At 36.9% G+C, this 72,089-nt stretch overlaps 4 protein-coding genes and 5 non-coding genes across 9 annotated transcripts; 3 read left to right on the plus strand and 6 right to left on the minus strand.

Moving 5' to 3' along the window:
- Positions 1-3,787: 3,787 nt before the first annotated feature.
- Positions 3,788-3,914, plus strand: LOC111893144 (U6atac minor spliceosomal RNA). Its single transcript, XR_002850806.1, has one exon. It is a non-coding gene; the product is annotated as a U6atac minor spliceosomal RNA (small nuclear RNA).
- A 462-nt stretch (positions 3,915-4,376) lies between these two features.
- Positions 4,377-6,908, minus strand: LOC111892790 (zinc finger CCCH domain-containing protein 32). Its single transcript, XM_023888839.3, has 7 exons — positions 6,569-6,908; positions 6,257-6,411; positions 5,974-6,045; positions 5,772-5,891; positions 5,361-5,684; positions 4,948-5,265; positions 4,377-4,862 (listed from the first exon to the last, which is right to left on the minus strand). The coding sequence occupies exons 1-7, from the start codon at positions 6,666-6,668 to the stop codon at positions 4,611-4,613; spliced, it is 1,341 nt and encodes a 446-aa protein (XP_023744607.1). The 5' UTR covers positions 6,669-6,908; the 3' UTR covers positions 4,377-4,610.
- Positions 6,909-12,877: 5,969 nt separating this feature from the next.
- LOC111892798 (peptide chain release factor APG3, chloroplastic) lies at positions 12,878-15,986 on the plus strand. The gene is made up of 14 exons (XM_023888844.3): positions 12,878-13,065; positions 13,173-13,229; positions 13,813-13,893; positions 13,976-14,033; positions 14,109-14,212; positions 14,279-14,330; positions 14,409-14,458; positions 14,583-14,648; positions 14,730-14,894; positions 14,961-15,033; positions 15,179-15,311; positions 15,414-15,519; positions 15,601-15,684; positions 15,760-15,986. The coding sequence occupies exons 1-14, from the start codon at positions 12,907-12,909 to the stop codon at positions 15,829-15,831; spliced, it is 1,260 nt and encodes a 419-aa protein (XP_023744612.1). The 5' UTR covers positions 12,878-12,906; the 3' UTR covers positions 15,832-15,986.
- Positions 15,987-22,245: 6,259 nt separating this feature from the next.
- Positions 22,246-26,352, plus strand: LOC111892813 (metal tolerance protein 2). The gene is made up of 12 exons (XM_023888861.3): positions 22,246-22,681; positions 22,941-23,010; positions 23,241-23,338; positions 23,457-23,578; positions 23,658-23,773; positions 23,840-23,936; positions 23,997-24,081; positions 24,184-24,246; positions 24,326-24,431; positions 24,525-24,646; positions 24,890-24,981; positions 25,063-26,352. Exons 1-12 carry the CDS (start codon positions 22,337-22,339, stop codon positions 25,190-25,192), a joined length of 1,446 nt encoding a protein of 481 aa, XP_023744629.1. The 5' UTR covers positions 22,246-22,336; the 3' UTR covers positions 25,193-26,352.
- On the minus strand, positions 25,596-25,702 carry LOC111893122 (small nucleolar RNA Z103). Its single transcript, XR_002850794.1, has one exon. It is a non-coding gene; the product is annotated as a small nucleolar RNA Z103 (small nucleolar RNA).
- Positions 25,886-25,987, minus strand: LOC111893116 (small nucleolar RNA Z103). Its single transcript, XR_002850790.1, has one exon. It is a non-coding gene; the product is annotated as a small nucleolar RNA Z103 (small nucleolar RNA).
- LOC111893137 (small nucleolar RNA Z155) lies at positions 26,155-26,233 on the minus strand. The gene has a single exon (XR_002850804.1). It is a non-coding gene; the product is annotated as a small nucleolar RNA Z155 (small nucleolar RNA).
- On the minus strand, positions 26,302-26,396 carry LOC111893130 (small nucleolar RNA R41). Its single transcript, XR_002850801.1, has one exon. It is a non-coding gene; the product is annotated as a small nucleolar RNA R41 (small nucleolar RNA).
- A 10,612-nt stretch (positions 26,397-37,008) lies between these two features.
- LOC111893101 (zinc finger protein GAI-ASSOCIATED FACTOR 1) lies at positions 37,009-40,672 on the minus strand. Its single transcript, XM_023889177.2, has 3 exons — positions 40,360-40,672; positions 38,318-38,714; positions 37,009-38,229 (listed from the first exon to the last, which is right to left on the minus strand). The coding sequence occupies exons 1-3, from the start codon at positions 40,523-40,525 to the stop codon at positions 37,191-37,193; spliced, it is 1,602 nt and encodes a 533-aa protein (XP_023744945.1). The 5' UTR covers positions 40,526-40,672; the 3' UTR covers positions 37,009-37,190.
- Between the last annotated feature and the right edge of the window lie 31,417 nt (positions 40,673-72,089).

Below are 72,089 nucleotides of genomic sequence, written 5' to 3' on the forward strand. Positions count from 1 at the left end.
TAGCGTTTTTACACTGCGGAATTGCGTCATGCGTAACTTTGGGTACGTCCTACGTACTCCACTAAAAACACATCCCACCCTCAGCATGTACGCCCTGCATACTCCCTTGTATACGCGTTGCGTACTACCAGACACCCTTTGCCTAACTTTAAACAGCCATAACTTCTTGTTTCAACTCCGTTTTTGATGATCTTTATATACACAAAAAGGTATCGACGAGCCCCACCACTCTATCTAGTTACTTATGACTAAAAACATCTCGAACTAAAATCTGTAATTTATGCAAGAAGCCTAAAACATTACCTTTCCCATTTTATTCCTTAGCTTACAACGAACAATCCAAGGTTTAAATTACTTATCCAACACCAACAACATCCAATAGAGTCTAAACTCCATTCCCTTAAAACCCAAGGCCTTACATGGTCGGATTACGATCCACAAACCCTGAATTAAGAAACGTCCCAAAACAAGATATCACAACTTCTTGCATGTGTAACGTACCGAGGTCCCATATTACGTATGACAATTGGTTTAACCTTGTCATGGGTTCATCAGGGAAGCGACAATAGCCCCTACCCCCCCCCCCCCCCCCCCCCCCCCTCATGACCAGTTGTGTCTAACCTGCTATTGTCCCCTTCATTGTCAAACTCTTCAGTGACTTGGCCAGACAACGACTAGACTAATAACGTCATTAATTTAGACGGGGCCCTTTTGAATAAGGGTGGCAATTGATGACACATCATAATAAAAATACACGCCACGAAATGAAATTTGGACGAAAATGAAATTTGAATTCATGTTCGTGTTATGTTTGTGTTAAGTGTAAAAAACACGATATCGCGTTGTGTCGTATTTGTGATCGTGTTCAAAATTCAACACGATTTAGCATTTTTTTGACATGTTTTTTCGCTTTTGTCGTGTTATGTATGATTAAATATTAGTTAAATAAACTAATTGTTATATTATGTTATCTTTGTCATGTCGTGTCGTGTTTGTCATTTTTTAATTGGTACATTTTTGTGTTAGTTAAAAAAACACGACTTCGTGTGGTGTCGTATCAGAAGGAAAAAAAAAATAAAAAATAAAAAAAAACGACATGATGGCTCATTTTGTCACCCCTACTTTTGAACCTAATGACAAGCTAATCTAGTGGCATGGTCTTCGTCTTCTCGGTCAACACGTTCATTAGATATTTGCCCATGACAATGGGCTATATAACGAAGAGGGCCTTGACCCTTGAGTATTGGGTACTTGTAGTGACTAGTGAGTGATTGTACATATCGATACCATTAACATAAAAACATATTAAATTGTGTTGAAAAAATTGATATGAATGGTCTTTATAGTTGTAAAATTTAGTTGACCAATTATCATGGTGATTTAGTCAGTTTAAATTATCATTGCTAGGAGACAAATTTTATCTTAATCCGGAACATAAGCAACTATTCATTTTCACCGTTTTGTCTGGATCTTGTTTTGGGTTCTTAGTGAGATTCCACATGCGGAACTATTCATGTTCTCGAGTTTTATCCCATTGATGATTCATTGATGCCTTGTTCTCGAGTTACAATTAAGGAAAGGGAAGGTAAAGAAATCGATGAAAAAATAATGGAAAAAGAATTGATTAGGTGTGTTCTAAAGTTGGAAAGAAATTTATGTTATCATGTTGAAAAAAAAAACATTTTTTTTTATATTTTTGCCCTTCATTTGTTAATAAAACATTAAACAATATTCTAAGTGTTACAAAATGGACTTTGGCATAGCGGTATCATAGGGATAGGAACCCTTTAGCATAAGTTGAGGGTTTATATCTTGCTTCGGATAAAATGTGTAGATTTAAGACTAAAATAGTAGGTGTATGTAAGGTATATAATAATAACTAAAGTTGTATGCAATGTGTTGATTATTAGAAAAAAGATAAAGCACAAGTATTTCTTTGTTTCTGTGTAGATTTGATCTTGAATTTTAATATTAAACCTTCTTTCGTCTTTTTGATTGTTCTTCTTAGTTGTGGGTTTGTTCTATTTGATCTTCAAAAAAAATCTGGGTTACTTGCAAAAAATGAAGACGAACAAACTTGCAAAAAGAGTGGGTTTCACAGGCTGAAGATGACTATATTCGATTGTATTGATGTTTAAATGTGTTTTGATATTCCTTTTCTTAAATCCATAATATCAATGTTTATGATTATGTTTGGAATTCATTTTGGTTGATTTGAATTGGTTTTAAGCTTCATCTTCTTGAATCAATAAAAATTTATTCATCGTCTTCTCAGCTTATTTAACCAAAAAATTAAACACAAAGAAATCAGATGAATCAAAATAAATAACCTACATAATTTATTGGATGTTCTTTGCAGTCTTTTGTACCTGACAGAACCTACTCCAACTTTTTGCTAAACACAAAGACCAAATTTGCACCATTACTGATTTACCATAATAGAAATCTTTTGAAATGTCATCATACAAATATCAATATTTCATGATCTTATTAATTAGTAGGTCATTAATTGGTTTACTAGCAAGCATACAAAGAAATGCAAAAAAGGTTTTCTGTCAAATCTTGTATTTCATGCATGTGGGCCGGGTTATGGCTTTGACAAGAGTGGGATGCAAAATTGGAAGAAAGGTTATGTCTTGCCTAAGATATAGCTAGGTAGATCTCAACATTCAACAACAAGCCTAATCATTTAACTGCTAAAGAAGTCGAAGAGCATGATGTTTAATGGAAGCTGCAAATAATTTGCTTCATCTAAGAACTACATCTTAATTAATGATGAAATAAAAAATGTAATATTTTACCTAACAACTAGATAGATACATGCCTTCATTTGTGTCATCCACTTCTCAAAGCATTTCAACCAGGAGTTGTGTCCACATGGAGTCTGCAAGATGACTGTAATTAACATATATATATATATATATATATATATATATATATATATATATATATATATATATATATATATATATATTCTAATCTAATTGTCATATAACAAAATGTATCAATTAATCCAGAATATGTATGACATTACTTCTTATTCTTTTGAATAATAATTAACAGATCATGAATGGAGAATCCTTAGCTACATGAGATCACAATCTCAGTTAATAAACAGGATCGAGTTTATAATCTTCATCATCATCTGTACCACTTTAATTTGAAGCAACAACATAAATTTGGAAAATTTATAACTTCTCAAAACGTTGATCTCAAACTGTTTTCACCATGAACATTAGTCATGGCAACAACTATCACGTCATCATTTTTGGTCAGAAGATTACTGATATATGAAGTCTCACTTTCCTAATGAGACACAATGATCGCCATTTGTACAAATTTAGGCTTGTTCAAACTTTCAAATCCATCTACAAAATTGTCCTTAAAAAAAATCAGAAAAGAAAAAAACACAATAACACCAGTACGTTTCTATCGTCTATCAATATAATGCAGCAGTCAATAATTTCAAACTTAAATCATCTATGATGTACAAAATAGCAATCGATAAATGCAAATTCCGAACTCAAAGAATGAAATAAGGGTTCTTCATCGCTCAAAAAAAAATACAGAGAATTATACCTTTAGTTGCTGGAATAAGGATCAGTAAGGAGTAGCATCATCTTCAAATCGATGACTCTTCGGTAGAAACGAGAAAATCGCTAGAAAATATGGCAAATCGGCTAACGAAACTTGATATTCTAGATAAATACATTTGAAGAAGCGTCCCACATCGGATTTGTGATAAAATAAAAAGGGATTTATTAACTAAACTGGAAGACAATATGACGTGTTCGTAAGAAGGAGAGATGGTTGGCATCTCCCCTGACAGGGACGGGAACAGCCTTCGGGCTTACCTGTTACCACACATCCGGTTAAGGCTACCCACTTCGGTGGATCTATAACCCAATTTTTTTTTCCCCCAATTCTACTTTACTAAATAATCTTTTTGCTTTTATATACAACTCTTCTTTTTAACTTTACCTTTATATAACCGGTTTTTTATTTCTTCTTTTGAACTTTACTAGTAACTAAATTAATTTTGTTTGGTTCTGATGTAACCAGTAGAATATAATATTTGCTTTCCAACTTAATAAAAAAAAGATTTCATTTTTAGATTGAATTGGAACTATATTTTAAAATTAGATCGAATATTATTTTTGGTTAATTCAATTTTTGCTTACTTTATTAAAGAAAATAATATATTTTCGTCATTTCCTCAAGAAAATAAATAACGTACATTAGAATATACACCAAGAATTACGTATTTTAAGTTGATCGAATTTGAGATGGTTAACTAATTTCAAAAATGGAACCCAATCCCCACTACCAAATTGGGAAATTATTAAACACAGTTTAAAAGTAAGAAAAATGGTTAGTTAACTTAACAGCCTTCTGTCTCATCCTTTTATTCCCAGATCAGATTCAATGCAACCAAAAGTGTCATAAATTCAAAATTACACAGCAGCATCAATATTTGCTATACAGATAATAATAATAATAATAATAATAATAATATAAATAAACACACTTCACCACATATATCTTACTTACTATACGTAACACCTGACAAATGTAGCAAGTGGAATAATCTAAATCCACCAGCAGCACCACTACCTTGTCTGAGGAGACGTTTGACCGGAAATCTGAACTTCAGGTGAAGACCCAGTCTGGGTCTGACCCTGAGTAAACATGGTGTCCATTTTGGACCTTTCTGAGAATGATATGGAGGCTGGAATCGTAGGAATTGGTAATTCTGATGGACCACCATAGGTGACTGCACCTGGAAGCGGATGATCAAATTTACAGGTGCGCCCGAACTTACAGTGTCCGTTTTGCATGTAGAAATTGCAAGCCTCCACCCCCTGTTCATCCACATCCACAAAAGAGTTTGTTTGAGTAATTTGTTGTTTTTAGTTAATAATTTATTTTTATACAAGAAGCTTTTACCGGACGCAAAGGGAGACCAATGGGGCTGAGCATACAGTTTGCCTGAGATAAGACCCAGTCAGGTGGATGATGATACTTGCAAGAGGCTCCAAACTTACAATCACCCGTTTTCATGTAGTACTGACATTCAGGTTGACCAGGTCTTTCCGGAAACACCCTTTCAGTTTGACTAGGGCCAGGAGACGGTGGTGGTAAAGGACGGAAATGTCCTCCAGCTCCTGCTCCTGCTCCTGCTCCTGCAAAAGAAGAATTGACTCCATAGACAGAAGCAGGCTGAGGTTGAGGAGCACCCGGAGACAGGACCGGGCTTACACGTCCCTGCATCTCGTAAACTATTGACACTATAAGAAGAAGTAGAAATAGAAAATGAAGAAAACACAGTTTTATACTCCAATAATTATATTGTTTCTTACCGAGTAAGGACTCCAATTAGGGGGTAAAGGAAGCATGCCAGGGGAAAGTAAGATTGGACCATAAGCAGCTGCTGGGGCGTAAGAACCAGGAACTAATGGAGGCCTTGCACTTGCAACCCGATAACCACCTCCTGGGCCCCCCACAAACTGTTGTTGTTGTTGTTGTTGTTGTTCAGGTGAAGTTGACTGCACAGTCGAATAAAATGGACGTGCAGATGCCGATGCTGACATGGATTCGCCAGTGGGTTGAGGATGATGGAATTTACAAGTTATACCAAATTTGCACTGCCCCGTTTTCAAATAGTAGGAGCATTCTTTCTCTTCCTGTTTTCATTAAAAAAACAAAAATTAAGGTAGGAAGCTTTGGAAGAAGAAGAAGAAAGAATTTAGCATGAGAAAAGAAATAGTTACTGGTCGTAATGGATATCCATAAGTATTTAGTGGCACGTTGCTTAATGATCCACCTGCATGTCTTGGATGGTGAAACTTGCAGGATGCACCAAACTTACAGGTGCCTGTTCTTAAATAATACTACAAATAAACAGATGGAACGCTATCAATAAAAAGAAAAACAGATCCAAATTTCAGTGTATGTATGTGCAAGTTTGAGTACCTGGCATGGAGGCTCTCCTGGCCGCTCTGGGTAAGCTCCTCCCCCTCCTACGCTTCTTGCAGCTCCTCCAGCCTAAAACCATATCACAGCTCAAAGTTACAGTCCATGGAGGAATAGAGTTAGATGCAATGCATGTTACTTGCTTTTTTACCCTGTTTGTCTTTTGTTCAAGACACATCGCTTTCGTGGTTAATAATACATCATGTTTGAAAAAAGAATATGCACTTTATCATTAACAGGACATGATAATTGATTATAAAACAAACAAGTAGGGAGGGGTTACCGAGCTACTACGATCTGGAGGATGATTATATCTGCACTTGCTACCATATCCACATGTCCCAGTTCTCATATAGTAAGCACAATCCGCCGTTCCAGGTCGCTCCGGATAAAACTCTCCTCCTCTTCCACCCCACAACCCCAACCGCCTCATCGATTCTACATACATTCCCCAAATCAAATTACCAATGGAAACAAAAAATCAATCAAACACACAGACAGACCAAAAAAGTTCGTACATTGTTCAAAACCCTAAAAAAAACTTCTAACAATGTCAAAATTGGAACTGTAAAATGCTAAGCTGTGGAAGCATTACCTTCGAGTCCCGTCTCCGTCCCCGGCTGTATCCATTCGGGTTGTTGGGTATGATCCGTCTGTGACCCGTTTCTCCCCGTGCTCCGTCCGTACAGCTCCATTTTATTTTAGGTTTTCGAGTTCCTATTTACAACAGCTCACGAAGATTTCAACGGAATCAACTCACAATCGAAGCCACACACACTCCCAGCGACTAATGCTCGCTGATTTGTTTAAATGATCGAGGAACTGGAGCTCGATCAAGTGGTGATTTTGCTGGTTGTATGCTCTGACTGCATCAACTTTATTTGAAGGGCTTCGATTCTATGCATTTGCAAGTGCAACTTTATTTGTTTGATTTTGTTTGGTGGAAAAAGAAAAACAAGATGAGTAACCGACACTGCTGTTTGGGTAATTACGAAACAACCCTTGTGGCTGCCTTTACTGTTTTGGTGTTGGTGCGGCAGTAAAGATGTGTGGTTTCACAGGGCAATTCCGTCATTTGCATTAGGTTATGGAGTTCTAATTATTGGATGTATGAATATGAAGTAAATTCCTCTCATATGTTTGCCCCAAAATAAAATATACTACTTTCTATCCGTTTTCCGAAAACTTCATTGCATATATACGGTAAAAACACTAACACGGAGTATTTTCTTTCGGTGAGTATCTATATTTTTCATAAAAATTATGACACATTTAAAATTTTTACTTATTTTAGATCAAATTTTGTTCATTTTGTCAAGCTAAAACTTTTATATCTGATTTAATTATAAAGTTGTGATATAATGCTATAACTTAAATATAAGAACCCATGGGAATAATTACTACCTCAAAATGGCAGGTACAATATCATCAAATGACCATATTTTATACTATAACTATCTATTTCGTAAACAACTATCTTTGTAAAATTCTGTTAATTATGTGGAATTAATAAACCAACCAATATATGCTCTCTCTTCGGAATATGCCATTGAGTTAGATGTTCAAACATGTAATGTGACCAATGATGTATGGTTGGATATCTATATCCTATGTAACAAAAAAAGAATTTTGTTGAGTTATCAAAAACATCATATTTCAAGGCCAGGTTACATGTCTAAGTCGATGTTATTTACAAAAAAACAACCTCTGGTAAGTAGTCGTTTTTCGATGTGTCATTCGATTGGGGAAGCCCTTGAGTGGGTTGCGTTTACAAGTTCTTCTAGAGGCTATATTGGGTTGTTCATATGTCATTCAATTTATTGTGCATTTAAATTGTATTATAACCGCATATGTTGTTAAGGTGTCTACTCATTAATCTAGGATGGTAGTTGTTTGTATAAATGACATATGGGATGTATCAATTGTAGATATAATTTTTGTGTTAGATATAACCGTTGGAACTCTTGTGGTTTTTTGAGATGGGTTCACAATATCAGTTGATTAGTGACTTGAATGTTCATACCGATGGATTGAAGTTCAAAGGAAGTGTTGTTTGTTTATGGAAGCAACATGTTTACTTGAATTTATATGAATTGAACAGCATTGATATAATTTTAATGAATGAGAATGTATCAATCTACCATGGATAAGTTTTTTCCTTTGGTTTGCATTGGTATAGTTCTTTTCTTCGTTTGTTTGTATGATAATTTCATGGAAACCGTATCTCAACTACCATCAAGAAGGCTTTAATTCGCAAGTTTGAAAGAATTGTTGAAGGAGGGAACCGTGTATGCTTTTTCTAATTTCTTTGTTGGTGATAACCTTTCCCGCTTGAAAACTACATATCACATATTTAAACTAAATTTTCATAAAAACATGTATGTTAAGGTCGTGACATATGGCTTCCCCTGTAGTGTGAGCCCTATTTAAACACATTAACCTCCATAAATCATTTATATTCTCATCCTCCATCTCTCCAAACGACTCCCTTGAAACCCTAATCCCATATTTGTGCCTTGTAAGCTAAAAGTGTGTTTTGGGTGCTTTTGAAGGAAGAATAAGTTGGTAGTGTTGCTTGCAAAGCTTCAAGCATTGTAGATATGGAATTTGCACCTCCCAAGCATTCTCCAGGAGGTATAAAATTCTTAACTTGGTGAATGATTTGTTAAATCTTGTTAGTCCTTAGTTTTATGTTCTTTTGTCCAATATTCTTGATCTAGTTGAGTATGAGCTACTCCAGACCTCATGAGTGGCATTTTCAGACGTTTTTGTATAACACTCCAAAAATCACAATAAATTTAAAATTTTCAAAACCAACCATAAATCAATATTGTTTACAAAAAGAGTCATTGTTTCAAAAACATTATTTCAAATCAGAGTTTTCCCCAAGACCCGGAGACATAAAACAGGAAGTTGCATAAGATCACATATTTTCCTTCCCACGATCCTTTAAAGTACATGAAACGATAAACTAAAACAGTAAGCCAAAGCTTAATGAGCTCCCCCAAAGTACTAGCACACCACATAACAAACAAGCATACAATATGAGCATCTAGTCTGATTGGACCGCCTCGCAGGGCTTACAGCTTATTTGGACCGCTCTACGAGCCTTCAGAATGACTGGACCACCTCGCATGGCCTACAGCCTATCCGGACCGCTCCATGGGTCGTCGGCCTGACTGGACCGCCTCACAGGGCCTTCAACCTATCCGATCATCCCCGGGTGTCTTGGCCTACAACACAAAGCAAGACCGCCTCAACCCAACACAACATGTCGACATATGCAACAAATAAACATAAACATAGAGCCAGCAAATACAGATAATCATACGGGTCTATTGAACAGTCACACTATCATATCACTATCCCGACCAAGATAAATAATCTAGTGGGTCGGCATTGGTGCATTCGACCCATGGGTACAATGAGGAAAACACACCTCTCATTTTGAATGCAAGTTGAATAAATCTTGGTCCTGAAAATTAGCTCAACGATCACCTAACCAAAACCAAGGACCTAATCTCAATTAATCAACTCAAAATACCTAAACTACCTGTAACACCGTAAATTTCCAAACAAAATTTTCATTTAAAAATCACAATAATTTCATTAACACAGTCACAAAAACCCCCAAATATCGAGTTATCAAAAACACATGTTCATAAATTGTTTAAAACACAATCCATGATCCTCCAAAACATATCTCCAATTCATGTATGTACAATCAAGTCAGTTCATTCTCGTGATCCTGAGAAGTACCTGAAACACGTATTTAACGACCCAAAAATTACGACTAAAAATTTTCTTTAAAACATTACTAAAACCATATTTATAAAATTTCCTTTAACTTATTGCAGCAATCTGCAAAGGTTAAAAAAACAAACCGACTTTTTATAAATGTTGTAGCTGTTTGGTCCCCCTCTTCAGCTACAGAGAGTTGCAGAGGTGGTCCGCAGACTTCAGGCATTTTCGTTTCGAAAAAACAAACAACACCTAAGAGTTACCTTGTGTGACTATCTATGTGTGGTGTAGCACTTGTCTTAACTATCAAGGAGAGCAGTAACAATTGATTATCATCTGAGAGGTGAGTTCCTTCACTGTACTCATGAGTCGAAGGCACCAATGTCGGCCCACTGGTTTATGTTTGTAGGATGATAGTTGTCTTTGTGACACTTATTGTTATGCCTGTATGTGCTTGTTGTCTTTGTGACTCTTGTATGTGTATGTATTTTTAGATATATATTTGTGGGCGGGGCCCGTATGAGATTTGGGGTGGGGCCCGTTATGCTGAGGGTGAGGCCCGTATGCAATTTGGGCGGGGCCCGTTATGCTATGGGTGGGGCTTATTTATATGTATGTCGTATTTTAGGAAAACTCACTAAGCTTTGTGCTTACAGCTTTATGTTATTGTTACAGGTACTTCCAATTCGAAAAGGGAGGCCTGACATGATCACACCGCTTCCACCAGCATTCCGCATTTTATGACATGCTTTGTATTCTGATCACTATTTTATACATTATCGCGTTCTGATGGGTTTGAAATGAATGAATGATGTTTCTTTTGGCTTTTAAAATGAAATTTCACTTAGTAATATTTAGGACGTTACACAGGTCCCATACACCATGTTCTGATTTGAGACCCAACAAAACTGATTGCGACTTTTACCACATTGAGATCGATCTTGATTATTGTTGTAGTTGTCTTCGTGTCCTCCACGATCCTGATTGTTGTAGTTACTGCGACTGTGGCTTGAATTGTCGTTACTAGTTTCGTTGGAATAGAGAGCATGTGGTGTGTTTGGGTGAATGTTGAGGCCTAATTGAGCCATAAATTGTTGAAGAGACTGCAACGTGTATGGATAAATCGAAGACAGACAATTTGATATGGTAGCTTTAAAGGCCTGCATATATGGTGGAGATGGAGTATTCTTTCGGAGTAAATAATCATGATCACCCAACAATCCATACAGATTTGAAAAGGTGATAGGGTTCTCCCTGCCAAGCAAGGTGAACTTGAGGCGAGAGTATTCTTCTCGTAACCCTAAAATAACAAGCATCACTAGATCTTATTCATCTATTGGTTTGCCGATGTTTGCTAATGCGGCAGAGTACTCCTACGCTTTGGTAAGGTAGGCAGTAGAGGTCTCATCACCTTTCATCTCAATTTTAAGAAGTTATGTCTTAAGAGTATATTCTATGGAGGATTTATATGGGGCGTATGCTCATTCCAGATATAGCCAGAGATAATGAGAAGTTGTACCATATACATGTCGAAAGGCAGCCTCAAAAATTGTGTACATGAGTAACATTCAGATGTAGGTATCATTCGACAACCGGATCAAGTAACTAGGGTTAGGAATGGGTGCAACATCTTTTTCTGTTGATGGTATTGTGGTAGTGGGTTGACGAATTGTGTCATCGATATAGTCGAGTAAGCCATTGGTGAGGAAAAAAGGTTGAATCATAGCTTTCCAGTTCCTATAGTTTGTAGGAGATAGAGTAAAGCTGAATTTGCGATAGTTGTGTGTTGTTTTATCTTTAGAAGAAAAATGTGTGAGAGTCTTTATAGAAGCAACAGAGGTGACGTTGATCGGAGGTAGAAGAGGGCGTGACAGTACCTTCGTGAATAGTAGTCGCTTGAACAGTAGTCTCGTGAACAATGCCTTTGTGAACAGTGATTTTGAGAGGAGAGGGCAGCGACAGATTCTAGGGTTTTGTGAGGTCTTCGGCTGGCTCTGATACCATAATAATATGGTATGAATTGTATATGTATTGTGTATTCTGAATGATAATTACACAAGTATATATAAGCCTCTAAGTTACACATTTATCCCTCTAACTATACACTTATAATAAATATCGCATAGTCTAATACATAAGGTGTGTATTTTTGGCTGAATGTTTTGTTAATTTTTTATATAGATATAAGTTATTAATGAAAATTACATCGTCTGTCTCTGCATGCCAATTTTGTGATTGATAACGACGATTCCATTAAAAGAGACAAACGACATAATGGTGGTGATTCAGTAAGAGGATGTGGATTGTTAGATTCTCCGCAGAAGTTTGCAATTGTGTAGGTTAATTTAAGATGTCATTGACGAATGAGTTTGGTTTTAGCATTTTAGAATACTTGACAATGTATCATATGATAAATTTCATTATAAATGTTTATTTGGTTTCCACCAAACATATATTTGTTATCAGCATTTGTATTGATATTCTTGGTTGATTAGAACAATAAAAAGTTTGAAGTCTCTTCCTAGATACCGAACATGTGTTTGTTTTCGGCACTATTAATGGTATTCTTGATTGAGTAGAACGTTTTAAATTTGCTGCAATTTGTTATAAAGGTATAATATATACTGGTATAAATTATAATTTAATTGTATGGTTGATTGAGTAAAATTTGGAGTTCCTTTTGCGTGACCAAACATAAATTTATTGGGAGCATTGGTAAGGACATTCCTTGTTTGGTATAATGCATCGAAGATATCTATGTTGAGAACATTGGTAATAGTAGTCTTGTTTGAGTTAGAACATTTGATTTTTTTTCCTACACCTAACATATTTTGTTTTAAATAGGGATATATTTTGGTATATCTTATAATTAAATGGTATTTTTTGTTGAGAAGATTGTCGTAATGACATAATGTGATTTTAAGAAAAATTCTTAAAATGACAAGAAATTAGTGAGCTTATCAAAATCAAGTCTTTACTTGTAAGTTGTAATGCGATTATGCGAAAGAATAACAACTACACGAATACACGATGAATAGGCTACCGGCCCCATAGTCCAAGCAAAGTTGTATGCGACGGCCCATAACTAGTACCGGGTTCGGATCCAAGTTTTATCCGTACTGGATCCGGCCAGGAGCTCACTTTATCCGTTCAAAGCCATTGACGGCTCACAAGAGAGCTCTGTGTCCAGTAATGGTGTTTCTGTTAGCCATGAATATCCAAATGACCACGACTCGAAGCATCTCTTCAATTTCATCACAATTTTGCCCTCGTTTCGAGCTACCGCAAAAGTTCTTATCCGTTCGGCCTTTGCGATATCACAAACCTCTTACGAGAATCGTTTGCATGGCGGTAAAGTTCGAATTTTGTTTGATGTTTCTTTTTAGAAGCAGAAGATAGGGGTTTGTTGATTATTTGGTCTATGTTATTGATATTTGTGTTTTGTGTGGTGATTTTAGGAGCCTTATCTTCTGAAAAAACTCGAATCAGCTGAGAAAACTTGGAAAGAACTATCGGTAATTCTATGTTATCATTCGATGCATCTGTGTGTCAAAGTATCATATGTTTATGTATATTCTTCCGGGAATTAGGGCAGAACTGATTGCGTTGTCAGTTGTTTAAGCACAACAATGCTTCGAAATAGAACGCAAATGGATAAGAAGAAATCCACCAGAAAAAGAATGGAGAAATGCTTTTAAAGAGAGCTAGCTGTCAACTAGTACTGTGTTGAATGAATGTCAAAACGAGTCTCTTCAGAATCCCTGAGAATAGATTCATGTTATTAATGTGTAGCAGGAGGGTCCCGATTTTTTTAATGGCTTTTATGAGCAGTAATAGAGAAGCTATTCATACCAAAGGCTGTCGAGTAATAGGTAGTATTTATTAACCTGTAATGGGCAGTAGGTGTACAAGAGTCAAAAGTAGAGGAAAACCTTGGTGCAAATATAGATAAATGATATTGTTTCTAGCACAACAAAAGCTGTTGGAAACAGTCTGCACATATTTATTTTGACATTTCTAGATTGTTATTATTATCTATATTTTGACTAAAAATTTCATGCCCTCATTATATTTATGTTAATGACAATCTTGACATAGGTTAAGCTAGCAGATCCGGATGTGGTTTCAAATCCTAGTGAGTACCAAAAGCTGGCACAATCTATGTCTGAACTCAATGAGGTAATGTGAAGTACATCATAATTCATACACACCCAAATAGCTCTTCTTTCAACCACGATTGCCAAATGCTTTGAACTTGTAGGTTGTAGCAACATACAAAGGATTCAAGGAGTGTGAGAAACAACTTGAAGAGTCCAAAGGTTTGGTTCACTATGTTGTCCCTGTTTATGAGTTGGATCTGTTTGCCAAGTGGTTACCTTTTTTTTCTTTGTCAGTTTTGTCAAAAGATGCCGATGTAGATGAAGAGATGGCTGAGATGATAGCTTCTGAAATTGAATCTTTATCTGAGCAGCTTAAATTGTTTGAGGAGAAACTTAAGGTATTGTCTGAATTTGATTTTGATTAGTTGCTGTAGTGTTGATGGATACTTGGTCTGTTGTGATAGATGCTGTTGATTCCAAGTGATCCTTTGGATTCTAGGAACATATTGCTTGAAGGTGTGTTATTTAGCAAATACTATAAACTATAGGTTTGGTAAAATGTTGAAGTAATAAAATGTTGTTGTTATTTTGCAGTTAGGGCTGGTACAGGTGGCGAAGAGGCTGGACTGTGGGCTGCTGACCTTGTAGGTACTGCATAGAAACATATAACAATAATAATAATAACATGGGTCAGATGAGAGATGTGTTTTTGGGCATTAATAATATATGCTTATGCATGCTAACTTATGAATTCATATAATAATATAGGTTCGTATGTACCAGAGGTACTCTGAAAGAAACTCATTGAAATACACCCCACTTTCATGCTCCGAGGTATAATACATACATACATACATATTGTTTTTGCATTTTATAAGTTTGAGATGGAAGTGTTTTGATTAATATAATGATAAGGCTGAAAGAGGAGGATTCAAGACGTATGTGATGGAAGTGAAAGGTGCACGTGTATATAGTAAACTGAAATATGAATCAGGTGTCCATAGGGTTCAGCGTGTTCCTCAAACAGAAGCCCAAGGTCGTATTCACACATCAACCGCCACTGTGGCCATCATGCCAGAGGTAGATTGATGATTGTGCCACTGCCACGTCAGCTTAGCTTTTATAATCAGTGATTTCTGGTTTCAGGCTGAAGAGGTGGATGTGGTGATTGATCCAAAAGAAATTGAACTTACGACTGCAAGGTCTGGTGGTGCTGGAGGTATTATTATTATTATTATTATTATTATTATTAAGTCAACAAACATAATAATAATAATAATATAATATTTCATGTAATGAAAAAAGTAGGTTGCTATTTTGGTTCGGTTGAGTTGAGTCATGTGATTTTTGATTTTACTTTGCAGGTCAGAATGTGAATAAGGTTGAAACAGCAGTGGATCTTTTCCACAAGCCAACTGGAATCAGAATCTTTTGCACAGAAGAAAGGAGTCAACTTAAAAATAAAAACCGGGCGCTTCAAATGTTAAGAGCAAAACTGTAAGAAATTATAATAATAATAATCCAATTATAAATATATAATAATAATAATTAGTAATCCATGATTTTTTTTTTCTTTTGAATTTTGAATTTTGATTGTAGGTATGACATCAAACTAAAGGAACAACAGGAGTCTCAAAGAAATGAAAGAAAATCTCAGGTTGGTAGTGGTGCACGCTCAGAAAAGATCCGCACATACAACTACAAGGTATTATAATTTCTTTTAATATTTTTTTGAAAATGACACACAAGTTGTTGTAGTCTTAACAAATCTTTATTCCTTAAACAGGACAACCGGGTTACTGATCACAGATTGAAGATGAATTTCGAGCTCACTTCATTTCTTGATGGTGACATTGAGACTGCAATTCAGGTTAGCTAATTTAAATTAATTTCCAGTTTCAAAATCTATGATTTTATTTATGTTGTTGTTGTTGTGTGGGTGCAGTCTTGTATTTCTATGGAGCAAAGGGAATTACTGGAAGAGCTTGCGGATTCAGTAGGAGCTGCAACCACCTAGTGACTTCCATTTTTTGGTTAAACAAAATCCAAATTATGCGTGTCTTGTTTCATGTAAAAATAGGAGGCTATGGATACGTTTTTGTACCACTTAATTTCTTTTTTTTTACACATATCTAACTATATTGGTCATCAGAAAGCTGCATCCATACTCAACTTATTTGCAATCCTGCTAAAAACCACACAGACAGACAGACAGACAGATATTTAGGGATGTTTTGGGTTTGTGTTTTTTTTTTTTTAGAAACACACACACACACACACACATGCTTTTTGATGTAAGTGTTCATTAGCAGTTTTTACACGGTGGCAAAATAGAATTTATAAAAAACAAGTGTAAAATAGAATTTATAAAAAACAAGTGTTTCAATCAGTTTATACGGTGTCAAAATGCTATTAGCTGATAAACAACATCTTTAATACTTTGTATTTGCTAAAACTGTTTATACATCTACAATCACAAAAAGGAGAAGAGCATGCTCTTATAATTTGATCTATTTGTTTTCTTACATATAATATAGATATTTATCTTTAATCATTTGTAATAATCTTTTTGACAAAAAATATTACATAAATAGCATCAATTCTTCTTTCCCCAAGGATTTTAAAGTTAAAAAACAACACGGACTTTTGAGCTTTGACTTTTTGTAAGTTTGAGCTTTGAGTCTTCTTGAATATGTCTATATGTTTCAGAAGGCAATGAATCTTGAGACATCTATATGAAACAGAAGCAGGAGGCCAACTTTGACAACTTCAGAAAAAGCAGCAACATTCCATTCCATTCCATATGGCAGCAGTAAAACACCAAACTGTAATTAATGGCAACCAACTTTGAGAAACTGCAAGGATTACAAAAATATCAGATTTTAACAAATTATGAACTTTTAAGATTAGTTAACAATACTTATCCAATAAAAAACTATGTAAAATGCTTTCACAATAACTCCATAGATAGACATCTTTTGTCCTTTCGGTTGAAAGATTGATAAAATTGTATGTGCTTGTTTTAAGTAAAAGTTGATGGAGAAAATCATGTATAAATTCCAAGGGTCCATCTCCATAGCATTGTTCTTATCAGAAACTATCCAATTAATGCAGAGCATTAGAAGGAAAAGGGTCCAAAGAAAAGCAATGTTGATTGTTGATTCTTTTGATGTTACAAATAATTAAACAAGTTGATGGTTTAAGAACAAAAGTCATCCATCGCCAAATTTCCCAGAACAGAAAGAGATGGTCGCAAACAACAGTAATCAAAAAGATCGGGAGTTGGGGTTTGATGGGAGGGAGGATAGACAGTAGAGCCCAAGTCCATGGATGAGTAAAGGTTTCACACCATCTTTATCCAGTCAATAGCGTTGCCGGTTGCTGCTCTGATAAGTCAGCTCGTACGCCACAGGCCCTCCTGAGCCTGGGTGAAACAGATATTCTAGTGACGCACTCTCTTCAGGACTTGAAGACCGCGCCACCTGCGCACGGTTGTGTCTTGCACTCGGGCCCCCCGTTAATTATTTATACCGTGGATCCTTACCGACACCATTCAAAGAGACTGACTGACGACCGCTATGCGAACCTCATACTTCCCTTTGGACTCGGGCGTCGCTTGTGCCCCCTCCACCCACCAAGGAATCCCCTCCAAACCCACCTTAATGCCCCCACTTGGGTAACAGACTCGCGTAACCAAGTCCGGCGATCATCAAGTTCGAACAGTGTTTATAAACCCTAATAAGCTCTTCTCCCTAGGCGATATGGGACGATAAGTTTTACTTTTTTTAGAAAGATGTATCCATCTTTTCCTTTTTATTTTTCTATCACCTTATATTTTTTTTTCTCTTTTTCATAATACAGTTACTTTAGTTTTAAAAAATAAATATTAATAAAATTGGAAATTACATAATTAAAAAAAAACAAGATTTAAAAAAAAAAAAAGACCAAGCACAAAACAATCCACGAGGAAATATTTTTGTTAGATCACTTTCCTCATCTTCAAAGCAAATTGGAAGATGTATCCCAAAAAATGATCGGTGATTTGCATAACCTTAAGCTTTCAGCGAAATTTTATTTGTATTTTTATCATCTAGTTTTTTTCATTGATGATATTATTTTTTTTTAAATGTCAAACATTCAACAAAATTTAATTTTGTATCAATGAAATATCTTTATCTTTTCCTCATATTCGTTGCCAAAATCTGATGCATTTGAAGAAGACCCGTGCCCCTTCCTTTTTGATTTGTCTTGCCCATCAACCGAATAATTTCTTATAACTCGAGTTTGTCATTGATGCGACATCGACTCCAACCACCTGCTCTGAGGAGATGCTTCTACGCCAGAGACGGATTTGCGAGGTCACAACAGAGAGATACGTTAGAGTCGCCCCAGGGACTGTGCCCCGGGAGCGAACTCCGACGATCAAGTTAGATCAGCTGGTAGATCTGATATGGTCCTCCATAGCTGGAGAGAACCATCTTAGTGTTGGTGGTGGTGTATGGTGGCTAACGGCGGCAGGTGGCGGTTGAGCCACCCGACCGGAGTATAGTGTAGTGGCTGAGTCGTAGGGGAAGTCTAGTGGTGGCTAAGCCACTTGAGGAAGAATCTAGGGAAAGGTCCTCCTTCATGGAGGAGGCACTATTCTATTTATAGGGGAAAACTAGGTCAAAGGGAATTAGGTCAGGCCTTGGGCTAAACCAATTCAGGACCAACTAGCAATGAGCTAGGCAAGGCCGCCCAGAGGCGTCGGGAAGGGCTGGCGAGTGCGCCCCAGGCAAGGCTGGCGGGTGCGCACCAGGAAAGGTTGGCATGGGAGCGCCAGGTCGGGCTGGCAGGAGAGTCCCTAGCACGGCTGATAAGGGAGCGCCACGCAAGGCTGGCAAGGGAACGCCAGACAGGGCTGGCAGGAGCGCGCCAGGCCAAGCTGGCGCTCTAGATCAGTCTAGGACATGCTAATGGACCATATATCATCAAGTCCCCCCAGTCTGATGTTATTGGTACGCGGCCAATGATATCGGACTGGACTTAGTCATATAAACCGTATGTCGTCAAGTCCCCCTAGTCTAATGCGATTGGGTTGCTGACAATCGGATCGAACTGGATAAAGCACCAATGCATTAAATAATAGAGAAAATGATCGAACCTCGACCACGAGAGCCGTGGGGTTGTGCGAAGAGCCAACCATTGCTTATGCAGCTTGAGCTGACTTGATACTCCTTTCTTTCGAGGAGTGCGAGCCGATCGGCGTGATGCATCGCAATTATTGCTAGCAATATTTTGTAGAGTGGGGCTGCTAAAGAGTGTTACGCGACTATGATGTCGATAGAATGTCGGGTCGGGGTAGCTAAGAACCGTAACCTCGCCACACAGTTTCTAAGACCGTTGCCGAGCTCCGAAGTCTGTAAATAAATACAACACACTTGGTCCATGATTCCCGCGTTCCAGTCACAACTGAAAGTTGTTAATAGAAATAGACGCTCTGAGCGTTGCGCGCGCACCCCGGTGAGGGGGACGAGACCCGCAGCCAACACCAGGTGGGGAGTTATATTTCTATGCCCGCCAAATAAGAACTTTGAGTGACTGGTCAGTGGTTCACACTTTGCAAGGCCCCTGTAAATGCTTTACAGTTCGAGCTTTTCTCCGCGAGTTTGTTGTTGGCGCACTATGAGTATCGCAGACCTAGAGGGATTATCTGAAAAGACAACTCGATCAAATAGCTAATATTTTTTCTTGAAATAATAAGTCGATTCATACTGCTCGTCACGATTGTTTCTAAACGCTTCACGAGTGGTGGTAGTACACTACTCTCCTCCTTCCCCCCTTTTTTTCTTGAAAATGTCGCGAGAGTTCGAGTCGCAACGCATTCTGTTGAGCGGAGCTTGCGGTGCGCGAGTATCAAATTGCTGATTTTTGGTTTGCAAAATTGGGTCATTTTTTGTATTGTGGAGGTAGTCGTATCAGACTATGGTGCATAGGCAAGGTTGTTATAAGAATACACAACGAGGTTGTTTTCTATGATAATAGACAACCGGACTATTGCTATGAGCCAGACAGCATAGATGTTGATGGATTATTAGGCGAAATGAAACCCCTAAATGTCTAGTCAATCTTGTAACGGATTATTAGGCGAAATAATTTCTCCTTGATAATCTTGGACTAGGATATGTGAGGATCGGTAGGAATAGATATGTAGGAATATAAGCCAATATGAATTTAGTATGGTAGCGATTGGTTTTGCGGGTTTGATAATTAAAGAATATTATCGTATCAATACCGTGGGGTTGAAATCCCTATGTATCTCACCAGGTTTCCCTAACATGACCCACTCAGTTCATATGCATCACAGGTATCAAGACTTAAGCCACTGGAACTTGATTATGATGTTGAGTGATTAAGAGACAGCCTGCAATAGTATTCAGGACCACTAGGTCTTTACGTTGTAACTTATGTATATGTATTGATTATGACATCCTTGAGTTTTTACATTTTGGAAACAAACATTTGTAATCAAAATGATTTTTTCATACTGGGATTTTCTGCAAATATAAATAAATGATTTTTAAAGCGTAAAGAAAAGTTTTAATTTGTGTTGAAAATTATAGAATGTCACATAATCCTTGATTACTCGTCCCCATATCTGATACCAATGCAAGGTATTCGTCATGAACTGGCTGCGTAGGGTATTTACCATAAAATCCTTGCTCTAAAATATAAAACAAGAACGCTTGAATTACATCTTCATCAGATAACTCATTAAGTGGATTACACGTTAGTAACTTTCATCGAGTCCAACACCAAGAGAAATGGAAACATGTGATTTCTGAATTGTGTGGACAATAAACGAGTCATAAATTACTCATCGAACCGCAAGCTTCTAACAAAGTAGAAAACTCTTTTATAAAAACCAGAGCCAGTAGTCGTTTATCGAAAATTGCAACGCCTCAACATAAGATCGAGGATTTGTCACTACCTCCTTGTATAACAAGTAATGATAGATTTTCCTATGTTTCGGACTACAGTCTGAACGTGTTTACGTATTTCAGACTAGTTCTATGAATTCCAGACTATTTATTCGCAATTTGAAATGTTCCAAGATATGTTTTCTAGGTTTTTACTTAGACTAACAGGTCATAATACAAATATTATTCACACAAAAAATCTACATACCACCTACAACTACTTTAAACAGAATATGCCCTTTAATAAAGTACAAACAAGACACATAATTCTAGGAATCACATAACAATTGAAAACCTAAATTCTATGATTGAAATAACTACACATACCCATAGAGCATCGAGCTCTTCGCTATCAAACGACATCCTTTAGAAAATAGTAAGTCTAAAATGTGTTTTTTTGAACCTCTAAAACGTATGATGGAGAGAATCTCATTAGTCCTAAATACACTTACAGAGTGATTGTCCGAAATGTTATATATATGAGGGACCATAATAACAGATTGTGTTAATGATGTGAGTGACCCAATGAATAACGATTTCAAATATAACATCACAAAATACGTTGTTATTTTGCAAAACATATAAACACTTGATTACTTAAAAAAAGCAAAAATTGGTATTTAATTTTCTTTATTTTGGTGATTACTAACCAGGCTAATTTTTGTAGGGTTAATGTCATTTTAAACCAACAAACTTATCTCATTTTTTTTAAAAGGTGATCAATGTTATTTTTTTTTTAGCATTTTAGGACCATAAAGTCGAGTTTTACCTACTAAAAAAGGTATGGAACTTTTTTTATCCGGGTTTTATAGGTAACAAAATAACATGCCTACATATGAAAGTAAAAGAAATTGGTGTTCCTGAGATTTATTACCTCCTAACTTTCCTTCCGATTTGGAAGGATTTGGAGAGAAAAAAAAATGTTTAACTTTTCTTCCACTTCTCTCTTCTTTTTCTTTCTTTTCTCTCCTTACTTTCTTTTTTCTTCCCTTTTTTTCTTCCTTACAACTAGGGAACGGGGTGTTAAGTTGTGTCTAGTCAGTTGTCTTGCCTCTGATGCGTTAATTAGTCCTCTAAGGGGGGTGTTTGGTTTGTCTTTTTGAGAGACAAAAGTTCTTTTTGAAAAAGATAAAAAGCAAAAGATGTTTGGTAGAAAAATTTTAAAAACTATCTTTGAATTTTAGATAAAAGGAAAACTGATTTTTGAAAAAGTTAAAATAACTGATTTTTTGTAAATTTTTCAAAAAGAACTTTTGTCTCTAAGAAAGACAAGTCAAACACCCCCAACAAAACCTGTTATAACAAGTTTAATAGATTGTTTAGCAGGTAAAATTCAATTTTATGCTTCTAGAATGTTAAAAAGATAAAAAATAAAAAATAACATTAGTGGCATTTTAAAACAAATGGACTTTTTTTATTTTTTTTTATTTTTAAAATAGTGAAGAAAAAAAATCCAAAAGAACTGTTATCGAACGAGGCATGAATGTGCAAAGATGGCAGGGAAAACATTTGAAAGCATTTTCCTGCTAGAAAAATATCGGATTCCTTTATCGCTTTAGGAACATGGGATTCAGACCCTTGGGTGTAAATCTCCTCAAAAAATTTCACAATTCATCGGCACGATCCATTCCTCCATCATTTGCCCATAAGAAACCGGTGTACCCTTTGATTCCTCGGTTGTACGATCGATCTCCCCCCTACCCTGAAAATCATAGCTTAAAGATCTCTAAGAGGTGGCATGTCGGTCATTCTCATCACCACCACGAGCAAACCAGCGAAGAAGGCGAGAGGATTTTCAGGCTCGGACTACTCTCCGATATCGGGTTAACTGCCGGCAAAGTATTGACGGGTTATTTGTCCGGTAGCACCGCCATCATCGCCGATGCCGCTCATTCTCTCTCCGATGTGGTAATATTTAAATTCAGTAATTATCATTGCTTACTATGTTCTGACTTTCATGTCCACATAATAATGCGATGGGCAAAATCGATTTCAATTTTGTTGCAGCAAGTAGAGGATACACCAAACATGATTCGCTTCTGGCACTTGCTATAATAGATCTTGAATTTGAAATATGAAACTAATTTTGCGAAGAGTTAATTTATTTAGGCAGTATGTGGCATTTAATGAGAGAGTAAAAGCTAGTAATGTTTTTGATGTGATGCAGGTGCTTAGTGGTGTTGCTTTGGTATCATTTAGAGCTTCAAGGGTTCCCAAGGACAAAGAACACCCATATGGTCACTTTTGATTTGTACCGACTCTCTTCTCCTTTGATAAAATTTATTTGTGTTGCCTGATTGATTGTGTTTTCACTTTCAGTAACAAATAGTATTTGATGATGATATGTGTTTGAGTTTGAGATTCTGTAGTGGGATTAAGGATTTGAATAACAACATTAACATCTGTTTCACATTCACATTCGTTTAATTTATGTTTGTTATAATTTGCAAAGTAATTTGATTTTCAGGGCATGGTAAGTTTGAGACTTTAGGCGCACTTGGAATTTCTGGCGTGCTTTTAGTAACGGCTGGGGGTATTGCATGGCATGCTTTGGATGTTTTAGTGGTATATATAAATATATAATCCTGTTTTTCTTTTTTCTATGACATTGACAGATGCATCATTAATCATTAATAATAATAATAATAATATATAAGAAAGGTAATGAAATTTCATATTGCAGGGGGTATTGTACTCAGCAGCTTCTGATCAACATATAGGTGGGGGGCATGATCATGGGATTGACATGAATCATCCTGTGCTAGCTTTGAATACTACTATTGTTGCAATTGCTGTTAAAGAAGGGTCTGTACTCCTACTCTAATTCTAATAGATCCCTTGAGAGATGTTTTGAGTTTATGAATTCAATGGATGCAATGCACAGGTTATATTGGATAACAAAGAGGGCAGGAGAGAGGTCTGGCAGTGGATTGATGAAAGCAAATGCATGGCATCATCGTGCAGATGCTGTTTCATCACTTGTTGCTCTTATAGGGGTTGGTAAGAAACATTAAGCACTTTGATTTTACATATGAAAAATGGGTATTCATTCATTCATTCATTCAGGTGGATCTATTGTTGGGGTGAGGTTTCTTGATCCCCTTGCTGGGCTTGTTGTCTCTGGCATGATACTAAAGGCTGGACTCCAAACTGGTTACGAGAGGTAATATTATATTTAACAAATTGTACCGAGGACTAGAAACCTATTAAATCCTTTGTCCAGTATTTTGGAGCTGGTGGATGCTGCAATACCATCTCATCATTTGGACCCAATCAGAAAGACAGTGTTACAAGTCAAAGGAGTGGAGGTAAGTTGTCTCTGGCATCTTATTCTTGACCTGTTTGTTGTATACTTTGGTCTGATATATATATATATATATATATATATATATATATAACATATTACACAGGGATGCAGACACATTAGGGGAAGGAGAGCTGGTTCGTATCTGTATCTTGATGTAAAGATCCAGGTGACTTACCTACCTCATACTTACATACAGATACAATGATAGGGATTGTTTGTTTGATTGCATTAAATTGAATTTGCAGGTTGATCCCTTGTGTAGTGTGAGAACAGCACATGAAATTGGTGAAACTGTTCGTTACCAGATTCAGAATTGCCATCCTCAAGTCTCTGAAGTCTTCATACACTTGGGTATATTATGTTACTTGATTATTGCATAATTTATAACTAAAAATAAACTAGGATTCTTTTCTTTTATTTACTTGTTGATGTTTGACTTTGCAGAGCCTAACAATAAACTTTCTCAGCCTACTACTACTACTACTACTACTCATGTTCATGCCCAGCAACAAGAAAATAGGATTGAAGAAATGATTACTGATATGCTCACTTCCAACTTCTCTCAGGTATATTTGTTCACCCTTTTTTTTTTTATATATGAAAGTAATGTTTTTGATTCTCTAATGGGTTCCAGAAAAATACATATCCAAGTCTCAGGATGAGTTTGTGTTTAAAAATTTGATCAAGCATTTTTGAGAAATGATATGACTATATGCTTTATTTGTGAAAATTATTTTAGAATGGTTATGATTAGGATTTGTTGTGTTGTCAATTAATTAATGGTATATTCTTGTTTCGATTCGTCTCAGAAAATGAATGTGAAGCACGTAAGAAAACAGAAGTTGCAAGGCCAGATTTTGGTCCAAATCGAGGTTTCCATGCCACAAGATAAGACTATTAGGTATGATTTTTATTTTATCCAATTGCATAATAACAGTAATTAGTAATTAAATACTAACTGGTTATGTTCTGATTACAACAGTGATGCAATCAAAGTGGCAGAAGAAGCCAAGCGCCATATCTTGCAGTTGCTGGACACCTCCGACTCTAACCCTAACCCTAACCCTATCCCTACGCAGGTTCAGGTTACCTTCATCTTGCAACTTGCATAATGAGTCCCCATGAAATGAATCGTCGTCAATAAAGAACCAGATTTAGTTTCAATTGTCACCAATGCCAGATCATTTCAATGAAAAAAAGAGTCGCGATAGACACAACAGAATTACAAAACTTTTTGATTAAAATATGTACTTTTGTTGTAAATTTTTTTACACAAGCAAAACCAGTTATTACAATTGTCACGATTTCATTAACTTTTTTTTTCTTACAATTAGAGTTTGTTTTGCATTTAATTTGGATTTGTAACATGATTATTATCTTATGGTAAAAATGTGTTCACTTCACCATTTAGATTTGCCACCCGGCAATTTTTTTTTTTTTGCTGAGGCGGTGTTAAAGTGGACACCGTTCAGTCATCACTGTCTCAAGATAACTATCGACACGGAAAAATAAAAAGTGGATCAGATTTCTGGCTTGGATTCTTCTAATAATTTAGAAGAATATTTAAATAGCGCACAGTATAATCAGCTTCGATCATCTGGGGAAATAATCATCATTTCCACCTTTTATTCAACACAATATAAAGTTCTTATGAATCCAACAAAATTAACAAAAACACAAGTCAGGATTAACTTGGTTACTGCTTTACGAATACACCATCAAATATTTGTCGTCCACAAGTACTTTTCGACTTTAAAAAGGCATTTTGTTTAAAATACAAATTAAATAGACAAATTGGAAAATAGACGGATCAGATTTCTGGCTTGGATTCTCCGAAAAGGAGAATGTTTAAATAGCGCACAGTATAATCAGATTCGATCATCTGGGGAAATAATCATCACTTCCATCATTTCCCTTTTTAAACATAAACCTAATAAATCAACTCTGGGAAAATTACTTTCATCTTTAAATACAAATCCAAAATCCAGAAGACGTTAAATAAATTATTAATAATAAAAACCAATAAACTTCACAACTCTTAAATTTATGAAATAATAGAAACATAAGTTTAAACCATTGATCAGATAATTGTAGTCTGGAAGTATTTTTAGATCGACATTATGTTTTCCGACAACTTGCTCATCACCTCAATGTCAAAAATTAAAATCAATATACTATTAAATAAGAAAAAAAAAACACAAATAAGATAATAAATAGTAGATGATGCTCAGAAGGATCCATTGGTAGTTTCTAATCACAAGGAGAAAATCAAGTTTTCCCTCATAAAATAGGTAGTTTTCAGCATCACTGCATCTCAACTTCGAGAGATTATTAACTAAAAAAAAATGAGACGAATCGAAAGCATGTTACAAAAGAGCTACCTTGACATCTGGTCAGCGATGCCGATGGGGATATGGAATGAATCGAATCGGTTGTGTGTATTTATTTATTTATAGTGTAGCTTGTGTATATCTGCGGCGGCTGTAATGTGTATAGTGTGTACGCTAGGGCACAAAAGAAAAATCAAAGTTATAGTTTATCACCTTCAAATATTAATGGTTGCTTTATACGCCCCCTTCATTCTTATGGTTAGGTACGTTTTAGTCCCATCAATATTTTCTATTTCAAAATCTCTTTAAAACCCTAACATATTTTTCCTTGAAGACGTTGTTGTTGAGCATATCTAAATTTCTCTTTATCTTTCCCATTAATATTTTTTTCTCTAACTCATCATATGCAGAATGTTATCACTTAACATTTGTTATCACTTAACATTTAAATGGGATTTTTGAAAATTGAGCGATCTTGAAACATAAACTTTTTCAAGATATCAATAATACACTTAATTGTACTTAAAAAAGGTTAATACCTTAACAACCATTATTTATACACCCTCTTTTCGATTTAACATCAACTTTATTTTTTGTTCTTCATTTGTCATTATATTTTAGAAAACGTTTCATTTTTGGACCATTGACCGGTCATCAACAGGTAATGATGACGTGTCAGTTTTATATTTTTTTTTTGTTTGTATTTAGCCCCAACATTTACATATAAATTTGTGTTTAGCCATAACATTTTTTTTGTTCCCCATTTGTCATTGTTTTTTAGACAAAATTTCGTTTTAGCCCTTAGCCAGTCACGAATAGATATTTTAAAACGTAATAACTTAAAATGGAAAAGGAAAAAAATAAAAGTAAGAGTTCACATTGTGACTTCTCCTTGAAGGCGATGTGTGTTACCTAGTAAGCCGATGACTCTTTTTTTGTATTATGAGTGTTTGTTGTATTTAAACTACACATGTGTTTTAAAATGAATAAAAAATACCTAGTGTAAGTCTTGAGTTTGTAATATCTAATAAACAATATGACATGCAAATCTTTAAGCTAATCAAAAATGTTAATTCATTCGTAACCCATCTAAAAACAATTGGTTATTTCTACTGACATATTTGTTGAGAAATTATATATTTCTAAATAGTCGAATATGTGCCTTCTTTTTAAGGGATGAGGCATGTTAGCTGATAAGTTAATGGTTCTTTGTTTGTATTATCAGTGTTTGTTGTATTTAATTTAATGTACACATGTATTTTAAAATGAAGAAAAAAGACATAGTGTATGTCTTGAGTCTGTGACATCTAATAAACAATATGACATGCTAATATAAAATTGTTAATTCATTTGTAACTCATCTAAAAAACAAATGTTTCTAATGATATTTGTTGAGAAACCAAAGGAATGAAAATACCTATTAATTACTAAGGGCTAAAATGAAAGTTTTTCTAAAAAAAACAATGGCAAATGGGGGAAAAAATAATGGGGTTAAATGAAAACTTATACCTAAATATTGGGGCTAAATGCAAATTAAGGAAAATTCAAAATCGACACATCATTATGACCTGTTGGTGACTGGTCAAGAGCCCGGAAATAAAATGTTTTCTAAAATATAATGGCAAATGAAGAACAAAAAATAAAGTTGGGGTTAAATTGAAACGAAGGCGTATAAATAATGGTTTTTAAGGCATTAACCCATTTAAAAACTATACGAATATTTATAGGTTGTTACAACATATATATATATATATATATATATATATATATATATATATATATATATATATATATATATATATATATATATATATATATATACTCTAATAAATAAATGTTCTTTTGTCACTTGTCACGCTCTTATTTAATTTGTCAAATGTCATTTTGTAGTTATTTTTAATTAAATTTTTTTCCACATGTTATTTTATAAGCTTTTTTTAATTTTTTTTAAATTCCACGTAATATTTTAATGTAATAATTGCAATAAAAATAATAATGAATAGATATCAATGTCATTAATGAACTTTCCTTTTAATTTAAAATTTCTCAAAATTAAACCTCATTAGTTTGTTTGTTTATTTATTTAAATTATTTGTTTAAATTTAAAATATAAAAAAATATTTTCATTATAATAATCATTATTTTTCTTATTTTCTTATAAATTTAAAGTTCTCAAATATTTAGACCATTATATTTATTTTAATTTTTTAAATTAACTCATGTAATACATGGGTCTCACAACTAGTGTGTGTGTGTATATATATATATATATATATATATATATATATATATATATATATATATATATATAGAGAGAGAGAGAGAGAGAGAGAGAGAGAGAGAAAGAGAGAAAAAAATAGAGAGAGGAATAATCATTTGAGAACTCATAGTTTTCCGAGAACCTGAGAACTAAAAAAAGATCGTTAGATTAAAATAATAAAAGGGTGGCAGTTTTGTAATACTTGGGAAAAAAGGACACGGGTCATCTAATTAAAATTGAATCAAGGGCATTTCAGGCATAAACAGGTCAAACCTTTTATCAGATTGACCCCTACCCTCCTTCTCTATCCCCCTTTGACCATCTCTCTCTCCCCTTCGTCCTGCCTCCGGGAACACTCCGTAATCTCCAGATCGCCGAATTTGTAACTAATGCTCCGACGATTAGTTGTTGATCTGTTGCTGCCAATCTCCTCGACGGATTTGTAACAAATTGTCGGATTCGTAACAGATCACCGGATGTGTAACAAATACATCGACCATCGGTTTTTTATATGATAAAAACTAAATTATCAGTCAACAATCTCTCTCGCTCTCGTGTTCTTCATCGATTATCTCTTCTCTGCTCGCCTCCCTCCGCACATTAACAATTAGAAAACCTAATCACTATATTTAAAGGAAGTCGGTAATCTGATTTATTGCCCTAAACTTGCAACCGTACGACCACGGGATGCCTGCTTCTCATCTAACCTCATTTATTTCCAGCTCCACCTCAGGTTTTGCCATTGCTTATCTAATTTATTTCCATAGAACACTATAATCTCACTTGTTGTGTACAGATTTGTTTCTAGTTTTTGGTTTCATTATAATCTGATTTAATTGACATGCATTAGCCCGAAAATAATGATCTTGTGTTAATGTACCGAATTTAACGATTTTGATAATGAACGAACTTGTTCAAAATCGATAAATTGACATTTGTACTTAATTTATTCATCGATTTCAAAGAAAATTCAACTAAACAACATTAATCTATAATGAATGGTGTCTTGTTCTTTCCATTTGATGATAAATCTTTTATCTTCTCCTCACCACCTAAAGCTGGTATGGATTCGAATGAGTGTTCAAATTCATTTAAAGTTTTCGGAATCATCTTTATCCTTGCTGAAACACATTTAGTGCTGCTAACATCAAATTTATGTACTTGCAACTCTTTGAAAAGTTTCTTTCTAGATGGTTGACCTGTATATGGAAGCAAAGTGTGCTTTCATCTTTAGAGTTGACATGAAAAAAGCTTCCTTGAATTTCCCTTTTTCCATCTCATCATTGACACCCTTAACTACAGAAGATAGAATAGGTGTTTGTCAGTTTTGCATTTTGTCTCATATTTCTACTAGTCCTTTTCTTTTTGGACCACTTCCATGTATCAAACTTCCAATCACCCAATTTTCTTTTACGAAGTACATCAATCTGCTTACCATTATATGTTGCATCTATAACCCTTTGTGAACATTTTACAAATGACCCACGCCTGGTTCGAGAAGCCACAGGTGAGAAGGTTTTAACTTCCTTATCTAGTTTTAAATTTTCCTTGTTTGTATCTTATTTTTGCTTCCATCGTTTATAAACTTTCAAAGGTTTCTCATATACCTTCTTCTTTGGTTTAGCAAGATTGTCCCCAATCATGCAGTTTTCAGACTTTCCTAGATTCAGTAACTCGAGATTCGACTTTCTTACTAGAAATTAGTCATCTTATATAGTTGTTTATTGAAACAAATTTGATTTATTGCCCGAACCAAAAACTGTACAGCCATGGGATTCTGTTTTATATATTGTAACACCAGTCAAATTAGGGTAAAAAATTAAACATTTATAAAACCATAATTGGGATGTACCAAGTAGTAGATATCGTAACGAGGATTCAAACAGATATAAAGAACACTAAAATTCGAGTTATAACGAAGAAGTTATGACCGCTCGAAAATCCGCGACAATACTGGTAAAACACTGTTAAGCGTAAAATGCGAAATTCCAATAAAATACTTTTTTAGCCTTAAGTATCTAAATAAAAGTCGTAGATATCATTAAACCATGAATATACATAAAAAGGACGCCCAAATCTGACTTCGTATGTGGAAGTTATGATTTTTCGAAGTTTCAGACATAGCAGTAGACAGCTAAAAACTTGAAATAGAGATCGAGCGAATTTTTGCCAACATGACCTAAATGAGAATTGAAGATCTCATTAATGGTATTACAACGGTAAAAAGTCGGACGAAAACGGACGTCGAATGAAGAAGTTTTGGATTTTTAACAGACTTTTCCTGTCCTGGCCTATTAAAAATAAATAATCAAAAATAAAGTCAAAACTAGCCGACGGAGTGTAAATGAAAGTTGTAGAGTACATTCTCACCTACGTGGAGATATAAAGAACGTCGAAAACGGAGACCGTACGCGAAAGTTACAGATTTTACAGGTTCTGGACTCAATTATCGAGGATGGTCCGAATGAACGCCCCGCGTTTGGAAAAGCTGGGTCTCGGTTCGTCCATGTCGCTCCGGGTCACATCTGGGTGCTTCGTCCGAAGCTAAAGTAAGCGATGACGTCAAGGGTTGCTGAACGCGCTGCGTACGAGCCAAGAACGCCCTGCGTACGAGGTTCGGTCATACGAGGCTGCCCGGGTTTATTTGCTTCCTTACTCATTTATTTCACCTTGGAACCCCTCTAAAGCCCCTCTAAACTACCTGCAAGCCCCGATAAACCCCTAGTACACGACGCAAGGCCCGGCGTCCCGAGATTCCCAAGAAATCAGCTTTTCCATTCGAAGTTCTGCTCGATTTTTAGTCTCAACCTCTTCAAACCACCAATTCAATCAAGTGAGTTCATACCCCCATTTCTACGTTTTTAAATACTTTTTTAAATGCTTTTAACACATTATGGGGGAGAATACAAGTAAACACACGGTTAATCTCGTGTGAAAACATCTATCTCTCGTTATAACTTTCAGATTGTTTTTAATAACTATCATATGGATCAGTTAACATACAAAACATCTTACTTTACTTTACCCTCTCGTAATAAAACATGATTATAAATACTATAAGCTTATTTATATGTTGGCATCATATCAAGGGTAACCATTTTTACTATAACATTCGTAAACATGCAAGAACATACAAATCATTATTATGCCTTGTGAAAATTGTAGAAAAGGGTAATTATTTCAGAGACAAACATATTCATTCTAATACGTGACTTAATTGAGAATTTGTGAGTCATTCATCTTCAATATACCTTTTAAGGTACCGCTAGAAGTCCTGTTTATAACCACAATCTTCCGTCTAGAGAGCATGACAAGTGTGTATAGATCTATACGAGACTAATGATCCCGCGCCCTGACTGCTAGCTACACTCCACGGGGTGACAAGTGTCATAACGTTTCGACGCCTGAAGAACGTCGCTACAGGAAAATTATGATAGTACGGTTATAAAAACTCACTGGATAGACAATTATTGTGGTATTATGTTTTCACGGGGAAAGTGACTATTACAGTCACTTTTCATTTACAAATACGATCTTCTTATAGTTTTGTTTTATAATACGACTATACATCATTCTTTTAAGCATGTCATAGTTGCTTACAATTTACGGTCTTTCTCATTTGAGACTAAATCTCACTTTTAGGAAAATAAGGGATTTTCCTGTTTCAAATACATACAGTTTATACAACGATCTTTCATACTCATTTCATACATTTTATAGAAAATAAGGGATTTTCTGGAAAACATACACGAACTTTCGAATGTCATTCATTTCTTAAAATACTACTTATGAACTCACCAACTTTATTGTTGACACTTTTTCTTTTAAATAACTTGTATTCTCAGGAAACCGCTAAACCAGGTAGCAACTACTTTTGAAGACTAACATGCCGGCGTTAGTAACATATTTTGGATCACCATATTGTATTTGATTTCTTTTGCAAACATGTAACACATACAATCATGTAACCTTTTCAGATATATTTATAATATGGTGGTGTGAACTTTCTTTACTATTCATTTGTTATGATACTTGACATGACGTCCTCCGCCCCGAACGTTTCCGCCGTTCTGGTTTGGGGGTGTGACAGATTGGTATCAGAGCATTGTTTATAGTGAACTAAGTATATCAAAACCATTTTTTGATATACAACTATAAACACAACTAAGCAAAAACACTCTGAGTGAGAGTTATACTTTTAAAATGAAATTTTTATAAAGTATACATGCATACATTATATAACAGGGCCAGTATCATAATGAAAACAATATAGAAGTATTATAGATGAGTTGTACAATATAGGTATGCCTTGAGATATGTAATCGGGACTGGGATGAATATAGCATGATCAACTATATTTGTCCGAGAGCCGACTAACATATGCCAGGGGATAGCTACAATGGACAACAAATCTAAAACTTACCCGACTTATAAACCTTAGAATCAAACATAACATTTAGAATACTATAGGAGTATTTTATGCATACAATAAGTTTAACTTTGATGTTCAACCTTATGTGCCTTAGTTCTAGAAAATCCTTATCTCCCTATTCTCGTACAGACACAATGGCTGGATTCCACCTACCAGGAGGCCCCTACTACCCGACCCAAGACAGTGGAGAAGGGATAGAGAATGATCCAGAAGAAGAAATGCAAGAAGACTCAAACCTAAATCCCGAGGACAATAACCTACCCTTAGCGGCTCTAATTCAAAATCTTAATCCTCGACCGGAATTTCATGGCTCGATACCTCTATGGGCAACCAACCTGAATAGGTGGAGTCGTGAACAGGGTCAACCCCTTCCATACAATGGAGACCAAAGCTTCTACAATCTGAGCGAGGGAGGCTCAGCAGACAGAGTCCTTCCTATATTGGTTCGGCGAATTGCTCGCATTGTTGAACAAGGAAGGATAACCATCCATCGAATTGAGGAGAATGATGGGGACACTGGAGTCAATACAGTTCGCATCCGACAATTAGGATTAGCTCATGGTAGAATCATAAATCAAAATGAAGATTGGCAGAGAGAGCTAACTGAAACTCAAACTGAAGTCAGGGAACTTAAAGCATGCCATGCAAGGTATGATATGCGTTTGCTCAAGATGGAACGTCAGTTGGCAGGTCAAAAGGCTCAGCAGAACAGTTCCCGTCGCCAATATACTCTACTCACTCCTTCTTTTGGTTTGTGGAAAAACCTTCGTGCGTACTCAAAGTAGTACTCTTTTTGTGTAAATATTCCCGTCTAGCAATTTCTGTTTCACTAAACCTCTATGCTGTCAATTTTTCCCTATATGGTATGTTGTAGGCCTACACCAAGGTCAAGTTTTCTGAATTCTATGTAACTTCTATACCAACTATTATGACAAACTTCTTGCTTCTTTTAAAGATCATCATTATCAATCCATGCTTTGGGCTATGTAAACAGTTTGTGTCATAAACTGTTATAGCAACTCACTACACTGTCCATGTCGATCTAATCTATTGTAGTTCAATGTTATTGAACTCAATGACATTGGCAAAGTCTTTCCACCATTTCATTTGTACCCTATAGCTGGAATTGCCTTCTCGCTATTCAAACAGACTCAATCCTTTAATAAATTCAACTTTTCTACACCCATTAGAGAAAGAGACAGTTACCATAGAATGACAAACCTTTACAACTTCAACTAAGGGCAATCCAAACAATGACAAAGATTAAACATGTTGGATTATATGTCTAAGCCAATAACTATTATCGGTATGTACTTGACCCGAGAGTAGCATGGTCCATTTGGGTTGCATATCATTAGGACAATTTGTTAGGATGGACTTTAGAGAGAAGGTGTTATATATGATTTATTAATATATTATAAGTTATAATATATTAATATGAAATCATATGAGTTAATTAGTATTGATCAAGAATTAATTTGGAATTAGTTTAGTGATCAATAGAGACTAATGAAATCTATGGGGACTAATTATGTTAATTAGTTATATTTATGTGTGTTGGGCTTATGATCCATGTTGGACTAACTTTATGTATGGATACATAAAGAGTTGGGCCACATGAACCATGGATAATAAGACCCATGGGTATGGATTTGGGTTATATCCATGACCCTAGAAATTCCACATATAAATACATACTTCATTGCTCAAAATCGCCACTTGAGGATTCTTGGAGTTCATGGTGGTTTTAGATGCATGAAGATTCTCTCTCAAGTTCTTCCTTTGTCTATGGTGTGTTGTGATTCCACTTAAGGCTTCCACACTATTGGGGCTAAGCTCTTAAGGCTAGATACATCAATACTTCAAGCTCCACCATAAGGTATGTTATCCTAACTAGATTTTATGACAATTGCATGCTAGTTATAGGTTTAATACCTTGGAAACACCATTGCATGTATAATTATAATTAGTGAAAACATAGATCCAAGGTATTTAGGGTTGCATGAACACCTTAGGAGTGTTAGAATGCTCAAAACCCAACAGTGGTATCAGAGCCTAGGCTTGTTTTCAATTGTACTTGATGCAAACTGATTCCCATACATTATTCGGTAACAACAATCAAATTACAAACATAGTGAAAAATAAACTTTGAATGACAATTTAAATAGATAATCACCCTACACTTTTTTCCATATAAACTATCATTCATGATTCACTTTTTCACATTTGATAAATGTGTGTTAGCCTATGGTTGTTACCGTGTGAGATATGGATGTTGGGTGGTAGTTAGGTTAAACAACATAAGAGAAACACCAACATTAGAGGAACACTCATTGAGTACATCTCACCATCATACCCACAACGATGCATATGAGGAACATAGAGAGTTTGATGTGGTAATTAAAAACAAGTGTATTTTTCTTTTTTATAATAAAAATATTTGTTATGTTTATAAATGATTTGTAGATAATAATATCCATTAATTCAATGGTAATTTTTAGAAAAGTCCAAATATTTTGGTTATCAGGTGGTTTACGGAAAAGTCCCAAAATTTTAAGGAAACTAACGAAAAAAGACAGAATACCGGCTAAATCTGCAAAACCGTCCAAAAATGGTTTTTTCGAAGTTTTAATCGGTATTCTGTGCTTTTCTGTAAACAAAATTTAGTTTGAGATTTTATCATAAATTAGACTAAAATATTGAGATTTTTCTGAAGATTTCTTTATAGATTTTGTTAATAAATAAATAGAAAGTTGTATAGATGTATTTGTGGAACATTTTTATTAAAATAAAATATTAATTGAAAAGTAAATATATCAATATTTAAATGTTATTAGAATAAGTAATATTTAAATAATAAAAATAATAATAGAATAATATCAAAAAATGATAAAATTTAATGATCGATTACTTTTTGAATAAGGTTTTTTTTTTCTTCAGGAAAACAATATTAACATAAAGGCATAAAAAGAAATTATTTTACTAAAAGTGTCTATAAAGGGGTCCTTTTAGCACCATCCATTTTATTTTTTAACTTTTGCAACCCAAACTCTTTAAAGATAAATTGGACACATGTTAACAAAAAAAACAAGAACACCGGTCAGTAAAAGTTGTTCTTTCATATTTAAAGTGATTATCTATTCTAATAAATGAAAATCTTTTTGCCACATACCATACTCTCATTGATTTCGCCACATGTCATTTTGTGATTATTTTGAATTAAATTTTTTCAAATGACATTTTGTGGTTGTTTTCATTTTTATTAAATTTCACATAATAATTAATTAAATATATTGATTGCAATAAATATAATAATAAATGCATATCAATTTCATTAATTGACTTTCCTTCTAATTTCAAAAATTTTAAATTAAAACCTCATTAGTTTCATTTGTTTACTTATCTATTTTTTTTAAAAAAAAATTTAAAAGAATAAACACTTTAATTTTAATAATTCAATATTTTTCTAATTTTTTCTTATAAATTCAAACTTTTTAAATGTTTAGAATGTCATATTTAATTTTTTTATATAATAAACTAATGTAATACATGAGTCTTACACCTAGTTATCTTAAAAACATATCAAAGAAACTATTTTTTTAATCTATTTTTCCATTAATCAGTATAACATGATTATGCATATTTATTGTCTTACAAATTACTTTTGATTTAAATGTTTTATAAAGATAGCTAAAACTTAAATTCTACTTTGTCATATTATTTGCTAATTAGATATTATATTTATTAAAGTGTTTATTTATCCTTTCTTTTGTTTGTAATTCTTTGTAACAATGTTTTTCTAATTTCTTACAAGTTTAGTAAAATCATGTTGTTAAAAAAAAAGGTTAATTTGAACAATTGATATGAAAAAAACATTAGGTGAAATAATCAAAATATTCTATCCATTTCCGCAAAAGTTGATACTAACTCTATGATTATGAATCCATAATTATTACAAGGTTAGTTTGACTCTTCGAGTGTGTGAGTCTGGCGGGTCCCATTATCCCAATTATGATCGTGAGTCCTAAACTCCCAAAGTACTTCATCTTATCGAAAAGAAGTTTTGAAAATTAATGCCTCTTGGTTTGTTATTCCCAAATGGGTTTTTCATGGGCTGAAGACTCACCATGAATAAGTTGTTGCTGAAAAGGATTCATTGCTTGGCTTGTTGCTTCGAACCGGTTGAATCTTTGTTCTTGTTCCTGAATATTTAGTGATCTCGATCCTCCGATCCCCAAGAAATCAACCGTTAACATGTCATTGCCGCCTAACTTTGACGTCATACTCATTTTCCCTCTCTCTTGAATCAAGGTGGAATTTTCATCACTTCTATCTTCATGATTAGTTTCATGATCTTGATGACCTCCCATCAGCAATTCACTATAAATTCCCAAATCATTCATATTTGGATTAGGGTCTGGCCCGAACGAATCTTGTGGGTCGGGCTTTTGCAAGGGATTATACCCTTCAGTACTCCCGTCATTGATTCCAATCATAGTTGTTTGATTAGGTTGGATGTGAAAAGTATCATAACCCCCTGTTCCTTGAATTCCATAAGGTGATACAGGCCTTGGCCTATGTGAATTGATTTGATCCGACCCTGTCATGCTTGTAACAAAACTCTTTTGCATCATTGGAGAATTAACCCCAATGCTTGCAGTAGCAGTAGCAGTAGCACCCATTTGAGCCGCTTTTTGAAGCAACGCTGTAGCCGACATATGGCCTGCGAGACCAGGAAGTAGTCCACCAACCTTACTATCTTGTTGGAAGTATCCATAACCCAACGAGCCATTTGTCGAGCTGAGTTGCAACCCAGAAGACGATGAGGAGCCACCTCTTGGGTTTCCAAAAAGGGTACCGGAACTACTCGAATACATGTCTGCTGACATGTTTAAAGACTTGAATGGCATTGGAACCAAGTCTTGACGAGGCAATGATTTAATCGAGGCTTTTGGTTCATAATTGTTAAAATCGGGTAAACCCATTAACATGTTCCCAGAGTCGATTGAATTTGATGACATTATATGATCATGCATATGTTGAGGTTGTAACATCCCTTGGTTCACCTTGTTGTTTTCTTCGGCTAATGCATCACAAAATGCTCTATGAGTTATAAAGCTATCTCTCCTGCACATTAAAAAAAAAAACCATAAATTCATGATCCATAAGCTTTCATATTAAAAGAAAGATAAAACCACTAGTTTGGAAACAAAACCTTGAGAATATGGTCCCACAATCACACTTATATTCTCGAGTGCCGCATGTCTTTTGATGAGCTTTCCAATCAGATTGAACTGCATATTTCTTGGAACACTTGTCACATTTCCATTTTTTCTCTCCATGTTTCCTACTGTAATGTTTTTTTATCCCTGTGAGATCACCTAGGGCTCGAGCTGGATTGTGATGAACACAAGATGGCTCTGGGCATACATACACTCGCTTCCTAGTCTCTGTGCTAGTTCTTTGTCTTAGTTTCCATGGAAGATTATGGCCTCGTCGGTGCAATTGTAGGTTTTGGTCTCTCTGAAACCCTTTGTTGCAGATTTCACACACAAATCTGTTAGTTGCCATGAGTGTCGTTGGTGATAAAGCAATAACTTCTGCTGTAGGGTCTGTGTTACAAAATAAAAAAATTAATTAAGTATTAGAATTATTCTAATTTTATTAATCAATTATGAAGATCATAAATGTGCATAATCCTACCTATATAAGTATTTAAGAAAGGCGATGATCCCTACCCAATATTTTTTAGCCATACACAACAATTTATCTTTTATACACTTGTTGTAAAGTACAACCATCTAAAACATAAATTGTTATCTATGAATAAAAAATATTATATACAAATCATTCTAAAAAAATGGGTCTTTTAAGTTATATTTGAAGACATGAGGATAATAGTGAGAAATTTAAAAATTACACATGTCTATAAATGTGGTTCGTATTTTAAACAATTAATTTTTTTTAATATCTATATCTATATATCATACCATATTATAAAGTGTATTCATCATATCTTGAATTTTAAAAGATATAAATTAGAAATTTTTTTTGTACAAATGATTTATAAATAAATAAATTATTAATACTTGCAAAAAAATATGAAGACATAAAGGAAGATTATTAATAAATTCAATTTGTAGCAAAATAAAAATATTGAAGTCATGTATATGAATTAATTTATATAGACAATATAAATATAACCTATAAAAATATATATTTTACTTAAAATTGATAATTCTTTTATTAATTAATAACTAATAATAAATTTTAATAATATTTTCCCATAAAAAAACTATCATCCAAAAGAGCTATTTGACGTCACCGTTTTACGCGGGCACACGTCTAGTATCCATTGAGTCATTTTATATTTTTTGGGTATGTTATTAATATCCGTCGACGATTGTTCCTGTATGTTAATTTTTTTTTTTTAAAAGTGAATATTATTTAATATTAATACTTTGTTATATATATTTATTTATTATTCTTATTTTTTATTAAATTGGTATTTTGAAGATTTAATGCATGACATGTCCATCTAAAAAAAATACTTCTATTCATCCATAGCAATTGAAAAGACAAGATGTTAGCTTTGTTTATTTCAGATATATTCTTTTATTATCTATCTAAAAAAAATTATATAATAATCTAATAAAAAATAAAATAAAATTATATAATAATCACTTTCATTATACGGTATTAAAAAAATAATAACAAGTGTAAACAACATACAAATTTTAACAAAACTAGAATTGTATAGTATATATATTTTTATTTCAACCTATACATTTTGAGTTTAATGAAATATAAGGTTATAGGATGTGTAAATTTTTTACCAATGAAAAAGATATGCCATATAGACACCATGTAAGCATTTGTATTTCTTAATAATTTTTGCCTATGATAATTGTGTGTTAATTTTTTACCTATGAAATTAAAAAAAGAAAAGTTTACAAATGACCGATCAAGAACCATGGAATCAAAAGTTCAATTTACCACAGAACACCGGCGGCATAATACCACAGGTGAAAAAAGAAGTGGGGGCGGTGTTACTGCCGACAAAAAATGCCCAATTAGATTACCGGCGGTAACATCTTTCCGACAGATACAAAAACAAGTTTCACATTATTAACTATTAATCACTTTAACTTACTTCGGCAATGAATATGTATATGAATTCGTAAAGACACTAAAAGGATTTGTGTTCTAATTAACACCATATATCAATTAGTACACTAATTATTATATATATAAAACCTGGAGTTCCTGGTAGGTTTCTTTTCTTTTTAGGAGGAGGTGGGAGTGAAGTGGTTGCATTGCTAGAATTTCCGCCATGGAAATGGTTCTTCAAGTTTTGAACTTGCTTTCCTTGAGCTTCTTCTGCTGAAGAAAAACTCCCTTCATCTCCTGTAATATTCGACATATTTTTTTTTGTTGCCAAAAAATCCACCAAATTTTAGTGTAATTTATTGCTTGTTCTTTTTTATATGGAGCAAGAGAAAAGCTATCTAGAACCTTCAAAACCAGAAGATGAATTCTGGTTTGAATTATTGAAGGAGGAGAAGAAGGAGGTTTGCATGTATTATGTGTCATTGTTTGGCTTATATATATTTATATACATATACAAGTGTTCATATGACACCACCCTCCTTCAAACCCCACCACTACGCTTAACCCTAAACTTTTAGTAATATACTAATATTATAATCATTTATATAATTGTCTTTAAATGATGACCTGATTAAATCTTAACTTCTACAATGTTTATTTTTGCAAAATTCAGGAGAAAATCCATTTTCAGTTTTTTAAAGAGTCAAATCCAAGAAATGACATATCGTTCACGATGAAAAAAAAAACTATCATATTCTAAAATATCCTGTAAAAGTTTATACCATTTAAAAAGAATTATCATAAACTTCACGAAAAAAACTAACATTTAGTAACTTCTAAAAAACGAATCAATTATTTACAATCGTGTGTCAACTGGAAAAGCTCTTTAATTTTGTTGTTACTCTCCCTTTTGTACCTATTCTAAATTTCATCGTGACTTAAAGATAACTTACTGTATTCTTTATTTTTTTAAGCAAAAGAAATAAAATACACATCTCAAAATGTAGATTAAACTTCTTGGTTTTGGATTCATGTAAGCTTTCCACACCAATAAAGTTCGTTAATTGGTATGCGTTAGATCTAGATGTACAATACCGTTTTTTATTTATTTATTTATTTTTATTTTATATATAGTTATAATTGGTTTGATTTTTTTGAAGTGAAATTGTGTTAAAAAACCATTTTTTTGATAGACTGGTTTCGGTTATAATTTGTTCAATTTTTTTCGATAGATTTAAAAAAATCGGTTTGAAATGTGCACCGCTAGTTAGACCCTTAGAGGTCTAATTAGTCTTGTGGTTGAACTCTTAGGTTTTAGAGTGTGTGGCTCTTTTAACAACTACATGTTGGTGATTTTAGTGTCGTTAAACATTTTGTGTAATTGAAATTATTATGTGAGGTAACATGTTTATGATTTGTACTATATATTATATGTTCGGTGTGTGCGGAGTGTACACATATATAAGATCGAATTATAAATCAATACAACAAAATTACGGGGGTTAAGAGGGCAGAGCCCCTGGCTATGGCCCTGCTGACCGACTAATGAGCGGGATCTAGGGGCAACGCTCCGAAAGATCATCAAAATTTTGAATTAGTATCATAGTGGAAAATCTAAATTCTAGTGGGTGATTATGATCAAACAGACAAATCTCGCTAGTTTTGAAAACCATTGATTATGCCATTAATTTTGTGATTTAGTTAACTAATTTAGAAGATGAAAACTCGAATTATCAAGTATAAAAATGTGGCTTTTCTCTTGAGTCGGATCACAACCTTCTCAACTCTTCTTCTTCTCTAATGAACTCAGAATTCTCTAGCAATTTGACTTACGTTCCCATGCTTAGATTCGTAAGTGTCCATTTGGATTATTCTATATTGAATTTCTTATAACTCGGGCATATGGTAGAAATATCAATTTGGAAAACGATCTTACATAATCCATTAGGAATCCATATCTCCACCACAACCCTTCTAAAACACTAACATTCGAACTAATATAGCGAACATGGCATAATCAATCCGCAAGTTGACCACAAAGTTCAACAAAATCAAAATTTTTGAAGGCATTGATTTCAGGCGTTGGCCGAAGAATATGCACTTCATGCTGACCACATTAAAATTTGCATATGTGTTGAGTACTCCACGACTTGAGGTGGTTGAAAATGAGACATTGGAAGAGACCAAAAAGAGATGCGAGTGGGTCAACGATGACTACATATGCAAATGTCATATTTTGAATGGTGTGTTTGATTCTTTATTTGATACCCATAGTGACGTTAAAAGTGCAAGGAATTGTGGGACACCCTTGAATTAAAGTACATCGTTGAGGATGCTTCTAGCAAGAAGTTTCTAGTTAGCAACTTTAATAATTATAAAACAGTTGATTCAAGGTCTGTCATTGAAGAATAAATGAACCCCTTCGTATTTTGGGTCAATTCAAATTGCACAAAATGAATATAGACGAGTCCATTTCCTTGTCAAGTACGATTAACAAACTTCTAATGGGTTTTATAGGTTACACAAATCTTATTTTGGCGGAAAAAATTAAACCCTAAGTTCACAAGCAACCTAACGGATCTATGTTCTCACTATGATTTGCAACTAATAATTGAATATCAAAAACCTAGAAGTACATTTCTATTTTTGAAATTGACGAATGGTTATTATAAAAATCCATACCTTCTGTTTATAATATAGCAAATAAAAAAATCCTTCTTGATTGATCTTCAGAAAGCAAGCACCAGAAGTCTTATGTCTCTAATGGCTCACACCCAAACCATAGCAAGTTGGAGGCTAAATAGGAGAGAGGATGAAAAGGAGCATTTTCGGACTTGAGGCTCTAGCAAGCATAATTCCGAAAATCTAAACCCTTGGGGGGTTTATATAGGTATTAAGAAAGTAGTGGATAAGGCATGTTCCTTTTAGATAACCCTAATCCTCTTACTTCCTTCCTAAGGCATCCAAGCTTCCTTAGAACAAAAAAAAACTCTAGAAAACCTCTAGAAACCGTCCCCCTTATGGGAGGTCATAGACTTGGTCAATGTTCAACTTTTGAACATTGTCACCTTTAGTCCTTCTATTTTTAGTTAATCCAATTAATTCTAATTAATTTTTAATTAAACACTACTATTTCTAATTAACATATTATTCTCATAATATATTAATAAATCATTTATTTTAATTTATAGTTTTATTAATCATATAATAAATTAATAAATCAGTCTCTCTCTCTAAAAAGCATTCCAATCAATTACTAGGTTTAAGGGCAACCCAAAAGGTCTTTCCTAATAATTAAAGAGTATACCAATTTAGTTATTAGTTTAGACACATAATCCAACATTATCCCACTTAGATAAGTCTAAAACTAAATTACAAGTATAACTTTTAAATTAAACAACAAATGGTGATTTCTAATGCAACCGTCGAACTTTGGTCTGATCAAATACTTGTCCTTAGATAAGTGATCAAATATTCCTTCATTCTACAAGATATCATATGGATATAAGATATGGATTAAAACCAATCTCATTGTCTAAAATTCTATTTCCCAATTTCCTAAATTGAAATGACGTTATAAGACTTCTAATTGAACACATCAATTTAGTCTTGGTTATGCCCAACACTATAAGTCAACATCAAATCATGGAAGGGCCCAAAGATATCACTTTTCCCATTAGGGTAAAAGGAACGAATAAACTTTGACTCATATGCTTGTATCTTTTACTCACCAAATCGCACATGACACTAAGTTTTATAACATCAAGTTACTGATACGTTTTCGCAATACCAATGTACAACCGACTTGTAAATTACAACTCATATATCTCCATTTTAAGAATATAAGATATTATCGTCTCATAATTACTCGTGATATAATCCATAAAGTAATTCTTTAAGCGTGGGTTTTTCCAATACTCAAAATCTCCGTTTTCTAAGTATTCATGAATATTATAGCAATCATTGCAATGTCTAATCTCCATAGACAATCTACAATACAATTCATGACAGTCTTAATTCTCTACTTACTTCCAAAAGTATGAACGACTGTGGAATTTCGAATAATCAAATTATTCAGGAAGCAAAACATGCAAAGTGAAACACAATAATAAACTAATTACCTATAGTCTCAAAACTATTGAAAATAAATAATACTCTTATTATTTAATCGGGGTTGGGACTTCGAGGATTGCTCATAAGTGAAGCTACTTTAAGATTGTAGAGAGAGTGAATGAGAGTGGTGTGCATAAATGGTCTGACCAACCTCTCTATTTATAGTCATGGATTTGGGGTGCCACCCTTCTAAGGTGACACCTTCAGAAGCATCAAATCCACCACCTGGAACTCAATGTTTGATCGTTGCCGGTCAGCATAACTCTTCTATCGGCTCTAGGTTGTCTGAAATCTTTGTCTGGTCTGTTGGATAAGCTTTGTAGTCTGAAGAATTACCTCGGTTCTACCCATAACTCTGTGACTGATCCTCTCCCCAACAAACCGGTGTGTGACACTTCCTCCTATATAGAAGCTCAAAAGGCGGTGCACCGATACTAGAATGGTAGCTGTTGTAGTAGTAAAACTCAGCTAGGGGAAGATAGGAATCCAAAATCCCACCAAAATCAATAACACAAGCCCTCAACGGATCCTTGAGCGTCTGAATGGTCCGCCCACTCTATCCATTAGTCTGAGGGCGATAAGCGGTGCTAAAATGCAGTCTCGTTCCTAGATCCTCATGAAACTTCTACCAAAACCGAGAAGTAAACTGCACATCTCGATCAGATAAAATAGACACTGGCACCCTATGGCGAGCAACGATCATGCACACATACACATCAGCCAAATTCTAGACCGAAGAACTCTATCGAATAGCCATAAAGTGGGCATGTTAGATGCATTTTATATGCATCTTTTAGCATGATTTCCTTGTTATTTTGTTTTAAAATGCTAACTAACTCCTGATTATTATTATGTATTGTGTGTTTCGTGATTATTTTGTAGAATGCCCATTACTGCTCACGTTTGTTATGATTTTTCAGGGTAATTTGGAACACATGGATGATTACGCTAGTTTGGGATGCGTTAATGGATACTTTGGAGCTCAACTGGAGTCTAGACTAAGGAAGGTTGCCGAAGAATGATCAAGAACTAATTGGAAGGAGGAACGACGATCAAAAGACACGAAAATGAGAACATGCGATCGCATGTTGTCCCTATGCGATCACAACTTTTGTGACAACCCAAGTTGTCCCGTTACATTTCCCCGTTACTGTTAACGGAATATTCCAGTTTATAAAAGTTTCGTTAATTAGAGGTCGTCAAGTAAATAAACATTCCATTTGTTTACATTAAATATGCCGTTAAGTCGTGATAAAAGGAAATAAAAACACATAACACACATTTCCATTTAATTGGAAAATGTTAAATTTATTATTACGACCACTAAATCGGGTGCGACCAAAAGCCCCGTTTAACGGCAGTATCGGGTAGAATTCCACTGAGCCCCGACTCGAACCCCTATATAAAGGTGAGTGGAGTCCATTGGAGACTTTTTACACTCCCTAAACACTCTCTCTCTAGACCCGTTTTCGCCCCAAATCCGCAACCAAACGCTTCCAAATCGTAAGTCCACTTATCCTAACTTGTTCTAAACATATTGATTTGTGTTTATAGCTTATAAATCAGACTTGGAAGCTGTGAAAGAGGAGTTTACGGCCTAAGCTCCTCCTTAGGCCGTAAACACCTAAAATGAGGCCAAAATGACCCCAAAATGTCCCTAAAGGCTTGGAAATAAATTAAGGGATTTGCCTAAGAGTGTTTAAACATTAAATCACTAGGATTTAGGGTGTAAAATGGAGTTTACGGCCCAGGCATATGCCAAGGCCGTAAACACCCCTTAAACATGTCAAAATGCCCCAAAAACACTCTTAAAACACCCTTGGACTTAATACATAAATTAATTAGGGGCTTATCCTCTTGGGTTTAGATCATTTAAACATAAGGATTTGGAGGATTAAAAGGAGTTTACGGCCCAGACATGTGTCAAGGCCGTAAACTCCCCAAACCAAGCCAAAAATGTGGTTTTTGCCCCCCAAATGGCCTTAGACTATTTCTATAAAATGCTAGGAAGGTATTAGGGGCTTAAAACTTCACTAAACTCAAGGAATGAGAGTTTACGGCCGTAAACTCCCTTAGGAGTTGTCCCTGGGCCGTAAACTCCATTAAGATGCCCTTAAAGACCTTAAACCCACTCATACTATATAGTTTTGGACCTAGAATAATTCCATGAACAAGATTGAAGCCTTAAAACACACTAGATCCCCTCACCATGAGTTTACGGCTGTAAACTCATGGTGAGTAGTCCCTGGGCCGTAAACTAAGTGATAAGAGTTTACTCTCGGAGAGTAAACTCCATTCCTAAGCCATACACACCTTTAGACGCTACCCGGGACACCCCAAACACTTAACTAAAGTGTTTTCCGCTCCTTTGAGTGAGTATACTTGTTTAATTAGTATTAAATATACTAATTGTATGTGAAAATATGTTATCATATGTTAAATAGGGCATTGAGCGTGTTCGAGTCTTTACGTGACACCGAACGCCCAAACGGCACCTTCGTCGGACCTACTTACACCAGGTGAGTTCATACCCCTGAATGAACCTTTTAAATGTTTTTACATGTTTTATAGGGGGGGGATACAAGTTAAACATGCCAATTATCATATCAATCACATGTGATTGATAACCCGCATGCACAAGATTTTACCACACTATACACTGTTTAACCGAGTAGGACACTATAATGGTTTTCAAAAAGGGATTCCAATTGTTTCAAAACTCTTACTTATACGGTTTTATCTAAAATTATTTCAAACTGGTTTATAAAGGTTCCAAGGATTTCTAAAGGTTTTCACACTGATTTTACCAAAGAATACAAAATGCGATTTTCCTAAATATAAAGGTTTTCCAAGGTTTTCGTCAAAGTTCTCTTTCACAATGTATATTTTTTTTACTTGTTAGTTACTACTGCTCTGCTTTCATGTATTTTAAACTCCTACTTGATAACGCTTTCACTCCGCGATACGTTTATACCTGTTATTGTATCTATTTCACTTATACTCGTAGTCGCTTATACCTGATAGACGCTCTTACTTCACTTATTGTCGCTTCTACTTCGTGATACGCTTATACTTGTTCGACACTCCTACTTCACTTACGACCACTCCTACTTCACTTGCTAGACACTCCTACTTCACTTATGACCACTCCTACTTCACTTGCTAGACACTCCTACTTCACTTACGACCGCTCCTACTTCACTTGTTAGACGCTCCTACTTCACTCGTTAGACACTCCTACTTCACAAGAATCCCTTCTACTTGATACACACTCAAGCGTAGTTAGATGTATGTCTGTGCTTGTATAGATGCATATAAATAATGATTGAAGGACTTAGGAAGGCTTGTCCGCCCTATTTCCTTTTCTTCGTTAAGATGTGGTCTGGTGGGATCGGATGTCCATCCGAAGGTCATTTGATTCATTAGTTATATATTATGTACACAAGCATAGACATATGGGTTTACTTCAGTTAATCCAGTTAAGAGTCTCTACCTCTAGTCTACAATTACATTAGAAACACACTACCCACTATTTGGAAGTCTCTACCCACTATTTGGGATGCATCTTCAGGACACGGCCTTCTCCGTCGTCTAGTTGGTAACCAGAATCTCCTGTAGGGAGAGCGGACATTATGTGTATAGATCTATATGGGATTGACAACCCCGCACCCAAACTGCTAACTACAGTCCCGGCCTACCAAGCCAACGGGTGACAAGTGTCATATTTTAGACGCTTGTAGGGTGTCTGGTACTCTAGTCAGTATGGTTACGAGTATCCCGGGTTACCTTATAATTCATTGGCCTTAAGGTAACGGTATTTCACCAGCAATTTACACTGTATGTTGGTAGCTCATTTTCAGAGTCGCACTGTTTTGACCTTACAAGACGTATCTTTCATTTGATACAGTCTGGGGTCTGTATTCACTGTTTTGACCTTACAAGACGTATCTTTCATTTGATACAGTCTGGGGTCTGAATAAACTGTTTTGACCTTACAAGACGTATCTTTCATTTGATTCAGTCTGGGGTCTGTATTCACTGTTTTGACCTTACAAGACGTATCTTTCATTTGATACTGTCTGGGGTCTGTATTCACTGTATTGACCTTACAAGACGTATCTTTCATTTGATACTGTATGGGGTCTGTATTTACTGTTTCAGACCTTACCAGCTGTACCTTTCATTTGGTACCTTCTGGGGTCTGTGCCTCCATTTGTTAGACTGAACCAGGCGTGTCGTTCGTTCAATACTTTCCTGGAGTCTATGATTCCTTGCCTTAGTCAGCAGTCCTCACTGCTGAGGCATATGTTATTCCCTGATGTCGTTTGCTTTCCTCAATAATCAAATTCAGTATTTTGATAATGATAGCAATTTAGGGAAAATAACTTTTTACCACATAACACTGACCAGTCTTGGTAGAAGGCTGCTTTATTAAAGAAAATATAGGATTTTCTAGAAAGAACTCTAATACACAGTAAACACTTAAACTATTACTTTATAAAGCTATTTGAATGAAATGTCACTAAATACTTATGAACTCACCAACATTTGTAAAAATGCTGATACTCGCTTTTCAAATAACTTGTAATCTCAGGTTAGCATTAGACAGGTACACCCCTGGAGCTGTTGATGAAGACGGCTTAGTACCTTGCTATACTTATTATATTTGTTTGTATACTTTGAATTGTTGTAATGTAACCATGTAAAATTATTACTATTAATGCAATGTTTTGTTATACTTTGATTACTATAATGCATGTGTTGTGATACTTGACATGACATCATCCACCCCAGAACGTTTCCGCCGTTCCGGTTTTGGGTTGTGACAGCTTTGTCCTTGCGATCGCAGGTTTTGTTGCAGCTTCGCTTCAGAGATTTTTCATGCCAAAAATTGAGAAAACCCACTTCATGCGATCGCAGGTTGGCCAAAATGCATCGAAATGGTATCATCCTTCATTTAAAAGGCCCGTGATGCATTTTCGGTAATACATGCGATCGACGGTTGTCCTTATGCGATCATATGCACAACATTTTTGCAGCTGGACGTATAAATAGAGCCACAGACTTGTCTAGTAACCCTAATTGGCGATTCCTAGCGATTCTAAGGCGATTTTTAGAGACTTTCAAGTGAAGAACGCAGATCCGAAGGAGACGATTCAATTTCTTTTCATTGTTTAGTAAGATTTATCGTTTAGACTCTATTTCTACTGTTTGTAATTCGTTTTTAGCCATGTCAGGCTAAAAACTATGATTTCAGTTTCGCAAAGACGTAACCTCTTTGTATGATTAATCATTAGACACTACGTTTAACTGTGATTATTATTTAGTTTGATCAATTTTGTGTTAAATTGAATGTTTGATTTTGATTTCAATTTCTGTTGGCCACTTAAATTGTTTGTGAATCATTCTAGTTATCTAATTGTTTAGATCTGTAATTGTCTAGATTAATTGGTAAAAAGTAACAAATATTGGATTAATTCTGTGTTTAGGGTTAACTCTAATATGAACTGATCGAACAAGTGTTTACGCCTCCGAGCTCATGAGAGGTATTGGACTTTACTGGGAAATTACACTGTGTTTAATGCAACTTTTCTTTGTTAATCAGGAGCTTGTTTGGTTAATTTGGTATAAAGTTAGGTTTAATCCAAAGAACTCATTTTGATTAAATAATTTTTGTAATTGAGGTCATTAGAGCTTGTTAATGAACTCCAATACGAGTTCAAAACAAGTGCACAGTCAAATATTGTGTAGAAGGTTAATTATATGACCAAGGGAGTCACCGCGAAACTGAAATTGTTTTCTCTTATTTGAATTTTCACAGTGTTAAAGTTCAATTATTCTTTTATCATTTTCAATTTTTATTAGTTTAAATTTTCAGAAATAAACCCCCCTTTATGTTTTATTCATTTGTAAAGAATTAGTTCGTGCCTTACACAAAGATGTAGATACTTTAGGACGTGTCCTTGAGGATCCGACCCTGCTTACCAATACTACCTGTTAGTGCAAAAGACCAGTCTTATTAATATTTTTATTTGTTTAAATCATGTACGACAATGATTTTAACAAATTAGCGCCGTTAACGGGGACACGGTAAACACTAATAGTTTTATGCCAAGATCTTCATGTACAGGTGATCTAATTTTTGATCCAGAGATTGAGAAGACTGCTAGGAAGCTAAAGAAGGAAGCAAAACTTCGGAAGCAGCAACCATGAACCTCATCATCCTCCCCCCATCACACTATAAACACCCACACCACAAGACACTCCATTGTGGAACGAACCTGAAGCCTCATTTCAACCTTTTCCAAAAGCACCACCTACCTCACCCGTTAGCAACCCCTTTAAAACATACTCCTCATCATCTTCAAAAGAATCCAAACCCACAAACTCTTTTGAAACCGAAACAGAAATCATCATGAGCAAAAACGGAGCGAAGCTGAAAAGACTCTTCGCGAGTGGGCAACATAAGAGGTTACCCAACAACCTTAGTGTATCACCTTTCCAGAAGCTCAGAACTTTGAGTTCAAATCCGGTTTAATCCATCTGCTTCCCCCGTTCTGAGGCCTTGAGAATGACGATGTAACGTCTCGATTCTCAGGTATTAATACTATTGAATCCTTTGAGTTTTCAGATCTACTCGACGAGTTGGTCTCCCTACTCGTCGAGTAGTAGCGGGTTGGTCCGTGAAGTTTAATGGCCTACTCGCCGAGTCCAAGAGGGGACTCGACGAGTAGGAGCTGGCAGCTGAAACCCTAAATCCCAGGGTTGTGTACCCTATTTAAGGAATCATAAGCCTCCCTTGGCTTCTTTACAGTCCTTTGAGAGTCTAAGAAAACCCTAATCCGTGTGGTGCTTCTTCCTTGTGTGTTTTAAGCCTTGGTGAGTGGATCTTTGAGGAGAAGAGTTTGGAGGGCAAGAGGCTAGGAGCAAGGAATCAGAAGTCTACCTCAGATTAGCATTATTGAAGGTATTAAGTCACCACCTTCACTTCATTTTCCTTCTAGACCTCTTTTGGTTGAGATTTAGGGTTTTATGGCTTGATTGAGAGGTTTATGTGGGATATTAACTAGATCTGAAGTTGTAACTTCAGATCTGGACCCTCCTTGGGTTCTAGAGTCATAAAGCTCTGAGCTTGGCCTTGAATGAAGCCTCCATTTAGTGTGAAACCCCATTGTGAGTTTGGATTTGACATTAAGAGCCTTTTTAGCCATGCATGCACGTAAAGTTTGCAACTTTACGTGAAAAGCAGGCCTTAGAAGCTTGGATCTGTAATTTGGAGCCACTGCATGGCTTAAAAGAGTCTGTTCAGCTTAAGGACTGTAGGGACTCGGCGAGTCGCAAGGTTGAATCGGCGAGTCATATGAAGATAGGCCTGGACCCGACGAGTTGGATGAACAACTCGGCGAGTCGGATGAAGATTGTCAAAGACTCGACGAGTTGAAGGAACAAATCGACGAGTCGGTTAAGGTTTTCCCCAGCTGATGATGCATGTGATCTTGTCGAGTCGCAAGAGGGGAAAAATCAACTGGTGGCCTTAGAATTTTGATCAAACCCTAGGAACTCGACGAGCCACCCTGGTGACTCAACGAGTGGGCTATATCCCGAGAAACTCGGCGAGTCACTAGAAGTACTCGGCGAGTTAGGGTCAACATGGACTGTTGACTTGACCTTGACTGAAGTTGACCAGGGTTGACTTTGGGGGGATAATGACTAGTTATGGTATGACACTTTTAGGCAGATGAGTTGGAGCAACACGTGGGGCATATTTGGTCGCAAAGTGTCAGTTCAGCATTTGTGTCAGGTGAGTCTTCTCACCATACTTATGGGTCTAAGGGCACCAAGGCCGACCCATTATGTAAACATGTTATGTGTGTGCCATTCTTTTATTAATTGATATGTTATGTGTTATTATATTGGCATGAAAGACCCCGGGGGGAGCCCGTGACATTGGATATAAGACCATGTGGGGTAACCCATGACATTCCTAGGTAAAGACCATGTGGGGTAGCCCATGGCATTGGATATAAGACCATGTGGGGTAGCCCATGGCAGTCCTAGGTAAAGACCTTATGGGGTAGTCCATGGCACTCTTGCTGAATCATATTACATGGTTTTTGTGGTATGTTTATAGCTTTATCTGCTATCAGGATATGTGTATGTGATTATATGGTATGCTCTGGGAAACTCAATAAGCATTTCGCTTACAGGTTGTTGATTTGTTTCAGGTACTACTGAGCCCAATGGCAAGGGCAAGGCGTGATGGCATGGCGTGCACTCTATCTCTCTTTTTAGTATGTTTGGGACCCTCCGATGTTTTCAACAGGAAAAAAAACAATGATGTAATAAATGTGATTTGGAAAACAAATGTTTTGGGAATCTATGGTTTATGAGGTTGGTTTGATTAATTGAAAATGAAAAATTTCTTTGTAAAAAAATTTGGGTCGTTACAAGTTGGTATCAGAGCCTTGGTTTCAGGGATTCAGACACATTCTCGGGTGTGTCGGGACTCAAACTAAGGAAGTGGTAAAATGTTTTCAAAAGTAACCTAAAAAGGATTTTAAAAGAAACCAAAAAAGATGAGAGTGCAACACGCATGATCAGCCGAGCCAAGTAAGTAGTTTCCCAATTTGAAAAGCCACGTTATACTGATAGTGAGCTCTGTCGATTATATGAAATTGCTAAGTGTATGTTTTTAAAATTATATACGGTTAGGAGCTGATAGCCTCAGAATGATTGATTTAGCCTTATTTTCTTTTCCTTGTTTGGATGTGGTCTTAGGGTAGAATCTCTTATTCGAAAGTCTATTTGATCCCTTCTACGTATAATTTGAATGCATAAAAGCAACCTGTTGTGATTGGTTTGATTGTTATAAGTAGGACAATCATAGGGCATCCAGGGTTTGATTCATGCGAGAGTTATGGGTCGTGGTTTTGTGTTGGTTCAGTTTGGAATTACTAGATAAAGCAGTGGGGGAAAGGTACAGGTAGGTGTGGAAGGTAGTATTGGGCCCATACTACTGGAAGCATAGGACCCGTACCCAAATCCATGTTGTACCTAGGAGCTCCAAGGGACAACGGTATGGAAGTACCCTCTTTATGGGTATCCTGGTTATTATGTTTTATGGTAGTTCAGCATGGTAGTGAAACGACTTGGAGTAGGGGTATCAGGATCGGGATTGGGATCCAGGGCTGGGTCAGGCGGCCCTACTGATGGTATTGATGAGAGGTTGCGTGAGCTGATTGCGGCCAAGGTTACGAGGGGCAGCAGACATTGTTAAAAGTCTTGCTACCAGTACCCAAGCTTTTTAGAATGAAACCAAATCTAGCATCAAGAATCTGGAGCAGCATGCATCATAACTCGCGAACTATATGAGCAAAATGGAAGCACAAACACAAGGAAAATTCCCCATCTCAGACTGAGAAAAAACTGAATCACAATGTTTGTGCTGTCACCATCAGAAGTGGTAAAAACTACAAAGGACCATATTAGCAAGAAGATGAGGAAAAAGAGGTCGTGGTTGAGCAAGAATCTGAGGCAACTGAAGAGGTACAGAAAAAGCATAGACCTGATGAAGCTGAGGTAAAAATCACTCCTCCTTTTCCATCAAGACTAAAAAACACGAAAAAAGAAAAGGAAGACAAAGATATCATGGACTTTTTCAGAAAAGTTGAGGTAAATATTCCCCTTCTTGATGCTATTAAACAACTACCTCGATACACAAATTTTTTGAAAGAATTATGAACTTCAAAAAGAAAATTAAAAGGAGACGAAACAGTTAAAGTAAGTGAGAATGTTTCAGTTGTTTTATAGAAAAGGTTGCTCCCACAGTGCAAGGACCCATGAGTATTTATTGTTCCTTGCAATTTCAGGAACCTTTCAGTGTCACGAGCTATGTTAGACTTAGGAGCTTCTATAAATGCTCTGCCATACTCACTTTTTAAAACTATCGGGGTAGGGCCACTAAAAAGAACTTGAGTTATTATTCAGTTGGCTGATCGTTCTCTAGTACACCCAAAAGGTGTGCTGGAAGACATTTTGGCTCAAGTGAATGAACTTATATTCCCAACTGATATCTATGTTTTAGATATGGGAAATGATGTCTCACCAAATTCAGGTTCCATTCTTTTGATGATACCATTTTTAAAAACCGCCAAAACCAAAATAGGTGTTTATGATGGTATCCTTTCAACGGAATTTGATGGTGGAGTTATCAACTTCAATATTTATGACGCCATGCGTTATCCAGATGATTTTTAAACCCTTAATTTTATTGATGTAATTGAACCATTATCTGTAGAATATTTTGAGATTGCTAACCGTGAGTCACTAGCATTAGTTCTCCACAAAAACATGTCTATTAATGCAGCTCAGGTTTTATCAAAAAAATTATGTGGTTGACAGAGAAGTATAAGAGATAGCATCTCACATGGACCAATAAAGAAAGTTGAGGTATGGTACCCAAACTCTTAAATTACCAGTTTCTAACTCCAAACTTTTTCCCTCTGTAGTGCAAGCACCCATCTTGGAGTTGAAGACACTTCCAGAACATCTAAAATATGCATATCTTAGAGAAAAAGAAACACTTCCAATCATCATCTCCAATAAGTTGTCAGAAAAAAAGAGTCGGAACTGATCAGAATTCTGAAGGAGTATAAAAGCGCGATTGGATGGACAATTGCAGACATCAAAGGACTCAGCCCATCTCTCTGCATGCATAAAATTTTGATGGAAGAAGATTATAAGTCATCGCAAGAAGCCCAACGCAGATTAAACCCACTAATGATGGAGATGGTTAAAAAAGAATTTATGTAGCTGTTGGATGCTGGGATGATATACCCTATATCTGACAACAAATGGGCTAGACCAGTCCAAGTCGTACAAAAAAAGGTTGGAGTGACAGTGGTAGAGAACAAAGAAGGAGAATTGGTTCCGACTTGGGTTCAGAACGGATGGCGTGTTTGTATCGATTACAGAAAATTTAACGCAACCACCCGGAAAGATCATTCACCTCTCCCATTCATAGATCAGATGCTAGATAGGCTTGCTGGAAAATTCCACTACTGCTGTTTGGATGGATTCTCAGGTTTCCATCAGATTGCATTTGCTCCAGAAGATCAGGAAAAGACTACTTTCACCTGCCCATTCGGAACATTCGCATACAGGCGTATGCTCTTTGGACTCTGCAACACACCCGCTACCTTTCAAAGGTGTGTGGTTAGTATCTTTTCTGAATATGTCGAAAATACCATAAAAGTCTTCATGGATGATTTCACCGTCTATGGAGACTCCTTTGATATTTGTCTAAAAAACCTCACAAAATTTTTGCGAAGATGTATTGAAACAGACTTGGTCTTAAATTTTGAAAAATGTCACTTTATGGTTGACCAAGGTTTGATTTTGGGTCATATTGTTTCAAAAGAGGTTTAGAAGTCGACAAAGCAAAAATAGATGTTATAAAAAGCTTACCCTACTTGAAGAGTGTTCGGGAAGTGCGTTCTTTTCTTGGTCATGTAGGTTTTTACAGGAGGTTCATAAAAGATTTTTCAAAGATATCAGTTCCCATGTGCCACCTGCTGCAAAAGGATGCTAAATTCGACTTCAATGAAGATTGCAAAAAGAATTTTGATGTGCTGAAAAATATTCTTACTTCTGCCCCCATTATTCAGCCACCAGACTGGAGTCTACCATTTGAGATAATGTGTGGTGCAAGTAACACTGCTGTTGGAGCTGTTTTAGGACAGAGAAAAGACCGGGTTCCCCACATTATATATTATGCATCAAAAACTTTGGACAACGCCCAAGAAAGTTACTCAACCATAACTCAAAAACTCTCTCTATATTCCGGTTATTTTCGAGTTTTTGTAGTTCCAATTGAATGAGTAATCAAACAAAATCAGAGTATGAAATGATTTAGAACACAATATCTAAATAAAATATGTTGGGCACGTTGTATTGCTTGATCAGTTGAATACAAGAGGAAAAGCAAAATGATTACAATCAGGGAAAAGTTCTTAACCTCTAAAAGTATCCTTCCCATATTTATAGGGAAAACTGAAAGCACAAAAAGTATACGGACATTCGACATCTAAGCTTCGTTACTAAAGTAGTCCTTAAAATAAAATACAATTCAATATTCAATATTACAAATGACAAAGATAATTTCGACATCTTACAACCTTCGAACCCCAACATTCTCCTCCTTTGTGAGAAGTGTCGAATCTATGTCATTAACACTTTCGTTGTTTGATGAATGACCCTTCATATCTCAACATACTAGTTAACAATATTTTGAATCTATGCCTTCTCTTTATCATTATTCTTCTCACAGCTATTCATTCTAACCAAGAGATTGGTGTAATGAGCAGTTGTGTATCTTTCAACATCACACACTTGAAACGGGAATTTAGAGTTATTTCCCTTCTTGTTTTTGCCAAGGAAAACAATTCCTAATGGATTCAAGGTAATCCCCCCATCTTCAAGATTTTTCAAACTAGCCTTGGACATCAGCATAGTTTGTGGAACTTCGACTTCTTTACCAAGTGACTTAGCCAACTCAACATCAAGGCTAAAGCTCCATAATAACTATCGATAAAAGCTTTTAAATGACCAAACCCATTCAAGAAATCTTATTTACTTGTCACTTGGAGTTTCGAAACATCCACACTCTTCATTATCATCGACACAACTAATAAATCATGAAGATTCATCAGGGGAAAGTCTGCAACCGTGAAGTCGAAAGTACCATTATTTGCTCTGACTGCATAGTATCGATAATTCTGTAACATGCTCTCGAACAATATGTCTTTGGATATGCCAAGAAACTGAACTATCTTTACTAAAGAATGTATTTCCTCCTACTTCTTTCCCAGTACTACATGAAAACGAAGCTTCATGTGTTTGTACCCAACCTTATCCTTGTACTTTTCAGTAAGTTTGAAGTTTTCTTCCAAGAACATCATCCTGTTCACTAGAAAGTCCAATTGACTCATGTTAGAGTTCACAGTATCGAAACTTCTTTTGGGCACCTTTTCAAAATCATGCTTCTCCCTAGCAACAACTAAAGCCTTAATATGCTCATAATGGTAGACTTTTGTTGGATCGCCTTTATCAAGACCAGGAAGATCATTTGTATGTTGTCGAAGAATACTCTATATATGTCTTTGTTTTTCCATTTCTGCTTCAAGAGCAACTTTCTTCTCTTCTTTCGACAATTCAACACTTATGTATTTGCCTTTGCCTTTATATTCTTCATTTAGCTTAGGTTTCGTTGATCCTGACTCTCCACCAGTAGTTCCAATAACAATTCCCTTTGTGATAGGCCTTGTTGTTGATGTTGTTTAAGAAGAACAGTATAAGATTTTGGTAAGATGTTGGAATTTGAGTAGTCAACAATTTTCCAACAACTTTTCCATCGCCACCTATGTTTCTAGAACCACCTTCTCCTTTTAATCCACTCCCACTGCCAACATTTTTCCTTTCTCCCCCTTGCACCCCTGTGCTCATAGGTGGGGCATTCGTTGGCATGAAATTTTCAAATTTCACAAGTGGAGCCAATTCAATATGAATGGTTAACTCTGACATATGCAATTTTTTATGGAATAACTCAGGAGATAAGATTGAATCCTTTGAAGAATCATACTTTGACATAAGATCCTTTATCTCTACCAACAATTTGTCCACATTTCCAAAGCCGGTAACTTCAACCTCAACCTTTTTATCAAACTTCGGAACCAAGGAATTATACAGTTCAACTGCTTTCGTTACAACACCAACAATTATATCTACCTTATTGTGAAGAGTAGAATAATTGTGCGCCTTCCCGCACTTGCCACAAGTTCGACCCCTCTGTCCTCCTAATCGTGACTCGGCAAGCTTGAACCGCTTTGCTACTAGCTGTGACTGAACTGGAGCCGGCCTTTGCTCCTCCTCTGGATCTCAATCTCAATCTTAATCTCCCGACTCCGTGCAACATCCTGAAGCTTGGAGAGGGTACGATATCGCTGGGTAGACACAAACTCCCGAATCCCAGTCTTGAGCATGCTCAAGTATCGCGACATTTGGTCCTAATCCGAAGCAAAATACTCAGGGAAGAAAAGAGTTCTCTCAGTAAACATCTTAGTGATCTCCGTCATTGATTCTGTCGTCTGCCATAATCATAGATAATCTTGAGCCAACCTCTCCCTCTCCACCAGGGGAACATACTTAGTACAAAACATCTCCACGAACTGCCCCAAGTAACTGCAATCCTTTTCTCGGGAGTATAAGAACCAATCACTAGGCTTCACAAGTCCTTCACGCCCAGACGAAGAAGGTTTAGGGCGCACCTGAACTACCGGTCCTTGACCTCGTCAAACTTTGGGGGCTTCGTGTTGCTGAAATCCCGATACTAAAATGACCATCTCCCCTGAACCCCCATAGCTGCAATAGTTGTAGTAGCTGCAGCAACATCAACAACCTCAGTCATGAAGACGTATCGCTCATCAAAAAGCTCAATCATCGCGGTCTTAATAGACCCAAAAACCTCCAGGATAGAACCCCATACAGCCGTAGTCACCTTAATGGAGATCAACTCCCATATCTCATCATCAGTCAATCCTGGTATCGTCGGGCTGTCCGTTCCTGATCCATAACCCCTAGTGATTGACATACTGAAAACAAACCGAAATTCATCAAAAAGCCACAATTCATACTATTACAATAATTACGGAAATACTAGACCCTTGTGGATCGCGACTTCCTTCCTGGTCATGTGTTTCCAGTAGTATGGGCCCATACTACCTTCCATACCAACCCGTATTCATATCAACAGGTCATCACGAACCACCCGATTGCAAGACCCAATATCGAGGATACTCTTACATTCTCTACATATTCTCAAGGGTGGCTAATCCATCCTCAAGATGGCCTGCTATAATCTGCACTCACTCATGGAACTTTCACCAACCCTACAACCACTCAGGCATGCTAATCATACATAACACTGGATTCCATAGACAGTTGAATACTTGATTCTACACTAAGCCCACAACTAGACAAGGAACATGAAATAAGGCTAAATCAGACATTCTCAGGCTATAAAATCTTAGTTATGTACAACTATGATGCATACTGTAACACTCTAAAAATTCCAACCAATTTAAACTTTTCAAAAACAACCCAATTTCATAAAGTTAATACAAAAAGGTTTTCAATACATTTATTATCAGAGTATTTCCCAGAAACCACATCGTAAACACATAAAACCCGAGGAGCGGTACGATCATACCTTTGCCTTGCCACGGTCTCCTGAAGTACCTGAAACATTTAAACCACAACTGTAAGCTCGAAAGCTTAGTGAGATACCCCAAAAATACCAACGCCATACAAACATAACCATATGATATAATCGATACAGAACATCCATGCACTTTGGGTCTACTATGTGACTGGTCTGCCGCACCGGCCTACAGTCCACCTGGTCCACCCTCCGAGTCTAGCCATATACATCGAGTCTACCGTGTGATTGGTCCGCCCGCACCGGGCCTTTAATCCACCTGGTCTACTCTCTAAGTCTACAACATGACTGGTCCGCCCACACCGGGCCTTCAGTCGTCCTGGTCCACTCTCCGAGCCTCGACACGTTTGGTCCGCCCTCGTGGGGCCTATAGCCTATCCGGACCGCTCTCTGGGCCTGCGGGATAACCGGTCCGCCCTGGGTATGTTGGCCTACAGCACAAAGCAGGACCCGCCTCAACCCAACTCCAGCCCAACAACCATGTGCACATAAATATACAATCATATAACAATATGCATCCAACCAAACCGATCTAGCAGATCACATAACATAACATCATCCTAACAGGATACCGACCTAACTGGTCGCTAGCATAGCATCATCCTATATACCAGGATACCGACCTTAACCAGGTCTCTAACATATACTGTCCTAACTACCAGGATGTAAACATAGCAAAACAATAACATAACAACAACACCCGGATTACAATCCGATAAAGGGCCGGCCTTGGTGCCTTAGACCCTGTTGATATAGTGAGGATAACTCACCTCGCAACTGCTGACTGAAGAGGATAAGATCACGCTGCTCCAACCTCCGGCACGAACTCCACCACTGATCAATATCAAAAGATTGAACTCAATAAATACCCATAATTACCAAAATACCCCTGGAAGTCAACTGGTCAACTCTTGGTCAAAGTCAAAGTCCTCAGTCAAAGTCAACCCTCCTGACTGACTCTACTCGCCGAGTCAACCCGCTGACTCGTCGAGTCCTCATGCTCTGAAACTCCCATAACACGACTCAACTCGCCAAGTCGCCCCAAGACTCGCCGAGTCCCACAACTTTGAGTCTAACCGTACTCAACTCACTGAGTCATCCCTTGACTCACCGAATCACAGCTTAACCAGAAAAGGTTAGGACCTCACGACCAGACTCGCCGAGTCCAAGGCTATCTTCAACCAACTCGCTGAGTTGTTCTTCCAACTCGTCGAGTTGCTGCCCATCTTCATGCAACTCGCCGAGTAAACCCATGTGACTTGCCGAGTACCACTAGTTTTTTGCTCATACAGAGGCTTTCCAAGCCATGCAGGGTCTCAAATCCATAGATCTACTCTTATACAAGCCATCCATCACGTAAAGTAGCAAACTTTATGTGAATCCAAGGAGATCTAAGCATAATACACTCTTGGCTAAGGTTTGGGGCTAAAAGGCTTCATCAACAGCTCTTGAACAGGGACTTTATGCTCTTTTGGATCATCACTACTCTAGATCTGAGGTAGCAACCTCAGATCCAACCTCCAAACTCAAGATAACACTATATAAATTCCCAAAAATCCCACAAATGATAGATCTAGATGGCTAACAGCTCAAGCAACGAATCCTTACCTCCAAAGAAGACTCCAACAAAAGAATAAGCCAAAACTTGCAAAGCCCCTTGCTCCAAACCTCTTAATCTTCAAAGATTTCTTCAACCAACACTTCTTCAAGACCCAAACGCTCTATAATTCTCTCATACACGAAAAATTAGGGTTTCTGGACTTCAAGGGGGAGCAAAGAGGCTGGGGAGAGGGTATTATGTTCTTTATATAGGGCTCAATCCCTGGGATTAGGGTTTTCTCCACACAACACCAACTCGCCGAGTCCAGCCACCGACTCGCCGAGTTGGCCACTAAACACGCGACCAGAATCGCGACCCTACTCGCCGAGTCCACCCATGGACTCGCCGAGTTGATCATTCATATTTTCACTTTGAACCCTAAACTTGCACTCCTGAACTCGGGATGTTACAATTCTCCCCCACTTAAATTAGGCTTCGTCCTCGAAGCCTGCGGCAACACAACTCCAGAAACTACTCTCGCAACGCACCACCTGGCATTAACCAGACCAGGTTCCTCAAAACACAACCACCGAAACCCAAATCCTAACCCTTCCCCCGCGGTGTCCCGACCACCGCCTCATCCTCTGATAACCACACTTATCAACCGAGTACCATTCCAGGATACTTCACTCGCCTCAAGTCACAACGATCGTTTGACCCTTACACAGCTAGACATCCCCCAGACCCCCGGGTCTTGACCCGGTACCAAACTGCTACATACATAACCTCCTGATCACAACCATACTGGGAATCCAAGGCTCCATCCTTGCATCCCCTTCCGAGCCTCTTTGGCTCTATACCCTCGAAATTCCTTCTGATCTTAGCAGACATCCAACCCGGATGTGCTCCATACCACCGGCGCAAACACTCTGCTCAAAACCATAATTGGAACACCTCAATCATACCCCCGCGCTACTGATTTCACTTCCGTGAACTTACACTCCCTCTCGGAGCTACATACCTTTCCCTTTCCTTATCCAAGGAAATCTACTTGGCCGCCTTGTCACTACAACAAGTGTCACGGTGTACACACTCCACTCTACACTATCCCCTTATAGCATAACCGCTATCCCATGCACCATACATGCTCTGAATCTGCTCGCAAGGACTCTCGAGTCCATGCACTACCTTCCACCAATCATGACCAATACCCGGGGCCAGACCTTCTGATGCTATCACATCACAACACACTCATTCCATGTCCTCATACAGATCTATCAACACATGTAGAGTCTTCAGCATGACTGTACCGCCTTACCAGGCCTTCAGCCACTCTGGACCACTCTCAAAACCTTCATCATGTCTGGACCGCCCTCCAATGCCTTCAGCCTGTCTGGACCGTCCTCTGAGCCTTCGGCCTGGCTGGTACGCCTTCCGGCCTTCAGTCTCCCCGGACCGCTCAAACTATCAAGCATCATCCCGAACTATTCCTCCTAGGAATTCCGCCCATACATACTGCTAGCCCTCTAGGGGTTCCGAACTCTAACTCCATTCCATATACTCAGATCCCGGCCTGATCCTAGGCCTTACAACCTCCAATCACCCTATCCAAAATCCTTGGTCTGTATTCCGCCCCATCGAACTGTCACTTACTCATACCAGCCCACACTCTTGGCTAACTGAAACACTGCTGGATCCCAAATAGCTAATCGAACTCTAATGCTTATCGATCCTCCTGAAAATTTTCCAATTCTCCCACTTAGAGCACTGATTATCCACCACTAGTCGCCATAACCAACCTTCCTTAACAACCCTTCACAACACATTCCCTTACACGCGAACTGATTCACACTAGAACAAGCAACCTTCACCAAATCACATATCAACACTAATCATCTCGAACTCGAAAGAAGCCCAACCTTCAGCTAACCACTCCTCAGACTGCAGATGCTACCTGACATTCAGTCCAAAAGCCTGATTTCCCACTAATAATCCCTATGGATGATAACCAACGAAACTCCCAATACCAAAACCCTTAACCGAACCATAGCCATCAAGCAACAAGGAATACAATACCAAAATCACACAACGAGACTAGCATATATACAATACTCCATAATAATCACAAGATAACAAAATATCAAGAATGAAACATACCCGCAGCTGCATCCGACACTGCCCTGACCTCCTCTGCCGTAAGCTGAAAAGCACGACCCTGAGCTCTCGGAGGCTCCGCTCCACCCTGACCTCCACCCATAATCCTCAAAGTGGCCGGTGCTGGAGCCTGCACCGGTCCAGCAGCAAGCTATGGACAGTTGACCCTCAAGTGCCCAACCTGATGGCAATGATAGCAAATCCTCAAATCCTGAACCGGGGCTGTCTGCCGACAGTCCCTCGCATAATGTCCCTCCCTTACGCACTTGCGGCATGCACCACTGGACCTACAAACTCCAGTGTGACCCTTCCCGCATTTCCCACAAGTGCGGTTGCTCTGATCTCCCAACCTTGAATCAACGGTCTTGGACCGTTTCGGCGCCGGCTGCGACTGTGTCGGGGCCTGCCTCTGTTCTCTCAATTGTAACTCAATCTCCAACTCACGCCGCCGAGCGGCCTCCTGCAACTCCAGCAGGGTCTCGCACCTCTGTGTAGACACAAACTGCCTGATATCCCTCTTGAGCATACTCAGAAATCGGGACATCTGAGCCTGCTCCGAAGCAAACTCCGGGCAAAACATCGCCCTCTCTGTGAACATCCTGGTGATCTGTCACCGAATCTGAATCCTGCTTTAGCTCCAGGAACTCCTGAGCCAATCTCACCCTCTCAACTCGCGGAACATAGCGAGTATTGAACATCTCCCTGAACTGATCCCAAGAAACCGCAACTCGCTGCGCATCAGAATACGATCCCGAGGTCAACCTCCACCAATCCTTCGCCCCGAGCCTCAAAAGGTTCAGAGCGCACCTCACCCTCTGATCAGCAGGGCATGAACACATGAAGAAACACCCCTCCACGTCTCACAACCATCTCATAGCAATGATCTGGTCCTGAACTCCATCGAAGGTAGGGGGCTTCGTATTATCGAAGTCCCGATACTGAAAACCTCTACCGGCTCCTCCCCCTGCCGTTGCTACAGTCGTTGTAGCTGCTGCGGCAGCCGTCTCTGTAAGAGCTGCATAGTGCTTATCAAAATACTCAACCATGGCGGTCTTGATCGACCCAAACAGTTCCGACAACTCGGCCCGGAACATAGCAGCAACCTCGACATGTAGGATCTCACGAATCCTGGCATCCAGCTCGTCTGTGCTCATCTGACCAATAATCTCGGGTGGTGCTGACCCACCCTGACCGCCTCCTCCTACTCCCGATCCTGAACCAGATCCACTCCCAGCATGCCTCGTAACCACCATACTGAAATTACCGCAAAACATCAGGCGCTTCTAACTAACCCGAGATCCAACTCTCGACCCAACCCTAGGGGTTATGACTTCCTTGATACGCGTATGGGTCCTGTGCTTTCGGTAGTACGGGCCCATACTACCTTCCACACCTACCCATATTTATATCAAGTATCATCACAACGTCCTAGTGAAGAACATGCATAACAAGCACTCAACCCTCACTCCTAGAGGAACACTGGAAATCTCATACAGAAGGAAACCCTAGGCTAGCAGGCATCATAAATCAGGCAACTCTATCATGCAATTCCTGAAGATCCCTAACCTAGTACTAGCATGATGTTCTATCATATCTCATAAACAAATAACTTGTATGGTATTTTGGGGTTACTTACTGGCTCCGGATGATCGTACCTCCACGTCCTCCTTTACTTATTTTTGAAAACCCTTTTTAAATTCTCTTTTGAAAACTCTCCTTGATTTGAGACCGCCTGGTTACTTACTGGCTCCGGCTGATCGTACCTCCGCGTCCTCCTTTACTTATTTTTGAAAACCCTTTTTAAATTCTCTTTTGAAAACTCTCCTTGATTTGAGACTGTATTCACACGAATGTTCCTCCAATTCACTCAAACCAAGGCTCTAATACCAACTTGTAACTAGGGGTGTAAACGAGTCGAGCCGAGCCGAGCCCGAGCTTGACCAAGATCTAGCTCGGTTCGTTTAATTTTGAGGAAGCTCGAGCTCGAGCTCGAGCTCGATTCGAGCCTTAAAATGAAGCTCGGGCTCGGCTCGTGAACAATTCAGTGGGCTCGCGAGCCTAATCGAGCCTAAACGAGCCTCCATGTATATGTGTGTGTGTATATATATATATATATATGTGTGTGTGTGTGTGTGTGTGTGTGTGTGTCTGTATGTATGTGTGTATGAATGTATGTATGTGTGTGTGTGTGTATATATATATATATATATATATATATATAGGCTCATTTAAGCTCGTTTAGGCTCGCGAGCTCACTAACTGAAGCTCGGCTCGAGCTCGTTTAATAAACGAGCCTCATATTTAGGCTCGAGCTCGGCTCAGGCTCGTTTAATTCGATCTCGAGCCGAGCTTTTAACGAGTCGATCCCGAGTAGCTACGAGTAGCTCGGCTCACTTACACCCCTACTTGTAACACTCTAAAAATTCCAACCAATTTAAACTTTTCAAAAACAACCCAATTTCATAAAGTTAATACAAAAAGGTTTTCAATACATTTATTATCAGAGTATTTCCCAGAAACCACATCGTAAACACATAAAACCCGAGGAGCGGTACGATCATGCCTTTGCCTTTCCACGGTCTCCTAAAGTACCTGAAACATTTAAACCACAACTGTAGGCCCGAAAGCTTATTGAGATACCCCCAAAATACCAACGCCATACAAACATAACCATATGATATAATCGATACAGAACAGCCATGCACTTCGGGTCTACTGTGTGACTGGTCCGCCGCACCGGCCTACAGTCCACCTGGTCCACCCTCCGAGTCTAGCCATATACATCGAGTCTACCGTGTGATTGGTCCGCCCGCACCGGGCCTTCAATCCACCTGGTCTACTCTCTGAGTCTACAGTAAGACTGGTCTGCCAGTACCGGGCCTTCAGTCGGCCTGGTCCACTCTCCGAGCCTCGACACGTCTGGTCCGCCCTCGTAGGGCCTACAGCCTATCCGGACCGCTCGCTGGGCTTGCGGGATAACCGATCCACCCTGGGTATGTTGGCCTACAACACAAAGCAGGACCCGCCTCAACCCAACTCCAGCCCAACAACCATGTGCACATAAATATACAATCATATAACAATATGCATCCAACCAAACCGATCTAGCAGATCACATAACATAACATCATCCTAACCAGGATACCGACCTAACCGGTCACTAGCATAGCATCATCCTATATACCAAGATACCGACCTTAACCAGGTCTCTAACATATACAATCCTAACTACCAGGATGTAAACATAACAAAGCAATAACATAACAACAACACCCAGATTACAATCCAATAAAGGGCCGGCCTTGGTGCCTTAGACCCTGTTGATATAGTGAGGATAACTCACCTCGCAACTGCTGACTGAAAAGGATAAGATCACGCTGCTCCAACCTCCGACACGAACTCCACCACTGATCAATACCAAAAGACTAAACTCAATAAATACCCATAATTACCAAAATACCCCTGGAAGTCAATTGGTCAACTCTTGGTCAAAGTCAAAGTCCTCAGTCAAAGTCAACCCTCCTGACTGACTCTACTCGCCGAGTCAACCCGCTGACTCGTCGAGTCCCCATGCTCTGAAACTCCCCTAACACGACTCAACTCGCCGAGTCGCCCCAAGACTCACCGAGTCCCACAACTCTGAATCTAACCGTACTCAACTCACTGAGTCATCCCTTGACTCACCGATTCACAGCTTAACCAGAAAAGGTTAGGACCTCACGACCAGACTCGCCGAGTCCAAGAATAGACTCACCGAGTGCAAGGCTATCTTCAACCAAATCGCCGAGTTGTTCTTCCAATTCGTCAAGTTGCTGCCCATCTTCATGCAACTCGCCGAGTACACCCATGTGACTCGCCGAGTACCACTAGTTCTTAGCTCATACAGAGGCTTTCCAAGCCATGCAGGGTCTCAAATCTATAGATCTACTCTTATACAAGCCATCTATCATGTAAAGTAGCAAACTTTATGTGAATCCAAGGAGATCTAAGCATAATACACTCTTGGCTAAGGTTTGGGACTAAAAGGCTTCATTAACAGCTCTTGAACAAGGACTTTATGCTCTTTTGGATCATCACTACTCTAGATCTGAGGTAGCAACCTTAGATCCAACCTCCAAACTCAATATAACACTATATAAATTCCTAAAAATCCCACAAATGATAGATCTAGATGGATAACAGCTCAAGCAACGAATCCTTACCTCCAAAGAAGACTCCAACAGAAGAATAAGCCAAAACCTTGCAAAGCCCCTTTCTCCAAACCTCTTAATCTTCAAAGATTTCTTCAACCAACACTCCTTCAAGACCCAAATGCTCTATAATTCTCTCATACACGAAAAATTTGGGTTTTTGGACTTCAAGGGGGAGCAAAGAGGCTGGGAGAGGGTATTATGTTCTTTATATAGGGCTCAATCCCTGGGATTAGGGTTTTCTCCATACAGCACTAACTCACCGAGTTGGCCACTAAACACGCGACCAGAATCGCGACCCTACTCGCCAAGTCCACCCATGGACTCGCCGAGTTGACCATTCACATTTTCACTTTGAACCCTGAACTTGCACTCCTGAACTCGGGATGTTACACATACACTAAGCAACTATATCATGCAATTCCTGAAGATCCCTAGCCTACAACTAGCACACAGTTCTATCATAATCATCATAAGCAAATAACAATGTGGGTATCTTGGGGAATACTTTCTTGCTCCGGCTGATCGTACACATCGCATCCTTCCTTGTTTACTTTTGAAAACAATTTTAAAAATAATTCGAAAACTTTTGCAGATTGTTAGTTTGAGTCTAAATTCACACGAATTTTCCTCAAATTCTCTCAAACTAGGGCTCTGATACCAAATTGTAACCATTCTAAAATCCATAAGTCTTACAAAACAGGTTTTCAAAATTCACAACTATGAATCAGAGTATCCCAAAATCATAAGAAAAAATATATAAAAGCAGGCTGATGTGCATGATCAAGCCTTTGCCTTGCCCCTGTCGTCTGAGTTACCTGAAACCATAAAATCAATTTGTAAGCCAAAGCTTAGTGAGTTCCCCCAAAGTACCACAAATAACCAAACAGATAACAACATGCAAATATGAGCCTTCATCCTGACTGGATTGCCTCTGAAACATCCCAAAAATACGGTCCAAAAATTTCGTTTTTAATTTATAAATAAAACCATAATAACCCAATCATCTCATAAAAACATAAGTGATAGTATCTCAAAATGTCATATCAAAACACTGTATCAAAATCACATGTCCAAATATCAAAGTAAATCATCCCATGCTAAACGATATGATGTGTGCAATGCAGTCATCCCGAGCTCTTCCCCTTACTAACGGAAGTACCTAAAACCAAAACTAAAAGCTTTAAGCATGAAGCTTAGTGAGTCTCCCCAAACTACCACATACCATACACATATCACATAATCACATAACAACATATCTTGGGCCTAACCCACTACATCGGTGTGACAACCGGCTATTGCGGATCAACAAAAGTCAATCAAGTCAATAAAAGTCAAGAAATCAAATGAAAGTCAAATAATTTAGACATAAATCAATAAATTATACATTGCTTTTTAGGTTCTCGGTTAAGTAACTAGGACCGAAAACCTTGAGTCTTAAATCATGCCAAGAACCGAAATCACCCTTTAGTGGGTGGCACTAAACCGAAATCATGATAGAACTAAAATCATTTAGGACCGAGATCACACCTAGACCGAAATCTCTTTGGACCGAAAACACACTAGACCGAAGACTTGGAGTTCTCGGTTTCACATGGACCGAAATCAAAGTGATTTCGGTGAAGATAGGTTGAAATCACTAGTTTTAAACGGTGGTCCTTTTCCTAATGTGATATAAATATAATCCACATACCAATGCAAACATCACATCACTCTTAAACATTATCTATTTATATGGCCGAAAATAACATCACATTTCTTATTTACACTTCAAAATTTCCTTCAATTTGCTCTCAAGAAACGAATTTAACTTTATACGTTTATCCCCAAAAACATCTTCAAATCTTCATATATTTGCCTAGAAACACTTTCAAATATCCCCAAAAAACAAGTTCTTTAATTGATTTTTAGGAATCTTTGTAAGTACTCCTTACATAATCTATTGTTATACAACACTTTCATTGTTAGTTCATCTAATTTACACATTTTATTATGTGTTTAAGACTATTAGGATACGACTATCTTCACGTGTTCTAACTTGAAGATCATCGCCATCACTTCATTACCCAGCCAAGAACGCACTCGAGGTGAATTCATATCCCTACATTTTCCAAGACTTTCATTGTTAGTTCATCTAATTTACACATTTTATTATGTGTTTAAAACTATTAGGATACAATTTTCTTCACGTGTTCTAACTTGAAGATCATCGCCATCACTTCGTTACCCAGCCAAGAACGCACTCGAGGTGAGTTCATATCCCTACATTTTCCAAAACTTTTTATGTTTTAAGGGGGGGGGGGGGGGAGGGGATACAAGTAAAATCATTTATAGTTCAAATTATTATACAAACTTCTTAATTTAAATTATGCAAAAGTATTATTTACAAGAAATGAGGTTATTACATTATTTACAAATCTTGCAATAAACAGACCAAACTGTATAATTATACAAAATTACATATATAATTATTTCATCCTAATTCATTATCACAGAAAAGTGATACTTTTATACACAAAGATTTTCATTACAAACGAAAAATTTATTATAAACTAAAATAGGTATATTTTGTGGGTCATTACACTGTTATACCATTTTTGGGACAAACAAATAATTATTAAGAGTATAATTATTTATACACCCTGAAGATCCTATGGAAAAGTAAGGTTTTCAATTACACAAGGGTTTTTCATTTTCATTACTTGTAAACTCGTTGACTCAATTATTTGTGAGACACGTCTTCAAGTATTTACTAAAGTACCAACAAAAGTCCTAAATTAAAACCAGAATCTCTTGGAGGGAGAACGAGACACTTGTGCATAGATCTATATGGGACTGACAATCTCGCACCCTAGCTGTTAGCTACAGCTGGACCGGCAGGTCTGGGGTGACAAATGTCGTCAACATTCCAACGCCTGAAGAACATCGCAACAGACATATCAACTACAGTATGGTTATAAGAACTCACATGGGGAAACAACGACACATTTGGTTTACGGAGTAATATACCTTCAAGCGGTTTTATTTAGATAAAACTACATTACACGGTTTTCCAGTATAGAACAACTTTTATATCTGAAAACATACATTCAATGGTTTTATAGAGATTAAAACTACATTATACTAATTCTGATTACAAAAAAACTTATACATTTTTGGTCTTAGGGTTCCTAAGACTACAATTCACTTTAAAAGAAAATATTGGATTTTCTAGAAGAACACACTATCATTTTCAAGGAACAATGGCATATCTTTCTCATACAAAATACTTATGAACTTACCAACTTAAATGTTGAAACTTTTTCAAAACCACTTATATTCTCAGTAATCAATAGACAGGTACCCGCACAGGTTTTCTAAAGATGGAGCGTAGCAGTGTTACGTCTTATATTTTTGTCGTATGTTTTTGGAGTCAAACAAACAATGAATCGAACTCAATGTAAAAACTTATAAATTATCAATGTAATGTTTGTAATGCTTTGATCTATATTATTCAATTGTTATGTTACCAAATTATAGCAATATCATTCATATACAAAACAATTTTCACAAAGTATAATGTCATCATAAAACTTATAGTATTAGATTCTATAGAATTATTTACTGTCTCATTATTAGAAATTGAACCCCTTGGACAAATGTCGATCATAGAGAGGGTGATTTGTCGATGCATGCATAACATTTGTTTCCATTCTATGCAAATGATTCGATTTGTAGAGGGCAATTTTGTGCGAGTTCTAATACCGAGAGGAGAATAAAGATATGAAGATATGGAAGGTTTAGACATGTAATCCTTTTATTACTCCGCAAGGTTATATGAGAGTTCTAATACCGTAATTAAACGTTTAGAAACGTGAACACATAAAATTTCCTAATTCTAGGTCGAAAACATACCTTAAGCATAATAATAGCTAGATATGCAACCTAAGTCATGCTATAATACAAACTATTTAATACATAAGAGCAAATTAGGCATCTTATCTTAAAGTGAGCTAGTGTTTATGTCAATTCAAGTGTATTACCAAAATTATAAAAGACATTAATCTCATGATCATTGCCTAGAATTCTAAGTTTAAGTCTAGAAATCTTTTAAATTCCTATTTCACTTAAACTAATGCTCTGATACCAATTGTGACATCCTTATTTTTTCGACCTTTTAAAAAAAATCATTTATGTTTATTTAAAACAATGTGAAATTTGGTCCCGTAAAAGTATTTCCGGAGAAATGTTGTTCATTGATTTATAAAAGCTTGGGGAAGTCATAACTGATACAAAACATGAGCATAAACATGCCTTATAATATCTTTAGACTAATAACCTACATCTCATTGAATCTCTTATCATTCATGTACCTTTGTACCGCTACCTGTGATACAAAGAAGTTGAGTGGGTCAGGTGGGGAAACCTGGTGAGAACATAGGGTTTTCAACCCACAATAATATATTTCATATGTTTAATTATCAAACAATTAACCTAATTAAGCATCCCCATTTTCTTATTTATTATTCCATAAGGATCTATCCTAAGGGTCATCTTAGTCATCGTTGTTGATAGTATTGTTACACGGATTTCTCCGTAATACATGTAAGTAGGTTTCTTTTTATTT

Source organism: Lactuca sativa, chromosome 5 (genome assembly GCF_002870075.4).
Source record: "Lactuca sativa cultivar Salinas chromosome 5, Lsat_Salinas_v11, whole genome shotgun sequence".
NCBI classification, from domain to species: Eukaryota; Viridiplantae; Streptophyta; class Magnoliopsida; order Asterales; family Asteraceae; genus Lactuca; species Lactuca sativa.

Excerpts from the sequence above, each read along its gene's own strand:
- LOC111892790 (XM_023888839.3), bottom strand. The coding sequence starts at position 6,668 with ATGGAGCTGTACGGACGGAGCACGGGGAGAAACGGGTCACAGACGGAT. Across the intron at positions 6,412-6,568 it reads GACGGAGACGGGACTCGAAG|AATCGATGAGGCGGTTGGGG; the intron begins GTAATGCTTCCA and ends GAATGTATGTAG. Across the intron at positions 4,863-4,947 it reads TTGGTCTCCCTTTGCGTCCG|GGGGTGGAGGCTTGCAATTT; the intron begins GTAAAAGCTTCT and ends GTGGATGAACAG.
- LOC111892798 (XM_023888844.3), top strand. The coding sequence starts at position 12,907 with ATGGTGTTTCTGTTAGCCATGAATATCCAAATGACCACGACTCGAAGC. Across the intron at positions 14,034-14,108 it reads ACAACTTGAAGAGTCCAAAG|TTTTGTCAAAAGATGCCGAT; the intron begins GTTTGGTTCACT and ends TTTCTTTGTCAG. Across the intron at positions 14,213-14,278 it reads TGTTTGAGGAGAAACTTAAG|ATGCTGTTGATTCCAAGTGA; the intron begins GTATTGTCTGAA and ends CTGTTGTGATAG.
- LOC111892813 (XM_023888861.3), top strand. The coding sequence starts at position 22,337 with ATGGGATTCAGACCCTTGGGTGTAAATCTCCTCAAAAAATTTCACAAT. Across the intron at positions 22,682-22,940 it reads CTCATTCTCTCTCCGATGTG|GTGCTTAGTGGTGTTGCTTT; the intron begins GTAATATTTAAA and ends GATGTGATGCAG. Across the intron at positions 23,339-23,456 it reads ATGCTTTGGATGTTTTAGTG|GGGGTATTGTACTCAGCAGC; the intron begins GTATATATAAAT and ends TTCATATTGCAG.
- LOC111893101 (XM_023889177.2), bottom strand. The coding sequence starts at position 40,525 with ATGTCGAATATTACAGGAGATGAAGGGAGTTTTTCTTCAGCAGAAGAA. Across the intron at positions 38,715-40,359 it reads AAACCTACCAGGAACTCCAG|ACCCTACAGCAGAAGTTATT; the intron begins GTTTTATATATA and ends TTTGTAACACAG. Across the intron at positions 38,230-38,317 it reads TGTGGGACCATATTCTCAAG|GAGAGATAGCTTTATAACTC; the intron begins GTTTTGTTTCCA and ends TTTAATGTGCAG.